The following is a 72,089-nucleotide window of genomic DNA, read 5'->3' as shown; positions in this document are numbered from 1 at the left end:
GCAGCAGAGGCAGGGAGCCTGAGGCCTGTGAGAAGCCATGGTGCTCAGCCAGGCAGCCCCCTGAACCTGACCTGACTCCAAAGTTTCAGAGTCAGCATCTCTGCCAGGTCAAGCTCTGCAGAAGGGCGTGACTGGGAGCTGGGTCCCAGCGATACTCCATAAATACTTGTGGGCCGAACAGGTGAGCAGAGTGTCCCAGGTGTGGTGGGGTGAGAGGGGCCTTCCCGAGGGCCATCCTGGTGGCACCACACTAGCTCGGCCCAGCAAGAGGGGGAGGTAAAGGCAGAAACAGCAGAAACAAGCGTCTCTTCCTATGGCCAGGAAGCCATAGGAAATCAGCTTGCGCCGGGCTGTTTCAAAATCAGTCTGGAAAGGGAGCGGCAGGTCTGCTGGGGCGCGGGGCTACCGATCCTAGCAGCCGGCAGCTGCCGCCCCTGTCCCAGGTGGTGGGCAGCCCGACACTTGGGCTCCCCAGCCCCGCCCGGGAAGCCCGAACCCACAGCGGCAGCAGGGACCTTACCGTGGCCGCTCTTCGGGGCCGCTGGGCCTCAAGCTCCTCACTGCAGGCTGGTGCTTGTCTGGAGCCCGGGAAGCGGCACTCCCTTCAGGCAAAAAAAGAGAAAAAGGAAAAGAAGAAGAAAACCTCAGCGCTTTTCTTGCCTAGCCGCTTCTCCTGAAGGCTCCTGGATGGTGTTGTCCTGCCTCTGTGGGCACACAGCCTCCTCCCTCTGGCAGCTTACTCACCGGTGTGCCCGTGAGGCTGCCAGCTGTATGGGGGAGGCGGGGGGAGGTGGCCCACACCCCTCTGCCTGACACACCGGAGCATGCTCTGTGGGGGTCTGGCCTGGGCCGCGGGTGGCCCCCAGCTGGGTCCTGAGTGCAGGGAAGCCATGTCCTGGCCGGTCCCTATGGGCTCAGCAGAGCACACCCATCGGTGCTAACTGGCGCCGTGTGGTCGAGTGACAGAATTCCTTGATAGGAGGCTGTCTCCTTAGGACCCGGGGCTGTCCCAAGAGGGGGCAGCCAGTGTGCTGTCTGACCCCCTGGCAGGTTGGCTTCCATCCTTGGGCTACCCCTCTGGACCATTCCCTACCTTGAAGTCCTCCTGTGTCTCTGTCCTGCGGACTCAGATAGGGCCTGGGTGTGTCTGAGCTGGAGGTGCTCCTCATCCTGGGTACAGCCAGGCGCTTGGTGTCCCTTTTCCGCAGCACCTGTCTCGGGGCCTGGGTGGGCCCAGCATCAGGATGAACTGCTGCCAAGTCCTGCTCTCTGTCCCCAGCAGGGGGACGACACACATGCTCTCACACACACGTGGGGCCACACCCAGCACAGAGCCACCTACCTGCCCCGGCCAGCCTAAGCCAATCCAGCCTTGCTCTCCAAATGCCACTCTGACCCTAGAAGCCACTCATGAACAGCAATATCCTGTGAGAGGTGAGTTCAAAGCCGGCCCCGGAGGACTCCAGTTAGCACGGACCAGTCTCCCCTTCTCTCCCGACACCTCCAGAGGACACAGCAGCCTGATCACCATATCTGTTATTGCACTTTGCCGGCCAGCATCTCTCTCTCGGAACCTCGGGCCCCCACAGCATCTTCCATATCCTTGGGGGGTGGCAGCAGATTCCTGATAGGTCCCATCTTCCTCACAGCCCAAGGTAGAGAGGGGAGAACTAGAAGGGGCGGGACTCAGGTGCAGCTCCAAGTTTCCAGCTCCCAAAATAATCAGATGCAAAAGGGAAGGAAGAAATCTCCGGGCCAGCAGGTGACTCAGTGCCAGTGGGCCGGTTTAGTCACCTGGATGGCTGCTCCCAGCTCCTGGCACATCAGCCAGGGAGCAGTGCCCTCCCCCATCTGCTGTCGACAACAGGGCTGTCAAAGGGAGCGTGGCCTTGGCCGAGGAGCGCCAGCTGGCCTGAGGCTGCCTGGCAGGCTGCACGGGCGGCGAGCTCCAGCCTCCTTCCCAGCCGCAGCACGCCCCTCCTCCACCACGCACCCAGGCTCACTTTGGGATTTCTCCATTAAATCCTCAGGCAGCGACCTGCTCGTTTGGGGCGCTGAGCTGCTCCAACGTTGCTTGGCAATTTTGATATCGTCGGGGGTTGCTATGGGGAGGAGGGTGATGTCATTGACACAAAAAACCCACTGAATTTACAAATCAGCTGGGGCTGGAGCTATTTATAAAAACACGTTTTTTCCTGCCTTCCTTTACTGAGGGGGAGGGAAGGGAAGGGCTGCCTGCCAGCCTCAGTGGAAGCCTCCCCCAGCCCCGCAGAAGCCAGACCCTCCCACCCAGGCTCCCCACGCCACAGAACTGGCCGACCTGGCCACAACTGGGCCGAACTCCCCTTTCGGGGTCTCAGCTGGTTTTGCTGTGAAGGGCGGGGAGAGCAGCATACAATGGGTGGGTGATGGGCAGGGTGGGCGCCAGCTCCTGGGTTGGCAGGGCCGAAGCTAGCCACTCAGCTGGACCCTTGAGGAACAGGGTCGTGTGCATGTAGGCAGCCTGAGCTCCTCTGGGTGCCTGCAGGCCAGCACCTCTGAGTACACCAGGTGGAGCCCAGCCCTCCTGGCTTGGCCGCCTGCTCCTCTCTTACCACACTCTCTGAAACACCATCCTCTCCGTGGCTTTGACAGTCAACCTGGACACGCTTCCCCAGACCCCACGTCTGGCTGCCCTGCTGCAGGTGCCACCCCCCCCCCCATAGCCACCTCCTGCTCTGAGCACCCAGTTGCTGACAGTCAGAAGGAGATGCTCTCCTTGGCTCTTCTCACTGCTGGCCCCTTACAGCCAAGGTGACACTAAGCTGCCTACATTATTTTTGAGAACTCTTTCATAAATCTTCCATAGTGAAGCAATGTGGGGTCTGGTTAAAAGCCCAGGTTCTGGGTTTTCACAGTCCTGAGGTCACCTCCCAGCTCTGCTGTTTATCAGCCGAGTGACCTTTGGCGTGTTATTTAATCAGCTGAACTCAATTTTCTCATCCATAGAATGGGGATGATTTTACCTGCTTCACAGGGTGTGGGAATTAAATGAACAGAGCTCCTGGCATAGGGACTGCTCATAAACATTAAATCTTTTCCTCCACCTTCGTGACTGTGTTTTTGCTGTTCACCCTTATCCACCCACCAAATGGTGGCGGGTTAAGCTTCCAAAACCATGACCCCCAGTCACCTCCTGGGCTAAGGTCTGAAGCTGAACACATAGACATGTTGATTGAACTACACTGTATTGGACCTCATGGCATGAAGCATAAAAATTTCGATTAGTCAGGTCCTCGAACTACCAGCTACGGAACCCACCCCAGCTCCATCCTGAGCGGGAAAGGAACTCTTTGATGGCTGTCAGGTAATTAACACCCAGCACTGATGAGAAGCCTGGAGAATCAAGTCCAGGGCAGAAGCCAGCGCTTGAGGCATCAGGATTGACTCTGTAGTCTCCATACTCCCCTGAACCTGGGTACAGGGTGCCCCGACTGCACGCTCCACCTAGCGCACCTCTGTACCTAGTTGGCAGGCTAGGTCACGGGCAGAGGGGAGGGAGGCTGGGCTTGGACGGTGCTTCTGTTACCACACGTGATGTGGGGAAGAAAACTAGGATGCTATTACTGAAGGAAAGGGGAATGGGTGCCAGAGGCCAAAAACCAGCTGATGTTCGAGGCAGCATCTTTGCTGTTTTTTTCTATTCATCTCCAATTCCTGAGCGTGATAATCAGGGAGCGTTGACTCTTTTACTCTTCCTGTCCATAGGCTTCTGAAAACTGATGGTCTGCGCCAACTGAGACCTGTTCCTCTACTCTGTCATGTTGCATGACTCCTTGATTTGGCGAGACTATCTGCAAACTTAGATCTGTTCCTTTCGTAGGTTGTAGAAGGGGAAGGAGGGACGTGCCAGCCATTGGAAGAAACCCCGCAAAGCTGGACTGCCTGTTGCAGGGCACAGGTGGGCGGATGCCCAGTTGTTCCTGGGCCAGTGGGTCCGCCCTGTGCCCTTCTTTATCCCGGCAGGGCCACCTCTCTGTTAGTCCCAGTGGGCCGTGAGCTGCTCCGGGGCAGGAAACCCAGCGTGGTGCTTGGCACATGGTAAATGCTTCTGTTAACTTTGTTGAATGAATGAACATCTGAAGAGGCTCTGTGCTCCAGCCATCCTTACTTAGAACGCGGTGAATGGTGGAGCTGAAAGGGACTCTAGAATCACCAGCCCTGCCCCCACTTCTACAGGTGCGAAGACTAGCAGCCCAGAGAGGCTGAGTGACTCAGCACAGCCGCAGGGGAGACGAGAGGCAGTCAGGACTGGAACTCCGCTTTCCCTCCTCACAGGCCTGGATTGTTCCCTTTGCCGCCCACACAGGCCTGTTCTAGCTCAAGCCCTGAGTGTGTGACGTATCTGTGGTTCAAAGGCAGTGGCGGTGCTGTCACCATGGGCGTTCCTGCCGTTGAATCTCCGCTCCCCGAGAGCTGTGGCCGATATGGATCTGCCAAGACGATAGCCTTATAATTTCTCAAGAAAAGTTTTTCACTTTATTCTTTTGTTCTCGAAGGTGGAGATATGCTCACAGCCTCAAAAGTAACTTGCCTCAACTGCGCTATTCTGGTTCCGTCAGCTTCAGCTGGATGACTGCTTACATCGACAGTGTCCCACTGACCGCATGGTTTCAGCAAATCACCGCGGCTCGGAAAGGCCACGTGACAGTGAAGTCCTAACGTTTTTATGAACCAATGCGTCCTGGGTTTTCCCGAAGGATAAAACATTTCAGAAACCAAGCCTAGGGCTCTAGTGTGTGGTAAATATTCCTTTTGACAGGCAAATTTTTCTAGAAACTTAGGTTCTCCCTCACACTTCCTGCCTCCCCTTCGTGCTGCGTGTACACAGGGTGCTTTACCAAGACCTTCCTAATGGCTGTGCAGGCCTGTCTCCACCTGCCTATACTTGTCAACACCTCTACTGTAGGGCCAGGAAGGGAGGGACAAATTCTTCCCACTTCCAGCCCCTACCCGGAAAGGAAGGGCTTGCGTTAATGAGCAAGTGTTGTCACTGGAGGCCTGTGTATGTATCCTGCACTCCAGGACTGGCACTACCTTAGAGGGGCCCCTAAGCCTTGGGCCTCCAAGAGAACCAGACCAGAGGCAGAGGCCCACCTGCAAGAGATTTTCCCAAATGGTCCTGCATGGCAGGTGGGGTGCCTGGGAAGCAGAGGTTTCCAAGATACCTGCCCGTCCTCCAGGGTGTTGGTAGCAAAGGGGAGGATGACCAGGTCAAATCCTGGGGGTCCTCGGTGGGAAGGAAGCCTCAGGGCTTTGTCAGATAGGAATGCTCTGGGTCCCTTTTGTGCCCACTTCTCTGGCCCTGCTCCTCTGTCATCCTGTGTGGGTGGGAGCCGGGGCGTAGGGGAAACCCAGGATAAGGAGGTGCCCTGGGGGCTGAGCAAGGTATGTAACGGATCGCTGGCAGGGGAATTTTCCCCATGCTCCTGGGAGTGGGAATGCCTGCTGGCCTGCAGATTAGGGAATTTCTCTAGGAACTCTTCCTCAACAAAAGCAAAGGGGAGAAGCCCAGGTGGAGTTACTGTTGCTGCTGGCTAACAGCCTTGCCTGACCCTGACCCTTGGCCCAATGCTGCCTAAAAGAGAAGAGGGAATGATGAGGCCTTCCAATAGCCCGGTCTGGACTGCAGAACCTACCCGGATACCAATGGGCAGGGGAGTAGGGAGGAGGCCAAGGGACCATAATGCAGTCTGAAGGAAGACTAGGAGGATTCCCTGAGAAACTGGGTTAGCATTCCCCACACCTCCGTCCCTACAGGGCCCTGTCTCTGGGTCAACCGGGGGAGTCAAGAAGAGAGGGAGACAGACCCAGAGAAGAGGCCTGGGTCAGCAGATGGCCTGAGAGGGCAGAAGGCAGATACCGTTTTGTATGGTCTTCCCTTCTTGCCATTATGCCCTGTCACAATGCACTAGGAGACACGAGAGAGGGAAGGACAGATCAGGATCTCAAAAGGATTAGGAGTGACCCTGGCTAGGGACTCTGCTGTTATCCTGCAGGAGTTTCCCTCAGGAGAAACAGGATGAGCCTTTCCTGGGAGCAGCCTCTATGAGAGGGGCTGGCCCACCTCTGTCAGAAACCAGCTGGGACCTCTCTTGAGACACAGGCCAAAAGAAAAGCTTTGTCGGAGTGAAATAGGCCCCCCTCCCCTCTGGCCACAGGGCCTTAGAAGTGAGTTGAGCTGGTTCCAGCGGCCAGGGCGGGGTCAGGGGATTGACCCGGAGGAGTTAACCACAATGTGAAGGCCAGCTCAGAAACCGGTCAGAGCTACGAACTGCAGAGCCCCAAGTATGGGACTCGTGTTATCCTGTCTCCAGCAGAAGATGTGACTGGCCTTTGTCATCCTAGCCCCTTCCGCTAGGAGCAGAGCCTTTGTGATGCACCACAGCTTCTGCATGAGCAAGGGCTTAGTGATAAATCTGGCACCCAGGTGACACAAAGCAGCAAAAGGACATGTGTGGAGGAGGGTTCCCATTGTCTCTATAACGTGGCCAAAAGCTCATTTTCTTGGGCACAATCTGTTGTCTGTGCCCCGTGCTAAACCCTTCCTAGCCATGTATCAGCTCATTCCACCCTCACAACATTCTAATTCATGAACCCTTCCAACCAAGATCTATTGAGTACCTGCTAGGTGCAAAGCTCTGTGCTAGGTACTTGAGGGTAACGCAGGGAACAAGACAAGTAGCCGTCCTCACAACGTTTACACTCTAGGTAGGAACTATCATCCCATTTCAGAGATGAGAAAACTCAGGCCTCCTGAATTTAACTTACTTGCTCAGGTCACTAAGTGACAGGGCAGGGCTTTGAACTCAGGCAATCTGATCCAGAGTCTAGGATGCTATTTTGCTACCAAATGCTTCCTTTTTTCTTCCCAACACCACCCACGTGGCAGACACTATCGTTTGCCTCTCTGAATCCATCCCCCTTTTTACTTGCTGGAAGAAACTGAATTTATACGGATGCACACTTTTACACTTGTGGGCTCAGGGAAGGGCCCCTTCCCAGGCCCAGCCCCAGGAGTGAATCTTGATTAGTTTGAACCAATCTTTCTAATTCCCTCCTTTTGCTAGGGATTAGTTTAGGCCCCAGGTACGCCCCGTATAGATGACAATCTTATTAAGAAACAAGAAGGGAGGTTTGCTGGGAGGGTTCTTGGGCAAAGTTTCCCTGTGCTGCTCCAAGTTGTTGATCCTGGAACTGTGGTAGCTAACTGGTTCCATAAGGTGACCAGCCTGAGGACAAAAACCGACATGTTGAAGATGGCGGAAAAGCAACTTGGGTCCTCTATGAATTGCTGAGCTCCAGCGCTTGTTGTTATGGGAGATAACAGATACTCTCACCCCTTACGAAATTTTGGATTGTTTCTTTCTGACTTGTAGCCGAAAACTACCAGATATAAACTGGCTCCAATCCCTGCCATGCCAGGACCCCCCGGCCTAGGCTGGCCCTCACTTCCTCTGAATGTCTTAAAACACATATTCTCCACTCCTTTGACTCTTGGTTGTTTACTTGGAGATGTCCTTTGACTTATCCGTGTATCTCTTGGCTTTTAACCTGTAATAGCCCGTTTCTGTAACTAACTTATAAACTCCCTGAAGGGAGTAGTAAGCGTCCTTCCGTCCCTTTATGCCCTTCGTGTACCTGTCATTAATACAGAACACTGGCAGAGCTTAATAAATATTTCTTGGCTAATCTTCTTTGACACATTCCAAGAGATTATTTGCTGCCCTAGAGGAGTAAATGAACACGTTTCAACAAAGAGTAAAACAGGCGTCAGCAGGTTGCAGCTGGAGGCCTGAGTGAATAAGAATGTCAGGAGTCTCCAGTCTCCAACGTGGCTTAGACTCCACAATGGATCACAGCAGCTCCAGCTGCTTCCTGTGCACGCAGCTCTGGGCTCCTGCTGGGGAGATGCAGAGGAATCTGCTGCTTGCTATGAGCCAAGCAACTTTCATCTTTAGCAACCACATCTTGGGTTTTAATTCTCACAATGGCCCTTTGGGTAGGAGCCGTCAGCACCTGTTTCTGGATGGCACGTTGACCTGGCCGGATCAAGTAGCTGGCAAGCAGACCTAGGGTTTGAGCCCAGGTTTTCTAGTTTCTGCACTGAGTTTATAGGGCTCCCTATGTTCCCCCTTTTCTTTTTCGTATTAAGCAAGTGGTCATCTGGTGCTCATCGGCACAGAAGCTGGTAGCAGAGTGTAAAATAGAAATCGTTCTAAAAGCCTAAACTGTAGCAGGAGGAGCATCAGAAAGAGACTGAATGTCTTGGCCTTAAGTGGGATGAGTAGGCCCTGCTCCCTAAGCCGGGTGTTCTTTCCCCTGGTCAGAGAGAAGAGTGAGTGGCATCTGTCAGCAGCTTAAGGGAAAGAAATCTGCATCCTGCTTCCCACCACCGAGGGCACCAACACTGCCTGATGCCTCAGAGCAAACTGACCGGAGGTAGCCTTTTAAGGATTCTGTGCTTTGAACACAGCACGGAAGCAGCAGAGAGCTATAAGCTGGGGGAGACCCTGCAGACTGAAGTGACCTTGTGGACTGAAGACCGGGAACCAGGCGGACCTTCCTGATAGCTTGGTACTTGGCTGATCTTGAGACTGTCTTAAGGACAAAGATTTGGTTCCCGGAAGGTCACCTCCAACAGGAACAACTCCTTTCCCCTTATCTTTAGATTACAGACACCATGCTTCTTTCACCTACCTTTATCTTACTACAGATTTGGCTATATGCTATACTATAAATTGACTTTTAAGACAGTAAAGCTCCAACCAACGGGCTGGGATCCCAATCTACTTGAGAGGATGCCAGAGAACTTTAGATTGCTCAAGCAACATAAGAACTAAATCAATACAAGTATCTACAAGTTACGGGTACTAGAAACTTTAATTTGCAATACTCGGTAGACACTCAGGCTGTCCTCATTTTACAGAGAATACTAACTCAGAAACGGTAAGTAACTTGTTCAATGCCACACAGCCAGGATTCAAGCACAGGCATTCCGGCCCTAGAGGCAGCATTTCTAACCACCATGCTAGTGTTTTTTGTTTTGTTTTTTTAATCTTTATTCACTTTTGAGAGAGAGACACAGAGCACGAGCGGGGGAGGGGCAGAGAGAGAGGGGAACACAAAATCCTAAGTAGGCTCTAGGCTTTGAGCTGTCAGCACAGAGCCCAATGCGGGGCTTGAACCCATGAACCATGAGACCATGACCTGAGCCGAAGTTGGACGCTCAACCAACTGAGCCACCCAAGCATCCCCGTGCTAATGTTTGATTTGGCACCATAGGCAGGGAGCCACCTCGATCCTGAGAAAGTACTAGCAGACCCTGGGCCTGTGCGATTGACCCCTTATAACGTGAGCACTGCATGGGGGTTCTAAGTGTAAAAAAAAAAAAAAAAGACACATACCTTGTCCCAAAGACCTTATCTGAGTGAGGAAGGCAAGGCATGCACATGTGCCTGTTCAAGGCGGCTAATAATATAATGCGGTAGGGGAACGTTCGGGTAGGAGCTACCGGGCGGCCCCTAGTGGCCTATACCTAGTGGTGGAACCTCAACCATTGGTCCACATGCTAAGATACTGGATGTGACTTTCTGGGGGAGTCCTGAGCACGTGGAGTGGCTTCCTTAACTGTCCAGTGATGGGGTACAGTTGATGTGTGGAAGGTCTCTCCCAGCACCGCTAGTCAACTTTCATCTACTCTGCCCAGCTCTTATTTCTGCCCGCCTGACCCCCTTGATTTGCTGGGACTCTTTGGCTCACTGAGCACACGCGCTCATCCTTAGCTCATTTCCTTGAATGAGCCAATCTCATTGAAACTTCATGTGTCACCTTTTCAATGTTTTATTATTTTATTCTAGCATTACCAGCTTTTTCAATTTTATTTGAAAAATGCAAAAGCAAACAAATAAATGTATGTTCCTCTTTTTGTTCACAGATTTTAATGGGTATTTGGTTTTTATGAAATGTCATCCTCGCTTTGCTAATTGCAGGACTGAAGCAATTAAATAAAAATGCATCACATGACCAGGCCAGTAAGATTAAACTACTTTGAAACTGCAGCATACGCTAATTCACATAACTGTTTCAAATGAACGTGAGGCTGCATTAAACACACGTGGGAAATAAAGTACACATTCCAATGGAATGAATACACCTGTGAAAATAACATTTAATTGTGAAAGGAGTAAACAGGACAATGAAGCGTATCACAATGTAAGGTCAGCTGTCAATTACAACAGAAGGTTATAGAAACATACATAAGGTGCCACACTAGAAAGTGAGATTATGATTTCATGCATATCTAGAGCCTATGATAGATTTTATTCCCTTTCACCAACGCTCCGGTTTAACTAGTTTTTGAATTCATAGCCGCTCTTTTCCAACATTTTAATTCACGGCTTACTGTTGGCAACCATGTGCTAATATCTGGGAGTATATAAAATTAATAGACACATAATTGTTTGTTCACAAGGAGTTTGAAAACTAGCAATCTGGGCAACCACTCCTTTCCCGTGAAGAGGCCAATTTGAACTTCTGTGACAATATCTTGGGCAGCTGAAAGTCTGCCACAGGAGCATCTAAAGAACAAGATTATTGGTAGTGGTATTCTTTGATTAAAAAAAAGAGGTATATGTTTATAGAAGTTTAGCCTAAGTTCATCATGGTCTGTCTGTTCCTTTCTTAATCATATAATGTCAAGTTTGTGGAAACTCAAGTGTTTATATGAAAATCATAAAATAAATTTTGTTTTGAAAAAAGTCAAGTTTTATGTAATTCAATTCCTTGTTCACAGACATAGGAAATTATAAGGAAGATGGTAATCATGGAAATCATATATCTAATGAAAAATTACAAAACATTTGAATATATATTAATTTTTAGCACACTAAAAATAGAAGTTGAGATAGATTCTCTTCAATGATTTAAAATTATTTTCACTCTAGGGGTGCCTGGGTGGCTCTTTTGGTTGAGCACCTGACTCTAGATTTCAGCTCAGGTCGTGATCCCAGGGTCATGAGATCAAGCTCTGCGTCAGGCTCTGTGCTGAGCGTGGAGTGTGCTTAAGATTCTCTCTTCCTCTGCCTCTCTCCTCTGCTTGTGTGTGTATGCTCTCTCAAATAATAATAATAAAATATACATATATATATATATATATATATATATAATTATTTTTACTCTTGCATTTTAATTTCAAATTAATCCCACTTTGATATTTGGATGATAAACTTCCCAAATTTCCCATTAAAAAAAAAAAAACTAACACTTATTAGGTTTTTTATTTTTATTTTTTATTAAAAAAAATTTTTTTTAACGTTTATTTATTTTTGAGACAGAGAGAGACAGAGCATGAACAGGAGAGGAGCAGAGAGAGAGGGAGACACAGAATCTGAAACAGGCTCCAGGCTCTGAGCTGTCAGCACAGAGCCCGACGCGGGGCTCGAACTCACGGTCTGTGAGATCATGACCTGAGCCGAAGTCAGATGCTTAACCGACCAAGCCACCCAGGCGCCCCAGGTTTTTTATTTTTTAATAGAAGAAGGAAAAGACAAAACCATGGCCCATAATTTCTTAGACAACAGACAAAAATAAAAGAGTAATACATGTACATGGTCAGAAAATTCAAAATGTTTAGAAACACACAAATTGAAAAGTAAAAGCCTTCATTCTGTCTTCTCTCCACTCCTGTACACTCTCCCCAAAGGTAATCACTTTTTCCCTTCATTTTTTTTTTTTTTTTTTTTTTTTTTAACCTAAGCTGAAAATGTCTGGAATTAATCTCTCAAAGCCTAATGCAGGTTTCTGCCATCTCTGTGGACTCATGCCAAATTGGAAGACTGGCTTTCAGCACCAAAGCCAAGGCACCCCTACAGTCTACAAAAATGGTCTGACGTCACCTCTGCATTGGTTCCAGAATTCACATTTTCCTGGGGTCTGTCATATTGATCATCCTTTCGGGACTAATGAGCCTTGGAAGCAAGGAAGACAACAATATAAACAGTGCTTTATCTTTGAGCACCTGTGCCAATGCTTCTTTAAGATAAATTCTTAGAAAATTTTCTCAGCTGGAGGGAGTATTTAAATTTAATAAATATTGCCAAATCACCTTCTAATAACATACAATTTGTACCAACTAACAATATAAATGAGTATCTGCTTCCCCTCACACTAACAAACACAATTTTCAACTATTTTCTATGTGAATGATAAAAATTTCAGGTTTATTTTGCATTTTACTTAATTCAGAATGAAGGGTGAACATGTCAGGTAAGTTGGCCATTAAAATGTTTCTTAGTGGACTGTTCATGTCCTTTGTCTATTTCTACTGGTTTTCAAAAATTTTTAAAGAGTTTCTTTGTACATTAGGGTTAAGTAGTGCTTTGTCATATTTTATTCATTCAGGCATTGGGGTTAAAACAGGAAACAAGTAAATCCTTGCCCTTAAGAAAGTTAAATTCTAGTAGCGGGATATAGAAAAAAAATTTACACACACACACACACACACACACACACACACACGCGTGCAGAGTTGTGATACATGCTTTGGAGAAAACAAAGCAGGGCAAAGAGGGACAGAAAGTAGCAGCAGTGTGTGTGGAAGGATGTGTGTGTATAGAATGGCCAGGGAAGACCTTTGTGGTAAGGTGGAGATTTGAGAGGACACCTAAAGGGAAGTAAGGGAATAATCCATGTGAAGATACAGGCAGAAGAAATGGTAAGCAAAAAGGCCATAAAGAGATAAACTAGCTGGAGTGTTTAGGGAGAAGCAAGGAGGTGGACAGGCTAGAGAGGAGTGAGTGAGGAAAAGCAGAGTCAGGGAAGAGGTCAGGGAATAGTGGGCTCAAACTGGTAGGGTCTCATAGGCTGTGATACGTGTTCTGTTATAAATGGAGGTGGGTGGGGAAGCATAGAGATCAGTTATGAGACCTTGAGGTAATGCAAGTGAAAGATGATGCAAATACATGTTGCAAGTAATTTTTCCTAGTTTCAGTTTATGGGTTTTTTTTTTTTTTTTGAGGCGAGAGATAGGTAGTCATATTAGATTTAGGTTTTTATCTACTATAGTAATAAATAGGAATCTTCTTGCTTTTATCTTAGCTTTATGCCACAAAGACAAAGGTTACAAAGCCATCTAGTATTTCATATTTTCATTTTCTTACATTAACATTTTGATCTATCTAAAATTGTTTTGCAGCTAAGCAGTGAAACAGGCAGGACCACTGCACGTGGCTGTGCAACTTTTTCACTGCACAAGGGCACACGGCTGACAGGGTAAGTGCAGACTGAAATCTGGGAAAGCTACAGTGCACTGGGAGGTACAGAATCCACTAGAGGATTAGAGTTCAAACTCTAATCCATTGTTTCAACACTAGTTATTGAATACCCCACCTTTTCCCATACTGATTTGAAATGTCACCTTTATCCTATTAAATTTGGTGGAATGAAGGACCTCATTAAGGTCAAAGTTGACCATACATATTAAGAGAAAAAATTTTAGGGGCACCTGGGTGGCTCAGTCAGTTAAGTGTCTGACTCTTGATTTCGGCTCAGGTTATGATCTCATGAGTTTGTGGGATCGAGCCCCACCTTGGTCTCTGTGCTGATGGCACAGAACCTGCTTGGGATTCTCTCTCTTCCTCTCTCTCTGCCCTTTCCCTGCTCTCTCTCAAAATAAATAAACTTAAAAACAATTTTTTAAAATACATCCTCCTCACTAGGGAAGTCTATTTTAGGAGCCAGACTGGAAGCAAATTTTGGCATGTTAGAAAGGGCTGGTACAGGGGTGCCTGGGAGGCTCAGTCAGTTGAGCCTCTGACTCTTGATTTTGGTTCAGGTCATGATTTCACGGTTCCTTAGATCAAGCCCTGTGTCCAGCTCAGTGCTGGCAGCAGGGAGCTTGCTGGAGATTTTCCCCGCCTCTCTCTGCCCCTTTCCCACACGTGCATGTTTGCGCTCTCTCTCTCTCTCTCTCTCTCTCTCTCTCAAAATGAGTATATAAACTAAAAAAAAAATTGTAATCTCCTTAATGGGATCATCGCTACTTAAGTTAATAAAGTCATCTAAAAAAAAAAAAGAGCTGGTGCAGTTGGGAGGAAGAACTCCACCTTTCCAATGCAATGGAAAAGAAGCCTTTCTTTGGTGTCTGCTTAAAAACTTTAAACACATCAACAATAGTCATTTCAAAGAGGCTTGCGCGAACCATCTGGAAGGCTTTCTTATCTACCTTGAGGTAACAGCTCAACCAACAGTCTAAAGTCCTACTGCTATAGGAAAACTTTTTATTTCCAGATTCAGGTTTGGCATCAGTTAGAGCACTTTGACTTGGGTGGAAAGTTTCTTACTCAACTGGCACTGGAAGATGAGGGCTCTAACAGTGGTAGAAGATGAGTGGATGCACCCTTTGTGAATGGTGAGGCACTATACATTCCATGGTCTCTTTCAAAAGTAAAAACCCTATCTTTTCAGCTATTTCCCCTACCAGGTCCATTGTTAGGCTACTTCTGCCTTAGTAAGACAAGAAATAAGAACCATTTGAAGCTTCTGCCAAAACACAGGCTTCCTTCTCCAAAGACGAAAACAAGCATAAAACACAAGGAAAATGGAAATATGCCCACTTGGTGGTTGTATGCTCAGGCAAAGAAAAAACTAAGACATCACAGGTCCTAGGGCGCCTGGGTGGCTCTGTCAGTTAACCGTCCGACTTCAGCTCAGGTCATGATCTCACAGTCCGTGAGTTCAAGCCCCAAGTCAGGCTCTGCGCTGATAGCTCAGAGCCTGGAGCCTGCTTCAGATTCTTTGTCTCCCTCTCTCCCTGCCCCTGCTCCACTCATACTCTGTCTCTCTCTTTCTCAAAAATAAATAAACATTTAAAAAAAAAAAAAAAAGGGACATCACAGGTCCTAACTGTCTTCTTCCTTCTACAATGAAGGGTTGGGGTTGGAGGGGCTGGGGAAAGGAGGGAGAGCTGGCAAAACAGTTGCAGGTTCTCTAACAATGGAACTTCCTCAGATTCTCCTCTTTCTTCTCAGAGTGGAATTTGAAAGACAAAGCTTTATCTATAGACCAGTGGTTTTTCAGGCTTTCTGTTAAAGTTCTTAAAGAATTCACTAGATGGTAGCTATGCCTATGTTAAGAAAGAATCTAAATTTACTGTCCAGCCTCAGACTAATGATTTTAATGTGTCAAAGGGGTGGATTGAGAAATGAGGAGAGCAGAGGTGTAGAAGGGTCCAATTACACAAAAGATAAAGATACATAATTTTACATCATCAGTTGTACAAAAAGCGACCATAAAAATGAAAAGTTGTATTTTGGTTAAAAGCAAAAATTTCTAAGTTGACTATCTTTCAGATTCAAGTCATATTTCAGCGCTTTAACTATATACGCTTAAATATTTTTAGTTGAGATATACTTAGAATTTTCTGCTTTCCAGCAATCTTAGAGCAGTAACAGTGACAACTAGAGTCAAAACACACACACACACACACACACACACACACACACACACACACACACACACAGAAATAATCAGGCACCATCATGGAGGGAGGCACATATGAGAATTTTGATATTCAGAAATGAAGCAGATCATTTTCATTGCCCCATTCTTCCAATTTTCCTCCCTATGCCTAAGGCCAGGTATAATTCGTGCTTCTGTTTGGGGGTCCAATACTTCATCTAGAGCTACTCTCTCCCCAATTAGTGCATGCTTCAAAGTTATCTTTTCATTCTGCCCTTCTATCTCTTCAAATCTTCCAAAAGACAAAACTTGCTTCCATTCTTTCATTGAGCCCCAAGTCATTCTGCATGTCACAGAATGATTATTCCATTTCTAAAAGGCTGCTACACCCTGTTCAAAACCTTCTCTCTTCCTTTCTAACAGCCGTAATCCTAATCAAGAGACCCAAGAGCTGCAGCACCACTGGATTATATAAAACACACAAAAGGGTCTTGTGGATAAAAAATGAAAACATTAAAATAGGATCAAAACGAACAATTTTGCTGCTTGAAATTTAAGAAATTTGGCCTTACAGAAATAATTTTATCTACTTTTAAATCTAGGCCACTTAGTGGAAGGTGAGGAGCACCCGAAGGAATGGTTGGCTATTCTGTTTTATTATGATTCTATCAGCAGTTCCATGTCTAGGATATATATAAATTCCCATGGTAAAACAGCTCCTGTCTGCAAAATCAAGACATTTGTTATCTTAGTTGGCAAAAAGTAGATGAGATGTTAGAAGCACAAATTCAACAAATACTATTTTATTACTTAAAAATACATAGCGACCATTAGGGTACATGTCACAAATTACACAAGAAAAATGTACAGGGAAAAGTAGACACAGATGTGTTAAATGACAATAAGGTACCCATTCCTATGGAGCCCATTAAGAATAAAACAGTTCTTTGTTAGTTAGACAAGGCCAAGAATAGCGGCCTTGTAAAAAATGTGAGTTACCTAGAAATATACCTCTACTAAAAAGTAGAAATGTGTTGGTAGTGTACCTAAATGTGTTCTAAATTAAATTATAGCATACCCAGGCCCAGTGTTCCATAATACAACCATTGGTTTTAGGCAGGAATCTGTGAGAGACTTGACTGCCTATCTTGCTGAAAGAGCAAAGCCCCAGGACTGATTAACTTCCCTACCTTCCATAAAGCTTTGTTCAGGTGATTTTGGAATGCGGTGTCAAACACCCCATTCATTGCTGTTGCAAGTTCCCTCAGAACAGACACTGTGGACTCATCACTGGCATTCAGAATCCGCACAAAGAATTTATTCCACAATTCACCATCTTTTAGCCTAAAAATATATAAAACCATTTCCATCAAGATTAGGCACATAAAAGAACTCTGGATTTAAATCAGTGGTACATTTATGCACTAAATAATTTAAGGTAATAGCTACAACTCTAGGATTAGAGCGCATTCAAGTAGTCCTGTCAAAGCACAAGGTGGAAAAAAAAAAAGACTACTCTGGTGGGGAAAGCCAATAATACAATGCATGTAAAGAGAAAGTCTCTGATCTGAATCTATAAATTTCCTCTGTGCACTAAGATGCAGCACTGTTCTACAATAGAAGAAATATGAGTTTTGCTTCTCTTCTCTAACTTTCCTAAAGTCTAGGTAGGTCTTACAGAGACAGCAGTTCTCCCTCTCCTCCAGCCCAGTGTTTTATTATCTTCACAATCTTCTGAGAATACTAAGCTTGACTGAAGTAACTATTGCTTAAGTCTGTGATGTTTGTAACTTTTTTAAATCAGAGAAGCTTCTATTATTGTGTAAGGCAGGGTTATTAGGAAACCCCAGCTGATGCCACCTGTTTGTATTAGACCCACCTAGGACCATAACCAACTAGAGATACCTGAATTTATCCTACAGGTCTTACATTATATTTAAAGCCTATTTTTAAAGCATGTTTAAGAGACAAGTAAGACTGGCCAAATTCTGAATTAAATAAGAAAAAAATACATAATTCAATTTGTTGGGAGCAGGGAGAATGGAGAAGGGGTGTTAAATTCTCAACATTATCTTTTTTTTTTTTTTTTTTAAGCCAAAGAACATACCAATAAGTGATAGATTGGGAAGCTTATTCTGGGAAGTTATTAGCTATGATAAGCTAAAGTGGAACATGGGATATTTAATAAGTTTTATGAGTAGGCTTAAGGGAATACTAAGGTTCTAAGACCAAGCAGCTCTTATTAAGGGAGCATTTACTTCTCTAAGGAGATTCAGTTCTCTGCTTTGGTTCTGACCATTCATTAAATAAATAGCCTAAAATTAGTATATAATTTAGAAATTTAATTCTCTTCAAGAAATGCTTATTAACTTTGATAACAATAGCTACTGAAAAGGAGTATAAGACTAACATCAATTGGTTAGAAAATTATTCTCATGAAATGTTTCTATTAACACTTTTAGATTGAGAGGCTTCCTTATCATAGTCACAGTCTCTATGATACATCTAGGTACAGAATGATGTCCTGAAGTCTGAATAGTTTGATTCTTATTTTTAATTAGCAATTCCTTTGTCCTGCACTAGATCCTCCACTGATATTCTAATGGAAACCGGTTGAAATTAATGGAATTATGGCATTTGGAATAAGAAAACTAAGGCTGCCCAAGCAGAGGGCATCCAAGAGCAAGAGAAAATTATGTGGACAGGCAAAGACCCTGAAATCACCAATACTTACTCAGAAATATTTTGGCTAAGTTTCCAGAGGGACCCATCCCAGAAGACCTGTAGGTGTTCCTTGAACAACAGTAAATGTGCTAAATCTGCTATACCAAACAGATCTACCTGAAATCACAAAAAGCACCATCAGCTAAAATAATTCTCTGCTACGATCATGGCAACTTATTTATGTAGAAAGTTGAAAGTTATTATAATGCTTATCTTATGACATACATTTTAGTAGACTGTTCCCTACCCTTACCATAAAGGGAGAAGCTCCCCCAAAGAAGTGATCAACAGAGCTAACTCTAGGATTTAGCCTTAAGAATAAAAGATGAGAACAAAATTGTCCTGAAGAACAAAAATATCTGACTGTCCAATTCAAATTTGTAGACCTACTGAATTTGCATGGCCTCTGTGATCTAAACGTGGTTCGCATGATAGTTCAAGTTCATGCTACATATTCAATCAGCGAATGCCAAATGTTCAGAGACAAGTCAGAGGAATTTTTGTATACAATGCTAACATATAAAACACTTTACACTTTAATACTCTTTTTATACACACTATTCCATTTAATCCTCACAACAATTTTGACATACACAGAGCAGACTGTTCTCCTTATTTCACAAAGATTACAGAAAATGTCTAATAAAAGACCACACAACAGATAAGCTATAGAAATGGCCCTGCCATTTAGGTTACTGAGTTAGTCATGTGTCTGCACGTGTATGTGTACAGTCTTCAATGTTGTGATAGAAAAATGGTACATTTTGCTTGACTTGGTGCTATTTGAAAACTAGGTCATCTATTCCAGGCGAGACAATATCAGTAAACACTAGCTTTCATGGCTTATGTAGATAAGAAAGAGATTAAGAAACCCTTTCCATATTTGCTCAGGCTTCTTTTACACTTACCTGGTAGGGAGAAGAGCAGTTAGCCAGGATCTTTTGTCCTTCCAGGATGTGTACAGTCCGAAAGCCGCTGAGGACAAAAACATCTAGCTGCGCCCTAAGGTCGACACTGTAGGAAAAGTCCACTATCTTCAAAGCTTGATTGTTCTTATTACAATCATAAGGATCGTGGATTCTAAGCCCAGATTTAAGAGAAAGAGATAATAAAAATAGGCCATGAAAGAAGCTGCAGAGCCGGTCTTAAAAAAAAAAAAAAAAAAAAAAAAAAAGGAAAAGAAAAAAAATAGGTACTGCAGGTGACTCTTAGCTATGCCAACAGCTCCCTCCAGTGGTTAGCTATGAAAATGCACCTGTAAGAGCAGCAGATGTGTCCACCTTAAGTGGGGAATGTTGAGATTAGTCCAGTGACAAAAGTACATCTAAACCATAATGCATACCCACCACAGAACATTTATCATACTATGTTTATTACATAACATAAATACTGAAAGTAGAGTGCAATCCTCTGTCTTACTAGACACAGTAATACATACAAGAGCAATGTTTTACACACTGATAAGAATTATGATGGAAGAAATAAGCTTTTATAGATGTCATAGGCCTTCTTGTTCATTATATAGATTAGGTTTTCCAAGTGTTATTCAGATTCCTCTTTCTCAGAATTTAACTGAAACAACAATATAAGGCAGGTTTTTTTTGTAAAATGCCACCTCTACTGTAAACTATCCTGTTTTTATTAAACGAACACCATATTCTCTCTTACTCTTATCTGTAATTCCAACTGTTATTTACTTTTTAAAAAAAACAAAAGAAATAAAAAAAGACAATTTTAAACACTAAGTTCACTATTAATTATGTTTTCTTTGTTAGCCATTCCATGCAATAAAGCTACTCTCCGAATAAACAGAAGAACTATACATGTGACAGAGAAGAATGAATTATTTTCATGTGTTCCTTTTGTCTCTGCTTTTCTCAGTTCCTTCAAATCCCTGATTACTATCAGTGATAGGTGCTATATTCTTAAATATAGGCTTTGACTAATCCCATCACAGAATGATAGATTTTACTTTAAAATTTACATTCGCTCCCAATTTTCCTTGGTTCAAGATACAACATTTTTTGGCCATCATAAAACTATATATTTCTTGCTCTGTGCTCACTCCTTGAACGTGATGTCTAAACTTGGTTTTAATTTGAACACCAAGCCCTTTTTCTTGGCATAGTTTGCATTTGCACTCTGGTTTTACCCACTTCTCTTGACAATTACCTCAGTCTGGTTTGACTTAATTAAGCTTTGGTTTTGAAACCAAGAAGTGCCTCAGTTTTGCTAAAATCTTCACTAGATCTGCACTGGCCCCACTCAAAGAAAGACTATACAATCTACTTCACGTTCCTCCAAATACTCATACTTTATATCTCTTCTAGACAGTAATCATCACAATACTGAGAGGTTAATTCTTTTTTATGAATTAATATGTTTCCTCAATGTATTTTTTCTTTGAATTCTTTTAAAGTATTCCAAATGATTATTGACTTTTAGATAGCAAATAACTCTCTTAACATACTGTGTTCCTCCGTATGGCATTTATCAAAAGGCAAAAGGAATTGGAAACTAGTCATATATTTTTTTTTAAACATTTATTTATGAGAGAGAGACAGAGAAAATGCGCGGATGTACGTGGGGATGGGGCTAGGGAGGGGCAGAGGGGGGGGGGACGGAGGATTTGAAGTGGGCTCTGCACTGACAGCAGAGAGCCTGATGCTGGGCTGGAACTCACAAATCATGAGATCATGACTCTAGCCAAAGCTGGCCGCTTAATCAACTGAGCCACCCAGGCGCCCCAGAAACTATCATATTTAAGAGAAAGTTGACAGAATTATAAGGGAATGAAAAGGACCAACCTGTTTCTAAGAATCAGACTCCTTGGACTCAAGTCACCATGGACTATTTCTGCTCTGTGTAGTTTCTCCACTATTGTCAAAAGGTTATAAATAACCAACACTATTATTTCATGGGTAATAAGTTCACTGTGTTGAAGAAGATCCTGGAAACAAAAGGACAGAAAATTCACATACTTCTTAAGTTGGGATGACTGTACTTAAACTTAATACCTTGCTACCTGCTGCTTTGTACTCTTCCTTGTCGTTCTCTACTAGAATTTGGACTCCTTTGTAGTTGGGTCTTTGTCCCAGTGTTAACAACATTGCTCTCCTGTGAGGCTGTAAGGGTTTGATGAAATAATGGATGAAGAACATCAAGGATTAGCCGGGCCCATAATAGGTGCTCTATAAATGGTAGTTTCATTCCAACCATTTTAGAAAATTCATATTACCATCAAAATATGCAACAAAACCTTCTTAAGAACATTCCAAAGAATAGAATGATATATTGTATTTGGGTTCTAAATATGATCTAGTGGGGGGTAGCATAGACAAAACAAGAGTAGCAAAAATAGACCATTCCTTATGTAAGGAGTTTGGAAGTTGCCACTCTGTCCTAACAAGTAAAAAGCTTAACAGACTGAAAAACCAACTCTTCTAGGATCTATAAGCATGGGAGGGGGTGGGGAAGGTCCCTCACACTTCTGTGAGTTTTATGTCTAGGAACTAGATCCGGTTCTCACACTAAACATTGGAGAAAAATTCTCTGTGCTTCTAGAGGGGGAGTGGAAAAGGAACCATTTTGAAACAGGCCAGAGCACTCTGTTCTTAAAAAGCTCTGTCTCAGGAGAAACTAGTTGACCAGAGCCTAACCTGCTAGAGTATTCTCAGAGCCTACTTGACCTGTGGAAGGGAAATACCCAACTGCAGCCCACTCTAGCCATCCTGTCCCACCTAAGGGAGGAGAAATACTTGTGAAGTACACAGTCCAGAGGCAAAGGCTCACTATAAAAGAACATAAACCATAGAACTATACAATGCTTTCCTTCCCCTCACACCTTATCACCACATTATTAAAGGCCTATTTATAGCAGTTCTTTTTACCCAGTACATCATGTCTGGCTATCAAGAAAAATTATAAGACATACTAAAAGGCAAAAAACACAATTTAAAGAGACAAAGCAAGCATCAAAACCAGACATGGAAAGAATATTGGAATTATCACACCAGGAATTTAAAATAAGAGTGGTCATGAGCTGATGATGATCATAGTTAGATGACTAGGTCGTTGCACAATGCTATTTTTGTCTATGTTTGAAAATTGACATAATAAAAAGTTAAAAAAATACCAAAGAAGTTCTTGGTCAAGAGAACTTGGGAAAGGAAAATGATCAATGCTTTTAATTTATAATTTTGTTGTTGTTGTTGTTGTTCTGAGAGAGAGACAGAGCACACACAAGCAGGGGTGGGGCAGAGAGAGAGGGGGGCAGAGAGAATCCTAAGCAGGCTTCACAGCCAGCATGAGCCTGACACAGGGCTCAATCTCAGGACTGTGGGCCCTTGACCTGAGCTGAAATTAAAGAGTCCAAAGCTTAACCAACCGAGGCACCCAGGCACTCTTTAATTTATAATTTAACTGATCTATTTCTAGAAGATTAACAGGAATCTTGCACTAAATTCATCTGCTAAGTGGAACACAAATATGTTTATATATTACTCAAACCTGAAGAGTGAAGCAGTTTATATATTGGTGCCAAACAATACAACCATCTTGGTATTGGTAACAGCTGCACAAATGATCATACTCCTCATTCAAACGTTCCTTTAACTTGAGGTTGATATAAAAGTCCCATGGGACAGGTTGAGAGGACACCTGTAAGAAATTTTAAAAATAAGAGCTATCAGAATCTATGGTTATGGTTGGCAGATTGAAAACATTCCCTCCAGCCCTTATGATACTACAACAGAAATAACAATAAAAGAATGTTTTAAAAGTCATAAATCTATAATAAAAAAACACAGCAGCAACAAATTCTGGAAGCTGGAAGGAGAACAGTATGAGGCAATCCACTTAGCAGACCCAAGGAGAGGGATTCTAGCAGTGGAGAAAGTTGAGAGCAACCAAATTTATGCTACAAGACCATCTCCCCACAGTGTAAAACTGATGGCACCAATCACCTACAGAAGTAAGGGTGGAGGTGGAGCCAATACAGGAGTGGATGAACTCCATTAACGTGGAAGTTAGGAGTAACTTCACGTGGAGGTTAGAAGTACAGGAGTAACTCCTGTAGCCCAGACTAACTGCCTCTCCTCCATTCTAGAAGACCAAAAGTTAACCCCTAAAGAGTATAAAACAGAAGGGCTCTGGACTAGAGGACACCAGGCATTGTTAAGAGTTGGGGGGAAGAGGAAAAAGTTTATATATCAAATGTTAAGATGCACCTTTCCACCCCTCCACTCTCCAGGCTAATTTTCCCACTTAGTTTTCAGGAAGCCAGCAGCCAGGATTATATGATCAAGGCAGGATATTAGAAGTTTTCTCTGAAGGGTCTGATCAGCTTAAAAGAAAAGACCTCAAGGACTGAGGCATTTATTGAATGGCCATGTGAACTCTTCTTACAGTGAGGCCCAACAGTGTCAAGGTTCTATATCAAAGAGCTTTAAATGAGCTTTTAGAGTCCCATGCTTATATATGAATAGAAAGTCAAAGACTTGAAGAAAGCCTCTAATATGAAAGACTGAATTCAAAACAGACAAAAGGAAAAAGATGATGCAGGGAGAAAAAAAATTTAAAGCATCATAAATATACTCAGAGAGAAAAGGAATGTTCCACCTTTGAAATGAAGAATGTTACAAAGAAGAAAAACTCGAGAATAAAAAAGAGCTCTTACAAATCAAATGCATGACAAAAGAAAAATCCAATAAAAGTTCTGAAAATAAAGTTGACAAAACATTCCAGAAAGAAAAAAAAAAAGAGAAAAAGAGAAAAAAGATAAGATTTTTAAAGGATCTCTAAGAGACTCCATGTCCTAATAAAAAGAATTCTAGAATGAGAGAACAGAGAAGACTTAAAAGAAGAAATAATTTATTCTTTGAAGAAAAATTTCTCAAAACTGAAGGAGTTTCGGGATTAAAATGGCCATCCAGTGTCTAGTGTACGGGAGATAATAGGTTTTTAACAAAACATAATATACTTGTGGAATTTCAGGACACTGGGGACAAACATAAGATCCTACAAGGATTCCCAGAGAGGGAAAAACAGTCTCACACAAAGAATGGCAAAAGACTTTAGAAAGCAAGGCCCCAAGCCAAAAGATAATAAAGCTTATCTTCAAAATTCTAAGGAAAAAAAGTTTTGAACCTAGAATTGTAATATCCAGTCAAACTACCAATCAAGTAAAGATGTGGATTAAAGAATTTTCTGACATGAAAGATTTCAAAAAAATGTATATCACATGCATCCTTTCTCAGGAAGCTACTAAAATATGAGGGCTTAAACCAAGAAAGAAAGAAAAATGGGAGCCAGTATTACTGGGCATCCAATGTAAGAAAGAGGTAACATGAATCCCTAGGATAATGGTGAATGGAAATGTCAAGGTAATACTGTGTGAGTGTGAGCGAGTGAGTGAGTGAGTAAGTGTGTGTGTGTGTGTGTGTGTGTGTCAAACACAGAATGTAACTTATCCAGATTGGAGCAGGCCAGAAAATTTCAGGATATTTCCTAAAAAAGATAACATTGATAGAATACTTAGTATGTTTAGACATATTAAGAGATTTACACAATAGCCTCTCATTTTTGATATCTCATCCTGACATATAATGGTGAGTGATTTCTTGGTGTCTCACTGACTTTTCTATCAGGAAGCTGATAGACTATTCAAAGGATTTGATGGTACCATGGGGCCACAATCACTGCCTCAACCCACAGTTGTTTTGTTTTTTTTTTACAAGATAATTGAAATGACAAAGAACCAGTCCCACCTTTATTATGGTTAACTCTGCAGAGTTTCTTGGTGTCACCCAGAATAATTTATAATCTTCACATATTAGGTATTCTTGTTTAATGCAATAATCCTCATGACCTGTTGAGAAGGTATGATTCCATTTAAAAATCATTGTGAATGTATATAGCTCCTTAACTTTTACTTCCTGGTTTAAGGGCTAAAGGCACTTTGTATTTGCCAGTTAGCAGCATCGAGAATACTTTTCAAAATCATTTGTTAAAAGTTGAAAGAGGGGAAGACAGAATCTCTATTGTTACTGGGACATGAACTTATCAGTGTGTCAACTCTATAATGCTGTTTCATTTTGCTACAATGCTGTTTGTTTTTTTAAAGGATGAGTAATTTTTTTTTAATTAAGTAAACTCTACCCCCAGTGTGGGGCTTGAACTCATTACCTGAGATCAAGAGTCACACGCTCTACTGACTGAGCAGGCCAGGAGCCCCTATAATGCTGTTTCTTATAATCCAAAAATATTTATTGTGCTCAAACATCAAGCTCAAGTACAAATAATCACTTACTTGTATACTGTCATACAAAAAAACCCACTTACCAATGATACTTACCTAATTCAATTTCCTTTCCTATTTCCAACCTGGGCATTGGTCTATCTTCTACAAAAAATTCTGCTGAGGCCCTCAGCTCTGATAGAGATTTTAGTAGTTGTCTGCGATACCGTGGACACCAGGGTGACTGAGTAGGGTTGTCTGGGAGAAAAAAAAGTTGACAAAGGGATCACCCCAAAACCTCAATGTGTATTATAAACAGAGGCGGAAGGCGGGGGGTGGGGAGGACCCAAAACCAAGATTGCACAGTCAACACTGCTAACCTAACAGCACTCATATTTCAGGTCTTTATGCTGTTCAGGTGGTACTGATTCATTCTAGAAGTTTCATAATTTATGGTAACTTTTCTAGAGAACAAAACATAAAGATCAGTTTGCTGAGATAAATAAGTATTCACTAGACATGAATGCAGATGTATGTTTGTTTACAAGTGGTACATATGAAGCTACCTGCAGTCTCATTAGTAAGCTCCAGTTTCTCAGGAATTTGAAGACATTTGATGGAGGAGGAACTTGTAACTGAGGCAGAAGACCCAGAGTACCCAGAGGAGTGTGTTGCTTCTCGGCTGTCTTCGATAATTGGGCTGAAAGAACCACAAATGAGTCAGTCCTCACAGGGATAATATATATTAACTCATCTTTGTTATTTTATTTAATATTCATTTTAATTCAATTTAATTTTCAAAGTCCATTATTTTCCTGAAACAGATATAGATTCATAATCAGAATCTAGGTGACTTTATCTACCTTGGCTGACAAGCAACACTCAGCATTAAATTTTCTAAATTTATGCTTTATTCACCTAATCCATACTAAATGCCTACTCTACATCTATTCTAAACTACTGGGAAACATTGACTAAGATACCAACTTTCTTCTTGGTTATCCTATCTGTGGACTTTTTACTCTTCAATAAGAAAAGGTCAAGAAAGAGAAAGTGAAACCCAAATCACTCAAGATAATGCTAGCAAATGTGATAAAAAGTTTGTTAGGAAAAAAAATCTGAAAATGCAGTTTTAAAAGCATAAATTGGCAAATTAAAGAATATTCCTAAAACTAAAATTTGTTTACATTTGCCAACTTTTAAATATAGTTAGCCCACGGCTCTTTATGCCATTCCCTCAATACCATTCTTTATTCATTGCCACCTCTCCATTAAAAGATACTTTAAAAAAGTACATTTCTACTTGCTTATCTGAAGTCAGTGTATCCAGCTATTCCACTACTATTTTTTTTTAATTTTTAAATGTTTATTAATTTTTTTTGAGAGAGAGAGACAGAGCATGAGTGGGGGAGGGGCAGAGAGAGAGGGAGACACAGAATCTGAAGCAGGCTCCAGGCTCTGAGCTGTCAGCACAGAGCCTGGCATGGGGCTTGAACTCGTGAAACAGGAGAGATCATGACCTGAACCAAAGACGGCTGCTTAACCGACTGAGCCACCCAGGTGTACCATATTCTACCATTATTTAAAACTCGATTTTAAAGGCAAAACAAAATCTCTCCCCAACAGGTACACTTTGCCAAGTTCCCCCAAAGACACCATAATCCTCCTGGGCCTCTCAGTCGCATAACCATCACAATTTACTTCTTCTGACCCTCATATTCAAATCAGTTATTAAATCCCATGGACACTTTCTCATGGGGAGTCCTACTGTTGTGTAAAGCAAGCACTCAGCACAGTACCTGGCAGGTAGTAAGAGCTTGATAAATGATCACTATCACTGACAAACACACACAGAATAAAAGATCACTCAAACAATCTGGTTTGTGCAACCTACAATCACCTGAGCTTCTTGATGCTGAGACTTGGATTATAGGTGATGCCGCAAGCGGTCTGCTGGTCCTCAGAGATCTTCACATCTAGATCCTCCTCCTGCAGCAGTCTCTCAGGATCAGAAGGGAGATCTTTCAAGGACATTATCTCATGAAAAGGAGTAGACACAAATCGAGCTGCTCTGGCAAAGTCGCAAGTGTCTTCTGGGTTAGGGCATATAGTTACATTCCTGAAACCCGTGATAATAGCATCCTCACTCAAGGGCTCAATTCCTGTAAATTCATCCTGAAATAAAAACCACATAAAGTTTAGCTGAAATATTTCAATCAGCATATGGAGCACTCATCGTTTTTACTTAGCGAGACACACGTTAGATAAGTGATTTTCAACATAGGGTACAGAAGTAGCATATCACAATCTCTAGGAAAGACGATTTTAAAAACCACATCATAACATCCGAGGAAAAAGGTTTTGTATCATGAAAACAGCAAACTATGTATTACCAAAAAAATACACTGAGGATTCTCCACACAAAGCAAAAATACTGGACAATGTTTTTTCCCCAACCAATTTCACCTAAGAACTAGAGGAATAATACTTTTCTCCTGACTTTGGCCTAGAAAATGTTCTGATAATCCACTATCCTCCTACCTTTTAAGTCTTCTATGCCAAATGTTGAATTTTAATTTATTTCCTCAGGATAGTTCACGGTCATAGTAGAAAATATGGAAAACAAAGCATAAAGTATAAAAAATGGAAAATATTTAAAATATTCCTTTGCCTTTAAAAGTAATACATGTAGGGGCGCCTGGGTGGCTCAGTCGGTTAAGCGGCCGACTTCGGCTCAGGTCATGATCTCGCGGTCCGTGAGTTTGAGCCCCGCGTCGGGCTCTGTGCTGACAGCTCAGAGCCTGGAGCCTGTTTCGGATTCTGTGTCTCCCTCTCTCTGACCCTCCCCCGTTCATGCTTTGTCTCTCTGTGTCTCAAAAATAAAAACGTTAAAAAAAAAAAAAAAGTAATACATGTAGTGGCACCTGGATGACTCAGTCAGTTAAGCCTCCGACTCTTGGTTTGGGTTCAGGTCATGATCTCACAGTTCGTGGGGTCAAGCCCCGAGTCAGGCTTTGCGCTGTTAGTGCAGAGCCCACTTGGGATTCTCTCTCTCTCTCCCTCTGCCCCTCCCGCACTTGCTAGCTCTCAAAATAAATAAACTTTATGAATAAAAGTAATACATGTATATGGTTTAAAAAATCAACTAGTTTAAAAGGATGTATAGTGAAAAGGTCACCCTCCCTCACTTGACCCCCACACCTCCACTCCAACTACTACTCCCCAGATGCAACTGTTGTTACCATATACATCTGGTAGGTTACGTGCATAAGCATATTCTATACATTTAAAAAAGGAGTTTTACATAAGAGACTCTCAAATACAGAGAACAAACTGAGGGCTGATCGGGACAGGGGTGTGGGGGGGGCAGGGAAAATGGGTGATGGGGATCGAGGAGGGCACTTGTTGGGATGAGCACCGGGTGTTGTATGTAAGTGATGTTTAACGGGACTCTATTCCCAAAGCCAAAAGCACACTGTATACACTGTATGTTAGCTAACTTGACAATAAATTATATAAAACAAACAAACAAACAAACATAAATAAATAAATAAGGGGTTTTAGGGGCACCTGGCTGGCTCAGTTCATGGAGCATGAAACTCCTGGTCTCAGGGTCATGAGTTTGAACCCCACATTGGGCATGGAGCCTACTTAAATAAATTAAAAAGGGGTTCCATAGCAAGTGAAATTACAGCATCTATGCTAGTATATACTATTATTTCTCATTATACTTTTAGCCTATTTTCTTGCTATTAAAAAATCTTTAAGGGGTGCCTGGGTGGCTCAGTCGGTTGAGCGTCCGACTTCGGCTCAGGTCATGATCTCGCGGTCCGTGAGTTCGAGCCCCGCGTAGGGCTCTGTGCTGACAGCTCAGAGCCTGGAGCCTGCTTCGGATTCTGTGTCTCCCTCTCTCTCTGACCCTCCCCCGTTCATGCTCTGTCTCTGTCTCAAAAATAAATAAACATTAAAAAAAAAAGTCTTTAAAAACATGAGAGTCACACTGTGGGTCTATCAGAAGTTAACTAACTTTTTTATTTTTTTTATTTTTTATTTATTTTTTTTTAACTTTTTTTTTTTAATGTTTATTTATTTTTGAGACAGAGAGAGACAGAGCATGAGTGGGGGAGGGGCAGAGAGAGAGGGAGACACAGAATCGGAAGCAGGCTCCAGGCTCCGAGCCATCAGCCCAGAGCCTGACGCGGGGCTCGAACTCACGAACCGTGAGATCGTGACCTGAGCTGAAGTCGGACGCTCAACCGACTGAGCCACCCAGGCGCCCCCTAACTTTTTTAGATTATTCCCATTTTTTACTATTATAAAAAAACTACTTTAAATATCCCTATACATTTAAATCTTTAGGAACATCTTAGTTTTCTGAGGAGTAATTCCTAAAAGTAGAATTATCAGGTCAAAAAGGCTGTAAGTAGTAAGATTCTTCACACATATTGCCAAGCTGCCTTCAGGGACACTGTATCACTTTATATAACATTTACCTGCAGTATATAAGAGTGCCTATTTCATTTAACTATGAATACTAGATATTAATTTTCTAGATCGTTATGAATTTGACATATACTTTGAATTTCTGACTCAATGTTAGTAAACAGAGGTGAGAGGTACATCTAGACAAAATAAATGTAGCTAAAAAATCTTAATTAAGATCAAAGCAAGATAGAGGTCTATGGTCTAGGAATATATTTTATGCAAATACTACTTATATGCCCTATTAGTTTAGATATTTTAAATAGAAGTGTTTTCTTAGGGGAGAAATTCTGGTAGGCATCTATTTTTTTTTTCTTTAATTTAAATTTAAGTTAGTGAACATACAGTGTAGTCTAGTCTTGTTTTCAGCAGTAGAACCCAATGATTCATCTCTTACATACGACACCCAGTGCTCATCCCCAAAAGCGCCCTCCTTAACTTAACGCCCATTTCCCCTTTAGCCCATCCCCCCCCCACCTCCCGTTGGTAGGCACCTATTAACAAAATTCAAGGAAAAGGCTTAAGACAAAAAAATATTAAAATTGACTCCTTTAATAATTCAGTCCATCCCTGAGCACCTGAACCTAGAACCACCGTCTCCAAATCCAGCCGACCTATTCACTGTGTTGTCTGGTGTGTTTCCAGGACACAGTACGTGATGCATCGATCTCCTACATCATTTTCTTTTCATAGCAGTCAGCGGACTAACAGAACTGTTCGGGAAAGTATTTAAAATAAACAAAAATCCCTGCTTGGGCTTTATCCCCGGAAACTCCAATTCAGTACAGATGGAAAGGGGTCTCACCACCTTTAGCCATAAGCAACTGCCTAGGCTTTTCTGGGTTGCTGGACATGTTCTGTATCTTAATCCGGGTAGAGACTGCATGGATATTCACACATGTAAAAATTCATCTAGCTGTATAATTAATATTTGTGCAGTTTATTGGATATAAAATGTACCTCAATAAGTAAGTAAATAAAAAGAAAAACATGTTTAAAAAAGAAAAACATGTTTACCCTGAGGGATTCATTCTTTAGGATATAGAGAACAATTGCTTTAAATCAGAGCTACTGAACACATCTCCCCTTAAAAGTCTTCAGAGAAAACAATCCGTTCTCTTCAACCTCAAGACAAGTTTCCAGATGCTGATTTGAAGAGAGGGATGATTTGCTTCCCTAGAACTTTAATGAAAATGTCAATGACAAAGGTTCTTTGACTTGAATTCTAAGCAGGGTCTTTGTACCCTAAGGATTATCATGTCACTAGTCCATAGTACTTAAAATAAAACATTACTAAAGAAAAATGGTCCACATAACTTCAAATGTCACAAAAAGCATCTTATATAAAAAGAACAAAGATCCTTTGCTATGTTGGTTTAAAAAAATGCTAAAGGCTTTTCAAAGACAGTGATTTTTCTCCCCACTTGAAAAAACTGAGATATAATTTACATACCCAAAAATTCATACCCTTTCAAGTATGTATTCCATGGTATTTAATGTGTTCGCAAGGTTGTGCAACCATCACCACTATCTAACTCCAGAACATTTTCAGCACCCCAAAGAGAAGCCCCGTACCCACTGGCAGTCACTCTCCAGCCCCCTCTTTCTAACTCTCTGGAAATTCCTAACCTATTTTCTGTCTTTATGGATTTGCCCATTCTGGACATTTCATACAAATGGAATCATACAATATGTGGTCTTTGTGTTTGACTTCATTCACTGAGCAAAGTGCTTTCTTTCCTTTTTTTTTTTTTTTTTTTAAGTTTATTTATTTTGAGAGAGAGTGTGTGTGTGCAGGCACAGATGTGAGCAGGGAAGGGGCAGAGAGGGAAGGAGAGACAGAGAATCCCAAGCAGATTGCACACTGTCAGCCCAACTTGGGGCTTATTCCTATGAACTGTGAGATCATGACCCACAAACCATGAAGTCAAGAGTCAGACGCTTAACCAACTGAGCCATCCAGGTGACCCAGCAAAGTGTTTTCAAGGTTCATCTATATCATAAGATTTATCCGTATGGCATTTCTTTTTATGGTTGAATAGTACTCCATTGTATGGATGTACATTTTGTTTATGCATTAGTTGATGGACACTGCACTGTTTGTACTTTTTGGCTACTATAAATAATGTTGCTATGAACATTCATGTACAAGTTTTTTTAATGTAAATATGTTTTTAATTCTCTTAGATATATACCTAGGAGAGAATTGCTGGGTCATACATACGTTAACTGTTTAACATTTTGAGGAACTGCCAAGCTGTTTTGCAAAGTGGCTGTACCATTTTATATTCCTACCAGCATTGTAAGAGGGTTCTCATTCCTCCGCATCCTCACCAACACTTATTATTTTCTGTCTTTGATTATAGCCTGCATTGCTACAGATCACAGCATGTGATACAGTATCTCACTGTGGTTTTGATTTGCATTCTCCAATGAATAATGATGTTAAGTGTCTGTTCATATGCTTACATTTTAAGCCAGTGATTTTAATTTTAACCCTAGCTTTGTGAGAATTGAATGAAACAATTCACTAGTTGGTTTATATTAACTTAGGAATATTGCTCCTTACACAAACATCTGGAGGCACATCTTCATTCGAGTTGATGCTTTCTGAAGTTTTGAGAATTGCAAGGGGCCTTCGTTGGGCTAAAACCCGTGGGGGATCTGCAGGAGGACTAGAAAAAGACATTTAACAATTTAATTTACCCCATTTAACAATTAATTTTTCTGTTAAAATAGGTAAGAATAACCCTCATTTGTAATAACAGAAGACTTTTAAGTGTCAAACAAAAAGCTTCAAACCTGTTATTTTTTTTTTCTGAAAGAAGAAACTCATCAAAAATGGAGAAAGGTAGACTGGGACCTAAAGAGAAAGAGAATAGATTTATACTCTTAAGAGTAAACACCTGTTCTTCAAGACAACTAGGTCAATTAATATTTCGTGCTATTTGGAAGCAGAAAGGTAATCTTTTATAATGAACAATTTCAAACATATAAAAGTTGAGATCATTTAAAAACAATTATCTAAACATGGCTGATTGTGTTTCATCTTTATTCACTACCACTACCTCCTACTACTACCTCCTAAACCCAACCTCACTCTGGATTATTTTATTTTATTTTAAAAAAAAATTTTTTTTTAAATTTTTGTTCATTTTTGAGAGAGAGAGAGAGAGAGAACAAGCATAAGCAGGGGAGGGGCAGAGAGAGAGAGGGAGACAAAGAGAATCTGAAGCAGCTCCAGGCTCCAAGATGTCAGCACAGAGCCCAACGTGGAGCTTGAACCCATGGACCGTGAGATCATGACCTGAGTCGAAGCCGGCCGCTCAACCGACTGAGTCACCCAGGTGCCCCTGCTCTGGATTATTTTATTTTATTATTTATTATTATTTTTTTAAACACTAGGGCTAATTAATTTATTTTTAAAAATTTTCTTAATGTTTATTTTTGAGAGAGAGTATGAGTGTCGGGGTGGGGGGGCAGAGAGCAAGGGAGACAGAGGATCCGAAGTGGGATTTGCGCTGAGAGCAGAAAGCCCGATGTGGGGCTTGAACCCACGAACTGTGAGATCATGACCTGAGCTGAAGTTGGACACTTAACCGACTGAGCCACCAAGGCGCCCCTGCTCTGTATTATTTTAAAGCAAATCCAAGATATCACATCATTTCATCTGTAAATATTTCAATATACATTTCTAAAAGAGAGAGGATCTTTCAAAAGGGAATAATCTCAAAACATACCTATAGGATTAAATATTTCTGAGTGTCATATATCCAGTCAGAAGATTCACATTTTACCAAAATTGTTTAGAAAGTTGGGACTGGGAATGCAAAGTGAGATTTATATACTATGGATGAAATGCCTGTTTTAAAATTTTTTATTTTATTTTAGAGAGAGAGGGAGAGTACTCATGAGTGGGGAGAGGGGCAAAGGGGGAGAGAGAGAATCCCAAGCAAGCAGGCTCTGCACTGTCAGTGTGGAACCCAAGGCGGGGCTCGAACTCATCAACTTTGAGATCATGACCTGAGCTGAAATCGAGTTGGATGCTCAATGAACCGAGCCACCCAGGTGCCCCTTAAATGCCTCTTAAAACACTTTGATTCTATAGGGTTTGTTGGTTGTTTTAGTAATTTTTTGTTCAACTACAATGTTTGCTCTATAATGCTCTATATATTTCGTCAATTACATCCCCTTAAGTTGTTTAACATGTTCCTCCAGGTTTTGTATTTCCTACAAACTGGTGGTTAAAATTAGGGGTTCAATCTGATTCTTTTTTTTTTTAAACTACTTATAGGTGGATATTTATCTTTTACAACTTTTAAACTATTTTTAAGTGAAAAGAGAACAAATGTGAATATAAAATAGCTTTAGTTTTAAACTTTTTTTTCCTTTCTTCCAAAAAACTACTTTCTTGGCTGCTGGATCCTACTGATAGCTCAGTATACACTAGCTAAGGTGGAATATTATTTGGTAGTTAATACAAATTTAAATTTACATTTAAGCATTTCAAAGCATTGAGGAATCTTACCAAAACAAAAAACACTCTCTTAAATGTCTATCCTATCCTAAATCATATGCTTATAACTGAATTCCATGGTTCCCTCTGTTTTATTACAATTCCCTTTACCATAATTAAGAAAAATATATACTACATATTACATAATGTGTTTGTTATCACCAAGTTTTTCATGAGATTATCAAATACAACTCACCTTTAGAATGAGGTTGCTCTTGCCAAATGTTTTCTGCAAGTGAAGTCTCCCTGGAAAGAAACTTGTTTTAAAACATGTGCTAAGTACCCACAGAAAGAATTATCTTAAAAGTCCAAGAGGGGTTTTCATCAAATATAATCCTCACTCTACGATAGAGAAAATATTCTGATACTGTCTATCCAAATTCTTTAAGAAGATAAAACCTTCAGTCATTAAAAATGTTATACAAGTATATTTGATAATGGATATCATAACATTAACAGTGTAAATCGATTACAAAATAGTAAACTCTCATTTTCATCAAACAAAACAAAAACAGAACACAGAAGGATATACTTATGTTAATAGTAATCTCTTGGTGGTAGAAATGGGTGGTTTTATCTTTTAAAAATTATATTTGATTGTTTAAGAAACATACTATTTTTTTAATGGAAAAAAGTCTGTACCCTGTCTTCCTTCATCAGCATCAGAGCTTATGTTGTGACAAAGACTTGCAAAAGTTGAGTCTTGATAGTATGAAAGACTTCAAGTCACTAGAGTCAAAGATTGGTTCTAAATGGCCTCCTATAAGCATTATCCCATCCGCCAATGCGGTCCTACCTGGCACAAGAGTTTACTGGACAAACAGAATTGGATAGAGTCATTCCTGGTATTTCCTGAGACTCTGATGCAATTTGCAGTTCAGCTGTTTCCTTCGTAGGCATCTTCTCTTCTTGCTATTTGCATTAAACACACAAAATCAATGTGTCTCTCCTACCTACAAAATTCTACCTATTTTCAAGCGTTAGCTCCGAAATTAGGTTTACCATACTCTTCCCCTAGATATCCACTAACCATATACAATATCTATACTATAAAACTTCTTTCCAATAATTTACGTTCCTAGTATAAACTGGTTCTGTTTTACTCAACTGGGCAGTGCCAAGATTTACTAAATTTCTTTGGGTAACCCCATTCAGGGGAACATGACTAGAACAAAAAGCTAAAGGTCAGAAACTACAAAATAATGGTTTAGAGTGTAACTAAGAAGTCAATAAATTGTCACTTCTAGTGACACAATTTCCATTTGCAGTCTTCATCTGTTATATTACTTTCCTGATGGACTTAATTGCTACTAATAGCTATGAAACTACCAGAAACTGAATGGATTTGGGAGGACTTTTACCTTCTGTGCTTTTATATTGTTTAAATTTGTTTCAATAAGCATAGTTTTCTATATTAAAAAAAAAAAGAGAGAAATGACCTGATCACCCGTTCTTTCTTGCTGAGTAGTTTGAATTTCTTTTAGCTTCTTTTCCATCTCTTCAATCTGTTTCTGCATTTCTGCTCTCTTCTCTGCACTGGTCAGTAGCTCAGCTAGAAAGGGTAAGGTTGGCTGATGCATTATTCCTCATAGCAATTTATTGTCAAAAACTGTCTTCGGAGCTCATGGCCTCAACAAACATACTAATATTACAGATAATAATATAGATGGAACAAAGTCCTCTAATTGAGGTCTAGGTCTCTGTTCATTCATTTACTTAGTCAATAAAAACCAGAATATTTGTGATGTGCCAAGCACAACTCTGAGCATTTATATTTCAGTGGTGCATAATACAAAGTCCTTGGTCATGTGACACTAACATCCAACCTAAGGGGACACACACACACACACACACAAATTAACAAGAAAATCAGTGTTAAAAATAAAATGAAATAGGTGATGTGAGAATGTGTGACTGAGTAGGGGGATGGAGGTCAGGAGCTACTTAAGACCGGTAAGCAGGGAAGGGACACCTGGGTGGCTCAGTCGGTTAAGCATCAGACTTTGGCTCAGGTCCTGATCTCGCAGTTCACGAGTTCAAGCTCCATGTAGGGCTCTGTGCGGACAGCTCAGAGCCTAGAGCCTGCTTCGGATTTTGTGTCTCCCCCTCTCTCTGCTCCTCCCCGGCTTGTGCTCTCTCTTTCTCTCTCTCAAAAATAAATAAACATTAGGAAAAAAAAAAAAAAAACAGTAAGCAGGGAAGATCATTTTAATATTATAAAATGCTCATCTGCTGTGAGCAAAATGGACTATGGTAAGGCCAGAATGAGCACAGAAAGTCTAGTTGCAGTAGTCTACCCAAAAGATGGTGGTTTGGATTAATAATGAGAATGGTAAAAAAAAAATTAAAAAAAAAATAATGAGAATGGTGATAAAGATGTGGGAATATTTTGGTGGTAAAGTTGATAGGCTTACCCATTAGATGTCGGGGAATGGTACGGAAAGAGGGATCAGAGATGACTTCTGGTTTTTTTTGGCTTCAACCATCTGGGTGCATGGTGTTGCCTTTTACTGAAATGGGGATGCCTATGGTATGTGTACACACATACTGTGTGTACACATGCTGGGGTGTAGTTTGTGGCAGAAATCAATAATTCTGTTCTGGCTATGTTGAGATTAAAATGTCTATTAGAATAGCCAATAGATACAAGCAACTAAATAGGAGTCTGGAGTTCAGGTGAAATGTCAGGGATGGAGATATCAATTTGAGAGTCCATGGCTTGTAAATAGTATTTAATACATTACTTACTGATACCTGTAGAAAGAAAGGATAACTGGAATATTCCAAGACTCTATCCTGGGCCTCAAGAAGAGGTCTCTGATGAGAAGAATAGCAGTAAAGGAAACTGAGAGGGAATACACACCAAGGAAAAAGCCAAGAGAAGCATTTCATAAAGAAGTAGTTCACCAACTGTGTCAAATGAAGGCAAAAGGTCAATAAATAAAGATCAAGACTGAGAAATGGCCACTGGACTTAGCAAAAAAAAAAAAAGGTTTCTGGTTACCATGATCAGAGCTGCTTCACTCGAATAGAGGGAATGCTTGAGAAAATAATGGGCAGTTAAGAAGAAATTCTTCTGTGAACTAGATTAATACACATACCTTCCCTTCGCTCTTTTAATTTCTTCCGGAAAACTTCAGCCCGGATCTCTTCAAAGGAGAACTCCCCTACTCCTGCATAGATCTTCTCCTTACAATACATCATCTTCTCTTTCTTCTCCTGAGACTCTTGCTGATGGCTTTGAACTCTTTGCAGAAGATCTCCTTCTTCCTTTCCAGGTTTTCTTGTGCTTAGAATGTGGTTTATACTGGGTTCAATTTTACATGGTGTCCTAAGGAAGCAAAATAATTATTATTCACCATACAGATCAAATGAATTATTTCTTTTATGTCTTGACAGAACATAGAAACGATGTCAGTGGCACGACTATGTATAATTGATTTCAAAAAATAAAAACAAAGAAGATTGAGGAAAAAGGCTAAAAAATAATTCACACAGGTCATCAACAATTATGTTCTGAGTACTACAATGTTATGATGAGGCAGGAAATTAACCATAAGGGTAATCAAATAGGTTATATACCTTATAGGTGAAAATAAATGTGAATATCATATCTATAATCAAACCCAATGAATGAGGGATATCTGGGTAACTCAGTCAGTTGAGCGTCTAACTCTTGATTTCAGTTCAGGTCATGATCTCATGGTTCATGGGGCTGAGCCCCGCATCTGGCTCTGTGCACTGTGAGTGCAGAGTCTGCTTGGGATTCTCTCTCCCCCTCTCTCTCTGCCCCTTTGCTGCTAGCAGGCATGCACTCTCTCTCTCACAAAATAACTTAAAAAAAAAAAAAAAAAAAAAAACTTAAAATAAAATAAACTTAAAAAAAAAACCCAAATGAAAGAAAGTTAACCTCTACATTACAGCCCATTTTCTACTGTTTCACACCAAAAACAGTTAGTTAGGAATACAGCATTTAGGGAATTAATAATGTGAAGTTCAAGGTTCTCAGCTGAGGGGGAGAAAATGAGAGTACTAATATAGGTTTGAAAAGAATGAAGCATAAAGTACTTCACACAAAATAGGGCAGACGTTCTCAATTCTGGCTATGGATCAGAATCACTTATATACCTTTTATTTCCTTATATGCCTTTTTACAACTAAAGATATCTGATCCCTACACCAGATCCACTAAATCAGAACCTTTAATGCTAGGGTCCAAGCATCTACATACTTAAAAGGCTTCCTCAACTTGTTCAATCTGATAAAGGACATCTACAAAAACCCCACACAAACATCATACTTAATAATGAAAGACTGAATGCTTCTCCCCTAAGATCAGGAACAAGATAAGAAGGTCCATTCTTGCCACTTCTATTCAAAACTGTACTGGAAGTTCTAGCCAGGGCAATTAGGTTAAAAAAAAAAAAAAAAAAAAAAAAGAAAGAAAGAAAGCAGAGAGAAAGAAAGAGAGAAAGAGAGAAAGAAAGAAAAAAGAAAGAAAGAAGGCATCCAAATGGGATAAGAAGTAAAATGGTCTCTACTTGCAGATAACATGATCTTACATATAGAAAATCCTAAGAATCTATCATAAAAATTATTAGAGCTAATAATGAGTTCACCAAAGAAGCAGAATATAAAATTAATATATAAAAATCAATTGTATTTTATACAATGAACAATCTGAAAATGAAATTAAGAGAACATTTGTATTTACAATAGCACCAAAAGAATGAAGTATTTCAGAATAATTTTTAAAAAAGAAATGTGACTAGACACCAAAAAAATATACAGATGGCAAGCAAGCACATAAAAGATGCTCAATCATATATTATCAGGGAATTACAAATTAAAACAATAACGAGATACCACAACATATCTATTAGAATGGTTAAAATCTAAAATACTGACAACACCAAATGCTGATAAGGATGTGGAGGATTAGGAACTATCATACCACTGCTGGTATGAATGAATGCAAAATGGTACAGCCACTTTGGAAGATAGTTTGGCACTTTCTTACAAAGATAAACTTAGTCTTAAAATCGAATCTAGCTATATGAGTTGAAAATTTATGTCTATATAAAACTCTGCACTCAAGTATTTATAGTAACTTTATTCATAATTGCCAAAATTGGAAGCAAGCAAGATGTCTTCCCACAAATGGATAAATATCCATACAATGGAATATCATTCAGCACTAAAAATAAATGAGCTATTATGCCACAAAAAGACATGAAGAAACCTTAAATTCTTATTACTGAGAAAAGCCAGTCTGGAAAGCTTACATACTGTTTTTTTTTTCCAACTATAGGACTTCTGGGAAAAGGCGGAACTATAAAGACAATTTATTTTTTTAATTTTTTTTTTTAATTTTATTTTTTTAACGTTTATTTATTTTTGAGACAGAGAGAGACAGAGCATGAACGGGGGAGGGGCAGAGAGAGAGGGAGACACAGAATCTGAAGCAGGCTCCAGGCTCTGAGCCATCAGCCCAGAGCCTGACTCGGAGCTCGAACTCAACGGACCGTGAGATCGTGACCTGAGTTGAAGTCGGACGCTTAACCTACTGAGCCACCCAGGCGCCCCTATAAAGACAATTTAAAGATCAGTGGTTGCCAGGGAGTTGAGGGAGGGATAAATGAACTACTGGAATGCAGGGAAGTTTTAGGGCAGTGAAACTACTCATGTGACACTGTAATGATGGACACATGAAAAACCCATAGAACTGTAGAACACACTGGAGTGAGTACTAATAAACTATAAACTTTAGTTAATAATGTATCAATATTGGTGCGTCAATTACAACAAATGAATCACACTGATGCAAGATGTTAATAGGTAGAATTGTGTGCAGGGTTGAGGAGGAAGTACATGGGAATGCTGTACAATTTTTCTATAAATCTAAGACAGCTCAAAAAATAACACCTACTTATTTTTTTAAAAAGTGTAAAACTTTGGGGCACGTGGGTGGCTCAGTCAGTTTAGAGTCCAATTTCAGCTCAGGTCATGATCTCGCAGTTTGTGAGTTCAAGCCCCACAATTGGGCTTGCTGCTGTCAGCACAGAGCCTACTTTGGATCCTCTGTCCCCTCTCTCTGCCCCTCTCCCACGTGTGCTGTCTCAAAAATAAATAAACATTTAAAAAATAAAAAAAAATAATAAATAAAAAGTGTAAAATTTTATTCTGAAAACTATGAAACACTGTTGAAAGAAATGAAAGAAGATATAAATAAGAGATATACCATGTCCATGGGTCTGAAGATTTAATATTATTAAGATGGCAATATTCATTAAATTGATCTACAGATTCAGAGCACAATCTGTATCACAATCCCAGCTGGCTATTTTGCAGAAATTACCAAGATGATCCTAAAATTCAAATGGAATTGCAAGGGGACCAGAATGGTCAAAACAATCTTTAAAAAAAAAAAAAGAATAAGGGGGAGCCTGGGTGGCTCACTCAGTCGGTTAAGTGCTGGACTTCGGCTCAGGTCATGATCTCACAGTTCGTGGGTTTTGAGCCCCACGTCGGGCTCTGGGATGCCAGCTCAGAGCCTGGAGCCTGTTTTGGATTCTGTATCTCCCTCTCTCTCTGTCCCTCCCCCACTTGCTCTCTTATCTCTCTCTCTCTCTCTCTCTCTCTCTCTCTCTCTCTCTCTCAAAAATAAATAAATAAACATTAAAAAAAAAAAAAAGAAGAAAGAAAACAAAATGTGTCTGGTTACTTTCATCTCCACAAAGAAGGAAATGCTCTTGGGAACCAAGATAGGTGTCCCTGCTCACTGTTAATAATTTCCACCTCAAAATGTCTGGAAATCAAACTCACATAACTGGCTGTTGTGCAGTTTCTTCAACATATGGAGTAAAACTGGGAAGCAGAGAAGGTACTGCTGTCACAGAAGCCGTACTGCCACGAGTCTGGCGATGCAGAAGAAAATGAAAATTACCATAGTGTTCCATTCTAACACAATATATACAGACCATGCCTAATTATTCAAGAGGAATTAAAAGAGATGCTGAAACTACTTCTCTACTCAAAATGTGAAGTCTGTGTTATGTGTGCAAATACACTGGATCCAAAAGTCCTTACCCTGTATTCCAAAGGCCTGCCTGTGTTCCATGGGCCTGCTTGCAGCTCGTTCTCCTTGGCCCTGGACACAGGGCGTGCTATCCACGGCTGAGCTGTAGGCTTAGACAACTCTGCTCTAGAGGCTTCATCAGCATTTTCATCAAAAATAGTAACTCTGGAATTACTTTGCATCTGTTGAGGAACTGGATTTTGGAGTCCTCTGTTCTGGTTTGCAGCTAGGAGAAAAACATTAAAACTTTAAGTAAAATCTTTAATTATCAATCTAGATGCCAGATAAAGTATACCCAATCATTCCTCAAATCAAGGCGATTACTTCTACTACCATAGAAACAAAGAGATTTTTTAAAATAATATTTTAAAACCTTAAATGAATCGAATTACTGACTTTTGAATCCATTCTGTTTGTTACTTATACTGTCCCTCCTTTCCCTCACTTCCAATCTTTTATTTATAGATATTTTAAAAAGTTCTACCTCTTCCTTCAGTCACCATTCTAACATTGTCTAGTTTTCTCAGAGATTAACCTAACCTAAATTGTCATTTTTCAATTTAAAATTTTTCTCTCAATGCAAATAAGCTGCAATGTGCTGAATCTAGAGAAGATAAATTAGCCCATTTATTAGTGGTGCTGTCTGTTATGGGGTTCTTTATTACAACCAAGCTTCAGTATGATCTGGATGAAATATTCTTTAGGTCTATATACTCCCTATACACTAATTCTAGGATACATTTTGAATAATGGTAAGTTAATACCAGGAAAGGAGTTAGAGATTTTTCAAAATTCTGGTCTATAGGTCTAACTGCTATAAATGTAGTAAAAGCTTATTGCTCTCTATACTTTCTGCCCAATTTTGCTGTAAATCTAAAACTTCCCTAAACGTAGTGAATTTAAAAAAAAAAAAAAAAAAAAAAGCCCATGGTTAATCATCTTTACGTGCACAAAGGAGAGTCTAATTTCTGGCCCCCAAAAAGATTGAAGACCATATTAACACATTCTCTGAGGCTTTGGTTTTATGTAAGTTTAATTTGACAATACTAGCTATATTATTGAATATCTTCTTTCAACTAACAACTCAAGTTCAGAAACTCTTGATGCTTCCTATATATTAGGTTTTTCTTAATTAAGACACAAAATTGCTGACATGTTTTGGTTTTACTGCATACTGTAATCTCAGCTCTCTGAAGACTTCCTTCTTTTTGCTACCTAGTATTCAGAAAACTAGGACAGTATCCACATATATATTTATACGTTATCTCTTTACATAATTTGCCCACCACCCGAGACTAAGAGCTTCCCATAATAACACTTAACAAACTTACCCTTGAGAGCACCTCCTACACGGCTGATTGGAGCTCTAGCTGTCTTTTTCCCTTTGCTTTTTAGTTCAGCCAGTGTGCTTCGTTGTGGTACAGAAGATCCAAATACTTCCTCTTCCTCTTCTTTCTCAAGTGCCAACACAGTTTGCCGAGACACTCGAGCTTGAAATTGTCTAAAGTAAGAGAATGGACAATTAACCCTTGGGGAGATGAACACTACTCACAGAATCAAATATCTAACTTGTTAAAACAAGGGAGAAGAAATATAGAGGAATAGCCCACAGAAAATGTTTATTATGTCAGAAATAAAGAAAGCTACCTTGAAATCAGAGAGAAGGTTTGGAATAGAATGGTTTAGCCTCCCCTTTAAATGTCCAAGTTTGACCAATTAGCATACTCTGAAGCGCACCATTAGGTTGATCTGAGGATCAGAGCAGGGTGACTAAGATTAAAGAATTTATTAAAATCAGAGTTCCCCATCAACATTTTATTACAAAGCTTACACTTACAAATTATTGCAAGTGTAAATGAACACCCATATACTCCTCACCTAGATTCACCAACTGTTAACATCTTGCCACATCTATTTTGTCACTGTCTATGTCTCTTTCTCTCTCTATGCACACTCTCCCCTCTATACCATTTTTTCCTAAACCATATCAAATGAAGATGTATCCCACATGACATTTTACTTTAGCAAAGCTGGCAGAAGTTTGAAGATTAAACTTCCTGTCCTGCTGCCAAAGCCTTAAGTATTATCAAAAGAGTTTAAAAAGAAAAAATAAAAAAACAAAAAATATAGAATAAACTGAGAGTACTGGCCAAAATGGAGTAAGGCCATGGTAGCCTCTCTCTCACTGGGTAGAATTTAAAACTCTAAACAAACTACAAAAAAAGCAACTGAGGCTTCTGCAAAGTAAACAAAAGCAAGTGGACTGTAGAGAGGAGTCAAACTTGAAGAAACAACCCACACAGGGTTGTTTCCTGTTTTTTTTTTTTTTCTTCTTCTTTTTTCTCTTGTGGTTTAAAATTGTTGCCATGATGGTGTGGGAAGCTAAAACCTCATCTTTCTGGCCAGAATACTTGGAAAAGGGGACTCTGCGGGCCAATGAATGTGGGAGAGATATTAGAGAGGATGAACTTAAGAAGGGGATCTCCTAATTCTCTACATGAATTGGCACAAGCCCTGGACTCAGTTCTGAGCTATGTATGCACAGGGCAGGCCCCAAGCAGCACAGAAAAGGCTTTGAGGACTGAACTCTGATATAAACCATGACCCAAGACCTAGACTAACTCCTGAGCAGCCTACATATGGGATAGACCCAAAGGTCTTGAAAACTGAACTAACAATGGAACCACTATCTACATAAGAAAGAACTTAGGATATCTGAAGGTTGGTTGCCTTCTAAGACAAAAGTATCAAGGTTCTCCAGAGAATATCAATCAACAGAACTCAGAGTCTAATAACATAGTATCGGGATCAATGTCCAGGATATAATCCAAAATTACCTGACAGACCAAGAACCAGTAAAATGTGATCAATTCTCAAAGGAAAAGGCAAGCAACACATATCAATATCAAGATAACCTAGGTGCTGGGAATTTTCACATAGAGATTTAAAAGCAGTTATTATAACAATGCTCCATGAGATAAAGGTAAAAATATTTGAAAGGAATAAAAAAACAGAAGTTCTCAGCAGAGACACAGAAACTATAAAAAAGAATCAAAAGGAGAATTTAGACCTGAAAAACACATTATGTGAAATAAAAAAATTACTGGATGGACTCAATATCAGACTGGAGATGGCTAAGGAAAGAGTAAATGAACCTAAAGACAAATCAATAAAAACTAGCCACTCTGAAGAACAGAAAGAAAAAAGGTTAAAAAATTAAAAACTAAAACAACAAAAAAGACAGCTTCAGGGACCTATGGAACAATATCAAAAGGTCTAATATATGTGTAATTGAAGTCCCAGAAATAGAGATATAGTAAGTACAGAAAAAACATTTTTAAAGAAGGGCTAAAAATTTTTTAAATTTTGTAAAAGGCATACATTTATAAATTCAAAAAGCTCAGTAAACCCCAAATGGATTAAATGCAAGGGTAATCACACCTAGACACACCATAATCAAATTTCTGAATAATAATGTTAAAACCAAAAATCTTAAGTGCACCCAGAGAAAATCAACACAATACATATAGAGAAGGAACCAATCAAATGACCACAGATTTCTCATCAGAAATCATGCAGTCCAGAAGACAGTGCAACAACATCTTTAAAATACCAAAAGAAAAGAACTGTTGACCCAGAATTCTACATCCATTGAAAATATCCTTTAAGGGGCGCCTGGGTGGCTTGGTCGGTTAAGCGTCCGACTTCGGTTCAGGTCATGATCTCACAGCCTGTGAGTTTGAGCCCCGCGTCGGGCTCTGTGCTGACCGCTCAGAGCCTGCAGCCTGTTTCAGATTCCGTGTCTCCCTCTCTCTCCGCCCCTCTCCTGTTCATGCTCTGTCTCCTCTGTCTCAAAAATAAATAAACGTTGAAAAAAAATTAAAAAAAAAAAAAAAAAGGAAAATATCCTTTAGGAATTAAAACGAAATGAAGACATTCTTAGATGAAGAAAAACTAAGGGAATTTATTGGCCATAGGCTCACTCTAAATGAATGGCCAAACATCTTTAGGCTAAAGAGAAATTATACTAGAGGAGAACTTGGGACTTCAGGAATGAAGAAAGAGAAATGATACATACAAAAGACCATTTTCCTCCAAAGTTCTTTAAAATATGTAAGGCTGTTGAAAGCAAAAATTATAACATTGTCTAGTGGGGTTTTCAGTGTATTTAGATGTAATAATACACATGACGAGTGTATCAAAAAAGTAGGGAAGATAAAGGGACCTATATGGTTATAAAGCTTCTATATTTTACTTGAAGTGGTAATATATTACCTCTGAGTAGACTATTAGAGGTTACGCATGTTTATACTATACCCTGGAGCAACCACTAAAAAAATAGTAACAGACAAAAAAGCCAATAAAATAAATTAAAATGAAATATTAAAAAATATTCAGACAGGGGCGCCTGGGTGGCTCAGTCGGTTGAGCATCCAACTTCGGCTCAGGTCACGATCTAGCGGTCCATGAGTTCGAGCCCCGCGTCAGGCTCTGGGCTGATGGCTCGGAGCCTGGAGCCTGCTTCCGATTCTGTGTCTCCCTCTCTCTCTGCCCCTCCCCCGTTCATGCTCTGTCTCTCTCTGTCCCAAAAATAAATAAACGTTAAAAAAAAAAAATTAAAAAAAAAATATTCAGACAATCCAAAAGAAGGCAGGAAATGGGCAATAGAGGAAGGAATAAAAGAGAACAAATTGGAAACAAATAATAAAATAATAGATCTAAATCCAAAAAAATTAATAATTAAAGTAAATGTTCTAAACACACCATTTAAAAACAGACACTGTGAGAGCTGAGAAGCAAGACTCAACTATTTGCTGTGTGTAAGAAACCCACTTTAAATAAAAAGACATAGATAAGATAAAAATTAAAGAAAATCCATACAAAAGCCTGTATCATGAATGTTTGCAGCAGTATTTCACAAAAGCCAAAAAATGGAAACTATCTAAATGCTCATTAATGAATGAATGGATAAACAAAATCTGGTCTATCCACAGAATGACATATTACTGAGCAATAAAAAGGAATAAAATATTAATATATAATACAACTATGTTCATCAATGATGAATATACTGGGATGAACCTTCAAAAGATTAGGCTAAGTGAAAGAAGCCAGTCACAAAAGACTACATAATGCAGGATTCCATTTATGTGCAATGCCTACAATAGGCAAACCTAGAGACAGAAAGCAGGTAAGTGGTCGCCTGGAAGTGGGTGAGAGGGAATAGGGAGTGACTACAAATGAGTATGGGGTTCATGCTGGGGTGTTAAAAATGTTCTAAAATTAGATTGTGGTGATGGTCACACAACTCTAAAACTGTTAAAAAAAAAAAAAAAAGAAAAGAAAGAGAAATGATATATCATATAAACAAAAGAAAGCCAGAGTAGCTATATTAATATCAGACCAAGAAGACTTCAAAGTGTATATAACCAAGGATAAAGATACTGTAGTTATTATATCATGATAAAGGGATCAATTCTAAATATGTATCCTTCAGAACTTCGAAATATATAAAGCAAAAAAATGGGACTTAAAGAAGAGACAAATTCACAATAAAAGGGAATTCAAAATTCTTCTCTGAGTAACTGATAGAATAAGTAGAAAATCAGCAAGGAAACAGAAGACCACAACAGACCTAAATAACATTTAAAAAACATTACATTGCCAAACAGCACAAAACACATATTTTTCAAGTGTCCATGGAATATTCACCAATGACAGACCATATTCTGGGCCATACGACAAAACTTAATAAATTTTAAAAAACTGAAAACATACAAATTATGTTCTCTAACCATAATGGAATTAAACTAGAAATCAATAACAGAGAGACATCTGAAAAATCTCTGAATATTTCTTAATTAAATTTATATACTTTTAAATAACCCACAGGTCAAAGGGACAACATAAGGGAAATCAGAAATTTTTGAGCTGAGTGAAAATAAAAATATAGTATTGTATCAAAATTTGTGGGGGATAGCTAAAGCAGTGCTTGAAAAGAAATTTTTTATATTAGAAAAGAAAGATCTATATATCAGTTGATCTAACTTGTCACCTTATACTAGAAAAAGAGCAAGTTAAAGAAAGCACAAAGAAGGAAATAATAAAGAGGAGAAATTAATAAAAATAAGAAGAGAAAGCTAATTGAGAAAAAGCAATAAAACCAAAGCTGGTTCTCTAAAAAGATCAATAAAATCGATAAACTTCTAGCCAGACTAGGAGAAAAAGGAGAAGACACAATTACCAATATCAGGAATGAAAGAGGGGAGGTCACTACATAACCTACAGGCATTAAAAGGAAAATAAAGGAATACTATAAACAACTCTATGCTCATAAACTCATAGATGAAACGAATCAATTCCTCAAACACAAATACTACCATGGGGTGCCTGGGTGGCTCAGTCGGTTAAGCATGCCACTTCGGCTCAGGTCACAATCTCACCATTTGAGAGTTTGAGCCCCCCACATCAGGCTCTGCACTGCTCTCTGCCCCTCCCCCCCCAAAACACTTTCAAAGCTTACTCAAAGAAATCAAAGATCTAAATAAAAGGAGAACTATACCAAATTCATGCTCAATACTAATCAAAATCCCAGAAAGCGGATTCTAAAATTTGTACAGAAAGTCAAAGGAACTCTAGTTATTTATTTATTTAAAAAAAATTTTTTTTAATGTTTATTTTTGAGAGAGAGAGACAGAGCATAAGCAGGGGAGGGGCAGAGAGAGAGGGAGACACAGAATCCAAAGCAGGCTCCAGGCCCTGAGCTGTCAGCACAGAGCCCGACACAGGGCTCGAATTCACAAACCATGAGATCATGACCTGAGCCAAAGTCCTATGCTCAACCGACTGAGCCACCCAGGCGCCCCTAGGAACTCTAGCTAAAAAGAAGCTAAAAGAAGAACAAAGTTGGAGGTCTCCTGTTATTTGATTTCTAGACTTACAAATAAAGCTACAGTAATCTAGATACTGTGATATACACTAATGAATACATAGATCAAAAGAACAAAATAGAGAAACGGAAATAACTGCACAAACATAATTTTTTAATGTCAAATATAAGTTTTTTAAATGTTTACTTATTTGAGAGAGAGCGTGCACATGCATGCACACTGGAGCACAAGCAGGGAAGGGGCAGAGGGAAAGAGAGAATCGCAAGCAGGCTCTGCACTGCCAGCGCAGAGTGCTATGTAGGGCTCCATCCCACAAACAGTGAAATCATGACCCTAGCCAAAGTGGAACATTTAACCGGCTGAGCCACCCTGGCACCCCTCAAATATGATTACGACACAGGTGCAAAGTCAATTCAATGGAGAAAGTCTTTTCAACAAGGGGCACAAGAACAAATGGAGGTTCATATGCAAAAAAAGAATCTTGATCAATACCTTATACAAAAATTAACTCAAAATGGATCAGAGATCTGTATGTAAAAAGTAAAACTATAAGAATTTCAAGATGAAAATAAACTATGGGACTACATCAAAATAAAAAGCTTTTGCACAGCAAAGGAAACCATCAAAAAACAAAAAGGCAACCTATTGAATGGGAGAAGATATTTGCAAATGACATCTCCAATAAAGGGTTAATATCCAAAATATATACAAAAATTTATAGAACTCAATACCAAAAAAACAAACATTCTGATTTTAAAATGGGCATAGGACCTGAATAGACATTTTTCCAAAGGTATATAGATGGCCAACAGACACATGGAAAGACGGTCAACATCACTCAGCATCAGAAAAAATGCAAATCAGGGGCGCCTGGGTGGTTCAGTTGGTTAAGCGTCTGACTTCGGCTGAGGGCATGATCTCACGGTTCGTGAGTTCGAGCCACGAGCCTGCTCTGTGCTGACAGCTCAGAGCCTGAAGCCTGCTTCAGACTCTGTCTATGTCTCTGTCTCTCTCTCTGCCCTTCCTCCGCTCATGCTGTCTCTCAAAAATAAATAGACAAAAAAAAAAAAAAAAAAAAGAAAAATGCAAATCAAAACCACAATGAGATATCACCTGACACTTGTCAGAATGGCTAAATTCAAAAAGACAAGAAATAAAAGTGTTGATGACAATGTGGAGAAAAAGGAACCCTCCCACACTGTTGGTGGGAATGTAAATAAGTATAGCCACTGTGGAAAACAGTATGGAAGTTCCTCAAAAAATTAACCACAAAAATGCCATACAGTCCAATAATTTCACTTCTGGGTGTTTATTTACCCAAAGGAAATGAAAATATTAATTCGAAAGGATATATGCACACCTATGTTTATTGCAGCATTATTTACAATAGCCAAGATATAGAAGGCAACCTAAATGTCTATTGATAGACAAATAGATAAGGAAGATAAGATATATATATATATATATATATATATATATATATATGCATAATGGATTGCACAGCCATAAAAAAGCATGATGGTGCCACTGATACAACATGGATGGACCTACAGCCTATTATGCTAAGTGATCTAAGTCAGACTGAGAAAGAGAAATACTGTATGATTCCACTCATGTGGAATCTAAAAGAAAAAAAAAAGAACAATTAAACAAATAGAATCAGGCCTCTAAATACAGAGAACAAACTGATGACTGCCAGAGGAGGGAGTTGGGGGAAAGGGGGAAATGGGCAAATGGGTGAGAGGGAGACACAGGCTTCCAGTTATGTAATGAATAAGTCATGGGAATAAAAGGTACAGCATAAGAAATACAGTCAATACTATTATAATGGCTTTGTATGGAGAGCTACGGTAACTACTTGCAGTGAGCACAGCATAAGGTATAAATCTGTCCTATGTTATACACCTGAAACTAATGTAACATTGTGTATCAACTATATTCAAATAAAAAAAAATTTTTTTTAAACTTCAAGATGAAAACTTAGGAGAAAATCTTTGCAACTTTTTGCTAAACAGAGCTCTCAGACATACCAAGAGCATGATCCATACAAAAAAAAATTTTATTTTATTTTATTTTATTTTATTTTATTTTAAATAATTGATTTTAGAATTCTCCGAAATTAAAAACTTTTGATCTATAAAACACCGTTAAGAAAAAACATAGTCAACAGTTAATCTGGGAGAAAAGATTTACAAGTCACATATCTAACAAAAGACTGGTATTCAGACTATACATATAAAATCCATCTTTAAAGTAGAACCAATTTAATAACTGAAATGCATTATATGCTAAATGAAAGCAGACACACTCAAAAGGCCACACATACTATATGATGCAATGTATATGATATCATGGAAAAGGCAAAACTACTGGGCTGGAAAACACATCAGTGGTTACCAGGGATTGGGAGTGAGCCTAAGTGTTGAACTACAAAGGGAGAGCATAAAGAAATTCTATGGAGCAATGGAACTATCGGATATTTTGGTCATAGTAATGGTTACATGTCCCTATTTGATTGTGAAAACTATACACCAAACAAATTTTACTATATGCTAAATAAAAAATATTTAAATAGATCTTTTAAAAAATTAAATAGTAACTAAGTAAACTTGCCATGGGGAGCATTTTATTCAGATGCAAAAACAACTATTTATATTTATTAGTTTTAAAGAGTAAAGACAAGCTCCAGAGAAGTTTACCGGTGCTGTGACTGCAGTCGTTCCAGTGGCTCAGCCTTCTGTTGAATCCCTTCCTGAAATATCTTATCTGCTTTCTTAAAGTTTTCTCTAGCTTCATATTCTTCAGCCCATGAGATATAGAACTGAGCAAGTGAAACACCAATCCCTTGGTTGTGTAAGTAACTGTACATATCCAGAGGCTCATTGCATAAATGCCCCTGTAACAAATTAAAAGCATTAAGAGTTAACCAATTTCTATTCATTTACTGTCTATTATGTGCTAAAAAAATCACTGGCATTACTATATGTAGTTTCTGCATTGAAAAAATATGTATTTATTATAATATAACGTTATAAGGGCCATACTGGTAAGACCTAAAAAGTAGACAGAAGAGATTAAGTTGTAAGAAAAAGGGATGAGAAGACTTCAAGAAGGTATGACATTTGAGTGTGGCCCTCAAGGAGGAATAGACTTATATCTGGTAGAAAATGGCAATGGAAAGGCATTCCAGACAGAGAAAATAGTATAAGCAAAGACAGAGAAGACTAAAAGTTTGTGGGGATCAGACAAGACAGGAGTTTGGGAAAAAAAGGTGTGACAGGTCTTAAATGTCAAGCTAATCGATTTTAAATTTACCTGATACCCAATGCATGTGTGTTCCCGTGGGAGAACTCTAAGCAAAGGAATGATATGGTCAAATCTGCATTTTACAAGCGATCTTTTAAGACCAGCTATAATGCAGACAATTCTAGTAGTAAGAAGGTGGGGGAACATGTCAATAAAAATCCTGTACCATTAACAGTTTGACATATTTTCTTCAGTCTTTTTTTCCCTTAAGGAAAAAAAAGGAACATATATCATTTTAAATAGCATAAAAGGATTTTTATCATTTATAAAATTTTAATCATAAGGAAATTTTAATTCCACTTAGCAGTTCAGGGTTCATTTTTCCATGCTTCTGCTTACTCTTTATCACTTTCAGATGGATGAATAATGTTCTATCTAGTAATCTTCCATCATTTAACCATTCCCCTATTTTTTGGATATACAGCTTCTACTTTACCCAGATAGAAAATAATTCTATGACAAATATCTTTTTTTAAAATATTTTCTTTTAAGTCTATTTGAGAGACAGAGAGTGAGAGAGAGAGAGAGAGAGAGCGAGCATATGCAATTGGGAGAGGGGCAGAGAGAGAGAGGGAGAGAGAGAATCCCAAGCAGGCTCTGCACTGCCAGCACAGAGCCTGATGTGGGGCCTGAACCAACAAACCATGAGACCATGACCTGAGCTGAAATTAAGAGTCAGAGGCTTAACTGACTGAGCCCCCATACCCACCGGGTACCCCTGTAACAAATATCTTCATGCACACCACCTTTCATGTTTTATATTATTCCCTTAAGATAAATATCTAGAAGTAGAACTATGTTAAAAAGTAACAAATTGCTTTCTAAAAGGGTTATACAAATTCAAAATGCTAGTAATTATTCCCAAATACTAATTTCACAGAAAATACCTATTTTAAGTTTCTAATTTCATATAAAAATGGCATTTCAGTGTTCTAATTAGGAGTTCTTACACTACTAAGGAGGCTAACATTTTCTCCTGTTTATTTACTAAATATAGTTTCTCTCATCTCTCCTGATTGTCTGGCCTAGGTTAAGTCCTCATTCTATGTATTCCCTTCTACACAACTCGATACTTCTCTCTTTCTCTTTTGTGACAATTAAATGCTTAACATCTGTCTTTCCCAATAAAGTAGGCTCCACAAAGGCACAAAACATTGCTATCCACTATATCTCCAGTTCCTAACCAGGGTCTGGTAGAAAAAGGTTGAATAAATGAAATGCTCCACTTATATCTTTGACAAAAACAATTAATATTTCATAGTTTAATTTTGTAGTAAGTCAGTAAATGGAGTTCTCTGCTTATCCCAATTAGTGATGTTTTCCCATATGTGATGGTGATTCAAAGTTATAATTCTGAATATGTTATCAGTATCAGATCTGGTCTTTGATATCTGTTACTACATAAATAAAGGTTAACATTGACTGCACTTGTTAATGGCTTTCTGAATAGCTCTGGTTCAGCATAAAACAGCCAATAAAGATCAGGTTATTCCAGAGTGCTGAATGAGATCACTTAAGAAATAACATAAATAAAAGGACCACATGGTTAGATTAATATATCCAAAAGTTAAATAAATCTTTTTGGTAACCCCTAACAAGCCAACTAAAACAATTTTATACTTTTAACTCAAAATCCTGGATATTTTCTAAGAACAAATTTTTCCTTAATTAGATTGTAGTCATTCCTTATAAAAATAACTCTTGGAGTGGAGAAAGTTTTCTGCAAAGCAAAAGAAAGGAGTAGAGTGAAGAACCCAACTGTTACTCCTCTTGACCATAAGGGAAAAAATAAAAACAGCAAAATAGATTAATATGCTTGCTAACTATCTACTATGTTCCAATTATTGCTGATCATTTGAATATGAGGGGTGTCTAGACCAGTACTTCTCAAACTAGACTGCCTGTGGTAAAGGGGCCAGTTTCGGTGTGTGTGTGTTTAAAGTTTCCATTCCATTGTTGACTGGTATTTTTAAAAATTACAATAGAAATAGAAGTCACTAGAAAAATGATGATGTGTTTGGATGTTGTGGTAATGTCAAATTTGTTAACCAAACCTCTAAATGCTTATTCGGAACTTTTATCTTGAACACTCCACGGACCATTCTTTCAGTAGCACTAGTCTAGACTATGCTGTTTATGTTATGACAATGTCATTACTCTTTAGTGCCAGCACCAGGTTAGCATTTATGAACATAAAAATTATTCCAATTGTTACTTTTAATAGTTCCAAGTAAATATAATCACAGAATCCTAGGATTAAGAGTTACTTTAGAGGTTTATCTAGTCCAAACCTTTAATAAATCACACATAAGAACATTATATAAGTTAAGAGTATTATATAGGATAGAATGAAAAACAAAATCCATCAGCATGCTACCAGGGACCATAGTCCCCATGCTAACAAATCTGTTTAGCATTCTTTGGATATCATCCTTTGTCATAAATTCCTATCATTGATATTTCTAAGATAATTTCTCCAACTTGTCAATAATGATGCCAAAATATGTCAAATGTCCTACGGAAACCAAGATAGGTATGCCTTCAGGATTTACCTAATTTCCTTTATTAGTAATATTTGAAGGTTTTTTTAAAATTTCTTTTTAGTGTTTATTTTTGAGAGGAAGAGAGAGCGCGCAAGTGGGGAGTGGCAGAGAGGGAGAGAGGAAGACACAGAATCTGAAACAGGCTTCAGGCTCTGAGCTGTCAGCACAGAGCCCAATGCAGGGCTTGAACTTGGGAAGAGCAGGTCATGACCTGAGCTGAAGTCGGATGCTTAACCAACTGAGACACCCAGGTGCCCCTGAACGTTTTTTTTTTTTTTTTTAATGTTTATTTATTTTTGAGAGAGAGAGAGAGAGATAGAGCACAAGTGGAGGATGCTTAACCTACTGAGCCACCTAGGAGTCCCTATTTGAAGTTTAAGATAAGCTCTCAAGAGATATGTTTTAGCCAGAAATTTTATCAATTTTAAATGTCAGTATTTTATATTATAACGCTTGTTGTAAATATTCTATTATTTTGAATTATTTAGTGTTATAGAATTATCTATTTTTATAGATTTTTATTATTATTATTTTTTGTAGAGAGAATACACAAGTGGGAGAGGGGAACAGTGAGAGAGAAAGAGAGAGAGAGGGGGAGGGGGAGAGGGAGAGAGAGAGAGAGAGAGAGAGAGAGAGAGAGAGAGAATCTTAAGAAGACTTCATGCTCAGCATGAAGCCTGACGTGAGGCTCGTTCCCATGACCCTAGGATCATGACCTGAGCTGAAATCAAGAGTCAGATGCTCAACTGACTGAGCCACGCCTATTTTTTATTTTTATTTATTTAAGTTTATTTATTTATTTTGAGAGAGTCCATGCACAAGAAGAGGAGGGGCAGAGAGACAGGGAGAGAGAGAATCCCAAGCAGGCCCCATGCTATCAATGCAGAGCCCCATGTGGGGCTCGAACCCACAAACCACAAGAGCATGACTGAGCCAAAATCAAGAGCCAGATGCTCAACTGACTGAGCCACCCAGGTGGCCCCCTATTTTTTTATTTTTATTTTTATTTATTTATTTATTTATTTTAATTTTTCCCTATTTTTAATTTTTAATAATTTATTTTTATAAGTATCTAATTATCCATTATCTAGTTATCTATTATCTAACATTCTAGACTAAATATTTATCACTTATTCTAATCTCTTTTAGGATAAAATCAATGAAGTAAATACCTAGGAAACCCACATCATTATTTTATTTGAAGATGTTTTCATAAAAAAATTTTCTAGATAAAAGAACTACATGTCAAATGAGACAGTACAAAGTGGTCAGGCAGATATTTTTGGATGTAGCAATATACTACATAAAAAACATTTACCTTTTTATGGTAATGATTCTCAAAAAGGAGACAAAGGAATACCAGAATCACCTACCAAAACTTGTTCCCAAACAATCATGCTACTGCCATGTGTTGGCTCCTACACACCCTCCCCGCCAGCACAGTTGCATGGCCCTATGATCACTTTTAAAGGGGTAAAAAACCCTTACATTAAAATCTATCTTTAAATAGAGTCAATTTAACAAACATTGAGTATTTTACTAAATGTTTAGTATCTATTAAATGGCTTGAGTGTTGCCATTTTCTGGTGTGTACCAGACAGCTCTAGAAAAAAATCTCTTGGTTTAATATTTTATTTTTTAAAATTTCTTTTAATATTTATTCATTTTTGAGAGACAGAGTGTGAATGGGGGAGGGGCAGAGAGAGAGAGGGAGGCACAGAATCTGAAGCAGGCTCCAGGCTCCAAGCTGTCAGCACAGAGCCTGACGCGGGGCTCGAACCCACAAACTGCGGGATCATGACCTGAGCTGAAGTAGGCTGCTTAACCGACTAAGCCACCCAGGAGCCCCTCTTGGTTTAATATTTTAAACTCAGATGGCACTTGAGGAACGACTTACCAATTTGAGCCAGAGACTAAGAAATCGAGGATCATTATAGTATCGTTTTTCTCCTTGCAGCGCTTCAACAGCTCTTTCTAATAATGTTGACATATTACTCTCTTTCCCCCCCTGAGGATAGTTCTGCTCTGTCCAATTAATATACCTGAACGGAAAGGAAAAAAATAATTTTAAAGTTTAATGTGTACTTTTGTTCTTGCACCAAGACCCATTCTTGACTTTCTTAGGCAGAAATATCTAATATATTGGAAGTATGTTTATTTAGAGGTCCTCAATGTCATGTCCTAAGTCTATATCCCTCGAGCTTTACCAAATATTGCTAACATATACCTCTGGGAAATAAAGAGGATGGGGATAAAAAGGGTGTAGCTCTCAGCTGCCTGCCACAAAGTTGAAATTTCTTCAGTCCTGAACACCTCAAGAAGAAACACTATGGTTATTCTGTCTCTCCATGTCCCCAAGACACCACTTTGTACTCTGACATACTTCTGGATACCCTAATTTGAGAAGTATGGTCATAAGGACTCATTTGTTAAGTTTCTATTGCCCTTGTTAAATAAAAAAGACCCACCTATCCCAAACATCCAGAGGATCATTTCCAGTGTAAAATCGAATTTCAGATTCAAATGCCCTGAAATTTAAACAGAAAATGTTAGCATAAGCAATAGCGATGACAGCCAAATAAATATGTCACACCTCCATTTTTATTAATTTTTTTAAGTATTTAACATCAATTCAAATAACTGCACTGGAGTTTGAGGCTTTGTTAAATAGAAAGAAAAATAGAAATCATCAAGATTCTTCCAGATAACAAAACAGGAGGGACAAAACATGTAGAAATTAAATAAACAAATTCTAAGACAACATATCAAAAAACAGAATTACACAGCAGTTTAAAGCTCGGGAACAAGACTCCCCAGGTTCAAATGCAGCTCCACTCATCACTAGCAGAGTGACATTAAACAAGCTGTTTAAATTCTATTTTCAGTCTCTTCATCTGTAAAATGGGGATAATAATACAGAAACCCCCCCTTTCTGTGTAGGGGGATACTTTCCAAGACACCCAATGGATGCCTGAAATCCAGGATACTTTCAAAACCTATATATATTTTGTTTCATTCCTGTACATACATACCTATGAACAAGTTCAATTTATAAATTAGGCATCGTAAGGGATTAACAACAACAATAACAAAATAGAACAATTACAACAATATACTATAATAAGAGTTATGTGAATGTGGTTTCTCTCTCAAAATACCTTATTGTTACTATGCTCATCTTTCATCTTCTTCTTGTGAGGATGTGAGATGATAAAATGCCAACATCATGAGATGAAGTGAGGGTAATGATGTAGGCACCGTAATGTAGCATTAGACTACTACTGACTTCTGACAATATGTCAGAAGGAGGGTCATCGGATTCTGGACTGCAGTTGATAGTGAGTAAGTGAAACTGAGGAAAGTGCAACCACAGAAAAGGCAGGACTACTGTAGCAACTATCTATCTTATTAAGTTGATTACTCTTAGTATAAAGTGCTTAAACAGAATGTACTCAATAAATGAGAGCTATTATTTTATATGTATATAGTAGTATTGAACTAAACATACACAAACACACAAACACAGAAGTAAGAATTTTAAAGTAAAATTCCATGGGTAACATCAGTCAGAGAAGAATAATACCAATATGTACTTTGGGGAGTGCTTCAAAGAAAGCGTAAAATTTTACTTTGTAAAGAGCTGGGAAAGGCAGGGCTACGATTAAGTTAAGACTGACCAGTTAGAACAGAGGGAAGTACTAGGTAATAAACCACACTTTAGATAAATGTTTCATCAATAATAGCTGTATAAAGGGTTATGTCAGAATTACAAAATAGTTCCTGACACAAAGGAATTTATACTCCAATAAGAAAGACAAAGTATAGGGGCGACTGGGTGGCTCGGTTGGTTGAGCATCCGACTCTGGCTCAGGTCATGATCTCAAGGTTTGTGGGTCCACGTTGGGCTTTGCACTAGCGGCGTGGAGCCTGCTTCGGATTCTCTGTCTCCCTCTCTCTCTCTGCCCTTCCCCTACTCGCTCTCTCTCTCTCTCAAAAATAAACAAACATTGGGGCGCCTGGGTGGCTCAGCTGGTTAAGCCTCTGACTTCAGCTCAGGTCATGATCTCACGGTTTGTGAGTTCGAGCCCTGTGTCGGGCTCTGTGCTGACAGCGTGGAGCCTGGAGCCTGCTTCGGATTCTGTGCCTACCTCTATCCCTGACCCTCCCCAGCTTGCGCTCTGTCTCTCAAAAATAAATAAACATTAAAAAAATAAATAAATAAAAATAAACAAACATCAAAAATAAAAGACAAAGTATACAAATGAAAAATTAACCCACAATACAAAGTGGTATAGTATATTACAGTTGCCAAGAATGGAAAGTAAAGCCTTTGAGAAGCAAAAGGAGGTATCACAGAAGCAGCATCAGAAGGTGGGACTCTGAAGGAACCAGAAAATTTCAAAGAAAAGTGGAGTTTTCCAAGAAATCAGCATTGAATAAAGTTGTAAAAGTGGGAGAGTTTATCAAGAGGAAATTGAGCTATAAGACAGTTAGTATTGGGAATAGGTGGAGATATCTGGAGAAGTAAGAAGGGCATGCTTTAAATGTAAATTTAAAGACTTTGGGTGCCTGGCTGGCTCAGTTGAAAGAGCATGCAACACTTTATCTCAAGGTTGTGAGTTCAAGCCCCTTGTTAGGCATACAGATTACCTTAAAAAAAAAAAAAAAATTAAAAATAAAGACTTTGGGTTCCATCTGCTCAAGCTACTACTGACTCTTTAATTGGAGAATATCTTGGGGTGCCTGGGTGGCTCAGTCAGTTAAGTATCTAACCTCAGTTCAGGTCATGATCTTGTGGTTTGTGGGTTCAAGCTCCATGTCCAGCTCTGTGCTGACAGCTCGAAGCCTGGAACCTCCTTCGGATTCTGTGTCTCCCTCTCTCCCTGCCTCTCCCACACTCGCACTCTCTCTTTCTTAAAAATAAAAATAAACATTAAAAAAAAAATTGGAGAATATCTTAAATATGATAAGTAAAGACTTCAAAAAGATCAATTAAGTAACATTTTAGGAATAAAAGAATTTATATAAGGAACTACAATTATGAAACTAATATGGTGATTTAAGTATGACATGATGATGGGATTACCTGCCAAAATGGTGAAAAAATAAAATCTAAGACACTACTGATAAATATCACCAACCCTCCAAATTTCTCTGTAGATGCAATGCAATCCAACCAAAACCTCACAAGGCTCTGTTCTTAAAACTGACAAGATTTTAAAATTTGTTTGGAAAAGCAAAGGACCTAAAATAGCCAAAACAAATTTAAAAAAGAACAACAAAAGGTGGAGAACTCACTCTACCCTAAGTCAAGATTTACTATATAAAGCTAATCAAGACAATATGTAATATGTAATTGGTGAAAGGATAAGCAATTGGATCAATGGAAGAGAATACAGTCCAGAAATATCCACACACATAGTCAAATGATTTCTTTTTCACAAGGGCCCCAAACCAGTTCAGTGGGGAAAAAGAAAAAAAATCTCTTCAACAAATGGAGGCAGAACAACTAGAAATCCATATTGGGGGGTGGGGGGTGGGCAGAAAGAACTTTTCCAGTCTTACAGTGTACACAAGGATAAATTTAAGATGAATCATAGACTGAAACATAAAAAGTGAAACAATAAAGCTACTAGAAGAAAACACAGGAGAGTATCTTTGCAACTTTGGATCTTTGCAAAGATCTAAAGACACAAAAAAAGCACTAACCATAAAAGAAAAACAGTAATTCATTAAGCTTAATCAAAATGAAAAATGTCTGCTCATCAAAAAACACCACTGAGAAAACAGGCAACCATGAACTGGAAGAAAATGTTTGCAACACATTATTTGATAGAAGTCTTGTACACAGACTAGGTAAAGGTCTCCTGCAATCCAATTTTAAAACTGGGCAGAATGTCTAAACAAATACACCACAAAAGAGATTTAAAAGGCCAATAACTGGGTGCCTGGGTGGCTCAGTTGGTTGAGCGTCAGACTCTTAATTTCAATTCAGGTCAGGATCCCAGTGTTGTGGGATAGAGCCCCTGTGTCAGGCTCCATGCTCAGTGTAGAGCTTAAGCATCTCTCTCTCTTTCCCTCTGCCCCTCTCCCCCAGTCATGCATGCATTCTCTAGAAAGAAAGAAAAAAAAGAGTAAAATCTATGATCTATTAATAAAAAAAAAAAAAAGGCCAGTAACCATGAGAAAAAGTGCTCACCATCATTAATCACCAGGGAAATCACAAGTAAAACCATAATATTATTACATACCCACCAAAATGGCTAAAATGAAAGACTGGCACCACCAAAATACTGAAGTAGATTTGGAGAAGGCAAACTCTCATACATAGCTGACAGAAGTGTAAGATGTTATAATCTCTTTGGAAAACTGCCAGTTTCTTAAAAAGTTATACATTCATTTTATTTTTTTAAGCTTATTTTTGAGAGTGAGAGTGCAGGCATATGGGGGAGGGACAGAGAGAGAGAGACTCCCAAGCAGGCTCCATGCTGTCAGCGCAGAGCCTGATGTGGGGCTCAAACCTATGAACCTCCAGATCATGACCTGAGCCGAAGTCCAATGCTTAACCAGCTGAGGAACCCAGGTGCCCCAAAAAGTTAAACATATTTATATGACCCATCAGTTTCAGTTCTATTCTTTTTTTTTTAATGTCTATTTATTTATTATTTTTTTTAATTTTTTTTTACATTTTATTTATTTTTGAGAGAGAGAGAGAGAGAGAGAGAGAGACAGAGCACAAGTGGGGGAGGGGCAGAGAGAAAGGGAGACAGAATCTGAAGCAGGCTCCAGGCTCTGAGCTGTCAGCACAGAGCCCGATGTGGGGCTCAAACCCACGAACCGTGAGATCATGACCTGAGCTGAAGTCAGTTGCTTAACTGACTGAGCCACCCAGGCGCCCCTTTAATGTTTATTTTTGAGAGAGAGCTGCATGCAGAGAAGGGGCACGGGGGAGAGGGACAGAGGATCCGAAGCAGGCTCTGTGCTGACAGTAGCAAGCCTGATGAGGGGCTCGAACTCACAAACTGCGAGATCATGACCTGAGCCAAAGTCAGACTCTTAAACAACTGAGCCACCCAAGCATCCCCCAACAGTTCTAAGAGAAATGAAAATCTATGTCCACAAAAATCCTTGTACAAGAATGTCCCCAATAGCTTTATTCATGAAGCACAAAACAGTAAAGAATCGAATGTCCATCAATTAATAAATGGATAAACAAATGAAATACTGCTCAGTAATAAAAAGGAACAATCTGATACATGCAACATGGAAAAGCCTAATAAAACATGCTGAGTGAAAGAAATGCATGACCTCATTTACATAAGCTTCTAGAATAAGCATCAAATGATGCTTATTCTATCATCTATGATGACAGAAATCTGATCATTGGTTTCTTCATGGGGGAGAGGAAGAACACTGATTGGGAATGGGCATGAGAGAACTTTCAGAGGTAATAATGTTCTGTGGGTTGAAGTGCATGTCAAAACTGATTAAATGGTACACTTAAAAATCTGAGCATTCACAGCATGTAAGTTATACTTTAAGAAAAAAAAAATCCCAGACCTGAGAAACTGACTAAATATAATTTGGATGAGAGGGCAATGAGTAAGATCATTCAAGTGAGTTTTGGTACCATTAACCAAAATGGAGTAGAAGAAGGAAGATCATTTATAAGAGAAGTGATTCAGTATTTAATACATTAGTGATTATATGTTACGAGTAGATAAAAAGACATTTAGAAGGCAAATAAGAGATGTAAATAGCTGTTAAACAATCCCGGAAAATGTGAATATGTAAGGACACACAGGGCAATGAACAAAAGACTTAGATAAAATGCAATAAGAAGCCAATAAGAAAAAAGGAAGGTTCGAGAAGTGGAAACACTAGTACAGTATCACAGAAACCAGGAAGAAGAGTTAACAATACAACACCACAATCTTTTGATACTTTTAAAGATCCAAAGAGATGAACGAGGACGTTCATTACATTATAACCCCAAATTTATGATAACTTGACTATGATGGCGAAATTTTTTTGTCAGAGATTCAAGGTAGGAAAGGATATTTTAGTTCACTTTTTTGAAAAAAGCTTATTTAGGAAAGTAAGTTCTATAGGTCCATTTGAATAATGCAGTACAGTTGACCCTTGAACCACATGGGTTTGAACTATGTGGGTTTATTTATATGGAGATGTTTTCCAAGTAAATAGTATATAGTTCTATAAATATATTTTCTCTTCTTTCTGATTTTCTTAACAACATATTCTTTTCTGTAGTTTACTTTATTGTAGTATAGTATATAATACATATACAAAATAAGTGTTAACTGTTTATGTTATGTATCAGTAAAGCTTCCAGTCAACAGGAGGCTTTTATTTATTTTTTTTTAAGTTTACTTATTTATTTTGGGGGTGGGGAGGGGGAAGGGCAGAGAGTGAGAGAGAGAGAGAATCCCAAGCAGGCTCTGCACTGATAGTGAAGAGCCTGATGTGGGGCTCAATTCCACCAACAGTGAGATCATGACCTGAGCCAAAATCAAGAGTCAGAGGCTTAACCGACTGAACCACCCAGATGCCCCAACAGTAGGCTTTTAATAAGTTTTGGGGGAGTTGAAAGTTACAAATGGATTTTCTACCGCTTGGGGAGTCGGTGCCCCTAGCCCCTGTGCTTTCCAACTGTAGTATTTTTTGGCTTTTCTTTTTTCAGAGTTTATTAAATCATCAATGAGACACTTTCTAGTATAAATTTAATTTCTCTCAGGTTTATATTTTTCTTTGGAGGTCACTATTTCTTTTTTGGCACATTCTCAAAAATACTTTCCTAGAAAGTTAAAAATTGAGTATACATACAAGATAGCAGATCCCCTCTCTCTGAGTACTCAAAATCCAAGGAAGCGATTTCTCTAACTGGTTATTATTAAAGAGTTAATTCTATTTAGGGATCCAGAATGACATGATACTTTTGGTAAATACTGTAATATGATACTTGCTTTACTTTGCTTCTCATTGTCCCCTGTATAAGATGTATCATTTTATTTTATTTAAAAAAAAATCTTTTTTAATTTATTTTTTGAGAGAGACAGAGACAGCAAGCAGGGGAGAGGCAGAGAGAGAGAGAGGGAGATAGAGAATCCCAAGCAGGCTCCACACTATCAGCATGAAGCCCGATGCGGGACTCAAACTCACGAACTGTGAGATCATGACCTGAGCCGCAACCAAGAGTTGACACTTAACCGACTGAGCCACCCAGGTGCCTCAAGATGTATTTTTTTTTTTAAGTTAATTTGTTTATTTTGAGAGAGAGAGAGAACAGGGGAGAGACAGAGACAGGGAGGGAGAGAGAGAATCCCAAGGAGGCTCCACACTGTCAGCACAGAGCCCAAAGTGAGTGGGGCACAATCTCATGAACCTCGAGATCATGACCTTAGCTAAAACCAAGAGTCAGAAGCTTAACCAACTGAGCCACCCAGACGCCCCAAGATGTACTTCTATTGATACAAAAGTTTGGCTGCTCCATAACATAATGAAATGAAATCCTATACTCTTGTTCGTAATCGCACTCAGGGAGATCTTTAGATAGCTGTTGTGTGATGAAAAAGCAGGTGGAGAACAGATTCTCACACTATCAACTTTGAAAAGTACTCCTTATGCCAACCTGCATGGATCCACACCTACATTACTAACCACAGTTAGGGATGAATGATGACAGGTTCACCCCAAACCGTTCTACACACCGTTTCTGTTGGTGAAGAGTAGTGTTACAGGCAGATTCTTGCTGTGCCAATGCTCCCTGAAGCGTAGACATGATCCGCCCCTGCCTTAAGGGTTGGACATTTTCTTTACTCAGCTCCCACTCATCTCCCTCCAAAGACATGGCTTCACTGTGAAGACAGAAACAAAAGCAATACTAATAACGCATTATTTTATCACTAGATTATTATAAATGCTTTCAGATAAGTGATTATTCATGATCTTTGAGCTGAATATGGTGGGCTGGCACATTAGTAGTGTTCTTATACTCCTAAGCTTCTGAGCCTTTCTATGACCTGGTTTCCAAGTTTATGGCTGTAATATTGCCTAACGGAAAAGAGAATGTGACTAGGATACTGTGGACAGTTCTAAGAGTAAAGTTTAAGCCAGGAAGAAAAGAAGGGGAAAAAATTATAAATTTGGCAAGGTAGATAAAAAGCAGTTCTATGCTTACCACTAATGCATCATCCCATTTAAAGTTAGCAAATAGTTTGTTGGACTAACACCCCATGTTTCAACTGATGGCTTAAAACTGAAACTGGAATGAATACGTATTTCCCAGAGAGGGGACAAAGATACAATTTAGTGATCACAACTGGTCCCCACCACTCCAATTCTGTTAAGCCTGTTGATGGGGAAATTCCCACAAGTTTTTTGAAGGCAATCACCATAGGGGGTATGTGCTCTGAACTTCAGAGTTATGCAATTGTCAGATAGAAGCCCACTTCTGGCTCTGGGACATCATCTCTGAGTTTAAAACTGAGAAACAGGAACTAATCCTCAAAATAAAGTGAAACTTATGTGTGACCTCAATCTAGATGAGAACTAAAGAAAGTAAACTCTGAGTGATTAATAATTTAGGTTGTAACTACTCACAACTTTTTAACTATATTGTGTGACTCCTATAAATGTAAGGGCTGTGCCATTTTGTTGATTTGTTGTTGTTTGTTTGTTTATTTATTTTGAGACAGAGAGAAAGAGTGCAAGCAGGGGAGGGAGAGGGGGACAGAGGATCTGAAGCAGGCTCTGTGCTGAGAGCAGAAAGCTGGATGTGGGGCTCAAACTCACGAACCTGAGATTGTGACCTGAACTGAGGTTGGACCCTTAATTGACTGAGCCATCCAAGCACCCCAGCACGTCATTTAGTTTTCTATCCTCATGGTCTAATATAGGATCTGACACTAGTAAGCACTGAATAAATGTTGGCTGAGTTCATCTGAAATTCTTCTCTTGATCGTGAAATAGCAATTAAACTATCTCAACTAATGTCCCAAACTGAGCTGGGACTGCTCCCATCCCTTCCTGCTCTTGTCTCTTCCCAGACCTGCTCCTCCCAGTCTTCCTTCATCTCAAATAAATGGCACTTTCATTTTTCCAGTTACACAAGCCAAAAATCTCAGTGCCACCCTTAACACCCCTCTCACTACCACCCTACCTCCAGTCAGGGAGCAAATCCTGTTGGCTCTACCTTCAAAACAGATCCAGGAACCAACCTCTCGTCTCCACTGTCTCTAGTCTGGCTCAAGTTACCATCTTCTCTTGCCTGGATTATTTCAATAACCTCTTAACTGGTCTCCCTGCTTTCATCCTTTTCTGCCTTAAGTCTTTTCAACACTGTAGCCCACAATCCTATTTAAATCCATAACAGATCATGACTTTCCTCTGCTCAAAACCTTCCAGTGACTTTCAAACCTGAGTAAAAGCCAAGTCCTTAGAATGCCTGCATCGTCACCTTCACCTTTTACTCTCCTGGCTCACTTGGCTCCAGCTACACTTGCCAGGTGCTGCTCCCTCCCCCAACCCTCACCCTCCAAATCTCTGTACTTCCCCCCAGATACACGCATGACTAGCTCTTGAGTTCCCTTCAAGTCTTGACCCAAATGAGACTTTCTTAGTGAGACTCCTGTTCAAAACTATCTAAAATTGCACCAACCCCCCTACTCCCCACCATTTTAGTTCTTCTAGGACTGACCACCTATCTTTTTAGTTTATTGATCTTGGTTATTGTCTGTTGCTCCCACCTCAGAACTTAAATTTCACAAGGGCAGGGGTTTTTGTGTTTTTTGCTTATTTGCCATACTAGCGCTTAGTAGGTGGGCAATAAGTATTTGTTGCATGAGTTAAAGAACCCTCCATATGGCATTTATCTAAGTATTGTGGACCCCATAACGAAAACGCATACAGAATTCCAACCTGGAAGAACTGATATATATTTAAATAAGGAAAAGCAGCAAGCATGCAAAGAAGGGCTTTTTAGATTTCTGACCATGCCATTGAGATGGAAGCACCTACCACTTGTTGGGCACTTATTTGGAGGCAGTTAATTTCACAGATACTTTGAATTCACCAGCATTTTCCATATTAAGACAAGTCCAAGGTCAAAGAGCTAGCAAACGTCTGAGCTGAGAGACACAGACCACACTACAAATTCCAAGTTCCTTGTACCACTGGGGTCGCACAGCCACCTTAGCTTTGAAGCTGGGTGCAGCGGGGTTCTCACGTGCCCTCACCCCACTGAGGTTTTACCGGGGCTTCACATCCACCCCTTGCGACTCCAGCAGGAGGGAGGCTCCAGTCGGGCCCGCTCTTCTCCCGACCGTGTTCCCCTTGACTGCTCTTGATCCGAGCCTCTGACACCGACTAGGCACCCTCGGGTCTCGCAGGCCCAGCTCCCGGCAGCCCTTCTCGCGTACCTACCTCAGAGCACCCCCTTCCTTCTTCATCGCCGCCATCCTGCATTCCGGGCTCAGGCCCTTGTCCTGCCGCAAGCCTTTCCTCAGGGCCGCAGAACGCCTGGGCTTCCTTCTGCAACCTGCGCTTAGAGATAATGAAGAGACAAGAAGGACAAAAGCGTGCCCTTGACTCCTTCGCAAAGCAGCCACCTCAAACCCTCCAAGTTTCAAATTTAACGGTCCCGCGCGGACGACGTGAATACGCCCCTCCGTCCCTTCGTACTCGCGTCTTTCTCCCAAGGAATTCTGGGGCTTGTAGTTTAGCCCGGGTTTAGTCCACGCAGTCGCCATGCACAATGGGAGTTGTAGTTTCCGGGGAGTCTGTGGCTGCTCAGTCCGCGCAGGTAGTGGCGGTATAAATTGTCTGCGAGCGCTCTAAAGCCAGTTTCTGAACCGAGCGAGGGACACTTTAAGCACCAGAATTTCTTTTATGTTTTGAGCAGAGAGATATCTTTGAGTGCTTGCACTTGGCTGGACTCTTCTTAGGTGGCTGGCCAGGCTGTGATCACCCTTGCTGTCCGACTCAAGTTGCTCATATGTCCACAGCTTAGGGAGCTCTGACCCAGCTGTTTCGTGCCTAACCTTTGAATTCAGAAAAGCTGAACTCTAGTTGTGTAAAAATTGTACCAAGTGTGCAGCCTTAGGCAAAGTCACATACTCTCTCTGACCTTCAAATTTCCTCATCTGTAATGTGATGCATTGCCTTTATTGCATAGTCCGCACACAGAAAATACAGCTATGCCTTGGCTGCCAAGGTTTGGCCTCTTTTCCTCTTCAAGACACCAGCCTCCACTGGCATTGGACTCTTAGGGCCAGTTCCAGTTTCCTGAGGAAGAAAATATGGTGGGCTCAGTTGTGGCCAGGGGAGCGACCTTTTGAACAAACCCAGTACAGAGGAGTCCTCTTCCTGTGAACTTAGGGGTGGTGAGAAGTGGCCCTTCCTAGAGTGGGGAACTGGGAGTAGGTGTTCACTACTCCTTGCTTCTTGGTTCTCAGGTTTCTCCAACATTTTTTTTAAGATTTTATTTTTAAGTAATCTCTACACCTAACATGGGGCTTGAACTTAGAACCCTGACATCAAGAGTCACAGCCTTTACCCACTGAGCCAGCCTGTCGCCTCTCCACCTTTTTTTCACACTATGTAAGTTCTTCTTTCTTCTGCATCATCAGGACTCTTGATTGCATTGGAATGGAAATCTGACTCAAACTGACTTACTCAGAAAAAGAAGTTTATTGGCTCATATATAAAAGACTTCAGATGACACTTAATCCAGGACTCATGTCCTGTGGCGTCATCAGGCCTGGGACCTTCTCCATTTCTCACCTCTATTTATATTAGTTTATTGTCATTCTCCATTGAGTAACAGCTACAGGACTTTGTCCTTCCAGGTTCAAGTTCAGACTTAGAAGTCGCTCTCTTTAGCCACTTCCCCGCAGTCACTGGAACTAGTAGATTCAGGATTCTGATTGTTCAGGCCCAAATCATGTGTTTCATCTTGGGAGATGAGAGGCGAAGGGGTGATTCCCCACAGGAAATTTTGGTTTCTCTTTATTTCTAAGTCCTCTAAATCCAAGAAGACTTTCTGGATTATGGGAGAGGTGATATATGGGATTCCCTCTCTGTGTCATTTTATCTCTCATCTCACACCAGTACTAACCTAGTCTCTCATTTCCTTTCCCCAGGGTGTCCTGTTCGCATCTACAACTCCTTATTTTCTGTTGCTTCCTATAAACCATGTTGGAAGTGTAGCATTTGTTCTTTTGATCTCAGTCTTGCTTGTAGCCCCACAAACTGTGGTACAACATGGAACACATTCAAGCTAAACTCTGTTTGTTTCACCAGAGAAGAAGGGAGATAGAAGTATGACAGGGGCGCCTGGGTGGCTCTGTCGGTTAAGCGTCCGATTCTTGGTTTCAACTCAGGTCATGATCTCATGGTTTGTGGGTTCTGTTATGGCCAGAATTCGTGATCCCCAAATACCGCCAGGGAGCCGAGTCCGATGTAAAAGCAAAAGAGCCTTTATTTGAGCTAGCTCGAGCTCAATCCCCTACCAGCACCGACCCAGTGGTGAGATACCTGGGAGAGAGAGCGAGTTTCAAAAGGACAAAGGTTTTATTGGGGCCTAGGGGCAGTTGGTGAGGTAATGGCTGTGGCCTCAGCCGATTGGCTGGGGAAGGGTCCGAGTCCTGTTAGGCAGGTGAGCGGGAGGTTACTCAAGGGGAGGAGGCGTGGTCAAGGTGAAGGACACAGAACAAGATGGAGTTGGCCGGGGTAGGCCCACCCTTTCAGGTTCGAGCCCCAAATTGGGCTCTGTGCTGACAGCTTGGAGCGTGGAGCCTGCTTCAGATCCTGTGTCTCCCTCTCTCTTTGCCCTTCCCCCACTTGCACTCTGCCCCTGTCTCTCTCTCTCTCTCTCTTCTCTCTCTCAAAAATGAACATTAAAAAAAAATAATAAATAAAATGAGATCTATCAGTCTGGCTCACAATCTACCATTAAAAAAATAATAAAAAGGTATGACAGAGGTACTGTATGGATTTATTGGGAACATGAGTTTTTGTTGGACTGGACTGTGGCTGAGTGGTGATTTGGGTCTCAACAGCACCCACCAGTCAGGAAGGAAGTCAGGATTAAGCTCATATACATTTCTGGTCCAAAGAGGGTAAGACAGAGGCTCACATATTTCAGTGTGCTGAGCATGAGTGGGATACAAACAATCTGAACAATGAACCAGACACAGCTCTTGTCTTCTGGCAACTTCAGGTTAGCTGGAGAGACAAATAAACGGGCAATTTCAGTACATTGCTGCCATAACCAGAGGTAAATAAACACAGGGGGGCATGGAGACACATACGAAGACCTTCCAACCCCGGGGCTGAGGGAAAGGAGGAAGTCAAGGCAAATTTTGTAGAGAAGATGGTAAACGTGATAGGCAAGATTTGACACAAACTATTGAGAATAACAACACAAGCTGTGTAGCAGCTGAAGTTTTTCTTCAGTATGTGTCTACTTCCTCTCCATTCCCCTGCTCTTTCCACTGACTTCCTGTACCCAGGTCTCACTTCTTTAGACCTCCGTGCTGGCCCATCAAAAACTGCTTATCCTGTGTCCTGTTCTCTCTCACCTAGCTATCACATTGAAAACTTACGAACCGGGGTGCCTGGGTGACTCAGTTGGTTAAGCCTTCGACTCTTGATTTCGGCTCAGGTCATGATCTCACTGTGCTGAGATCCAGCCCTGTGCGGGGCTCTAGACAGCCTGGAGCCTGCTTAAGATTCTCTCCCTCCCTCTCCCGCAGCCCCTCCTGAGCATGTGCCCTGTGCATGTGCACACACTCTCTCTCAAAAAAAAAAAAAAAAAAAAAAAAAGAAAGAAAGAAAAAGAAAACACGAACTAAGTCACACTAAGATGTTAATAATAGTTCAGGCTTGAATGCGGTATTTTGCACCTAATATTCTTTTTTTAATTTTTTTTAATGTTTTATTTATTTTTGAGAGAGAGAGACAGAGTACTAGTGGGGGAGGGAGAGGCAGAGAGAGGAGACACAGAATCCAAAGCAGGCTCCAGGTTCTGAGCTGTCAGCACAGGGCCTGACGCAGGGCTCAAACTCATGAACCATGAGATCATGACCTGAGCTGAAGTCGGACACTTAACTGGCTGAGCCACCAGGCACCTCTTTCACATCCTGTTCTAAGATGCTAGTAGATTTTATAGGGGAATAAAGGTTGGATTTTCAAATAAACTTCTGAAATGCTTACTTAAATGGGTATCTTTACTGAACGGCTCCCTAGAGCCCTTAATAGGCCAAAGTGCACTATGAATCTCTAAGGGAAAGGGTGTTTTTGTTTTCAATTGCTGCTGTAACAAAATACCATAAACTTGGTAGCTTAAAACAATACAGATTTATCATCTTACAGTTTGGTTGGTCAGAAGTTTGACTCAAGCCTCACTGGGTTAAACAAGGTGTTGGCAGGACTGTGTTTCTGGAAGCCCTTTGGGAGAATTTGTTTCCTCTTTTCCAGTTTTTAGAGGCATTCACTTGTATTCCTTCACTTCCTTCACTTGTGGGCCCCTTCCTACAGCTTCAAAGCCAGCAACACAACATCTGTCTGATCTGGCTTCTGTCACCACATCTCTAACCACAGTCAGGAAACTCTCATTGCTTTTAAGGGCTCATGTAATTATATTGGACCCATCCAGATGATCCAGGATAACCTGTCTATCTCAAGGTTCTGAATGTTAATCACATCTGCCAAGTCCCTTTTGCCACAGGTTCCATGGATTAGGACACAGACATCTTTGGCTGTGATGATTCTGCCTATCACAGGGGGTGTAAAATATGTTGGTGTCTCTGAACACATTTGACCATGAAGAAACCTTTCCACACATCTTTCAGAACAGATTTTGGGCTCTTTGTATTTTAACAGTCGGTCTCAGGAGAAGAAAATTCATAAAGGAATAAATCTTAATGGTGGAATTTCAGGCCCAGTGGTGACTGATAACAGTTGGGGACTAGCAACCCGCTCATTTTTATACATTTGCTTTATATGCAAAGCCATACATATCAGCATCAGTGGCTTTTAGAGGATTTAGCTGTTAGAAAATTTATGATCTCTTTCTGGGTCTTGTGGAGATGTGTGTGTTCTTGATTATCAAAGGCTGATTTCCCCCAACTTTGCCTTCATGGATTATATGAAAGCCTACTTTAGCAGGCTAAGCACTGCAAAGATGAAAACCTCTCGGTCTCCAGGGAACCCTTGGATGGACTGATTGTTTACTGTGCAACCACAAGAGGAAGGAGGGACTATCTGGGGGTGGGAGGAAGGTCAAGAGACAGTGAATGGGGGGTGTGTAGCTTCGGGGCCTGAAGGAGACCACATCTGGGAAAGCAGTATCACCATGCTGGCTTTCACCCCAGCAACAGATCAGCCAATCAGGGCAGCAGCTGCATCTTGGATTTACCAGTGATGAGGTGCCTTGAGGTAGAAGAACCAATGAGAAGGAGGCATAATAATCCAAACCGTCTTGTGTTTGCAGGAGGAAGGGAGGTGAAGGGTGAAAAGATGCCAGAGCCTAGGGCTGGGGACTACTGGCTGCTACCCAGTTGCATCTCACAGTAGCTGTTGCTAACAGGGTATTAGAGAACTCTCCAAGGAGCTGGGTTTCTCTCTCTTCAATTCCACAGAACACCTCTTCTGGACTAGGTTTCTGCTTTTCTGCAGAACTACCTTACTCTTCACGGGTCTTTTCAAGCCACTGGAAATTGACCCAGAAATTCCACACTGATATACGCAAAAAATATATGCGCTGAATGAGGCAATCAATACCAGTTATCAACTT

The 72,089-nt window shown here is 40.2% G+C and overlaps 1 protein-coding gene across 1 annotated transcript; it reads right to left on the bottom strand.

Moving 5' to 3' along the window:
• Positions 1 to 16,285: 16,285 nt before the first annotated feature.
• BUB1B (BUB1 mitotic checkpoint serine/threonine kinase B) lies at positions 16,286 to 66,959 on the bottom strand. Its single transcript, XM_049613329.1, has 23 exons — positions 66,716 to 66,959; positions 64,003 to 64,149; positions 56,743 to 56,802; positions 56,172 to 56,316; positions 51,125 to 51,321; positions 42,867 to 43,036; positions 41,547 to 41,761; positions 41,283 to 41,374; positions 37,559 to 37,788; positions 35,897 to 36,009; positions 35,254 to 35,369; positions 34,654 to 34,703; positions 32,744 to 32,804; positions 32,511 to 32,616; positions 27,360 to 27,634; positions 26,026 to 26,159; positions 25,577 to 25,717; positions 24,990 to 25,090; positions 22,732 to 22,881; positions 21,030 to 21,172; positions 19,131 to 19,302; positions 18,233 to 18,339; positions 16,286 to 16,842 (listed from the first exon to the last, which is right to left on the bottom strand). The coding sequence occupies exons 1-23, from the start codon at positions 66,748 to 66,750 to the stop codon at positions 16,611 to 16,613; spliced, it is 3,192 nt and encodes a 1,063-aa protein (XP_049469286.1). The 5' UTR covers positions 66,751 to 66,959; the 3' UTR covers positions 16,286 to 16,610.
• Positions 66,960 to 72,089: the final 5,130 nt, after the last annotated feature.

The sequence above is a fragment of the Panthera uncia genome, assembly GCF_023721935.1.
Source record: "Panthera uncia isolate 11264 chromosome B3 unlocalized genomic scaffold, Puncia_PCG_1.0 HiC_scaffold_1, whole genome shotgun sequence".
Taxonomy (NCBI): Eukaryota; Metazoa; Chordata; class Mammalia; order Carnivora; family Felidae; genus Panthera; species Panthera uncia.
The sequence above is the reverse complement of the archived record's forward strand: the minus strand, read 5'-3'. Positions and strand labels throughout refer to the sequence as shown.

Coding starts and splice junctions, on each gene's coding strand:
- BUB1B (XM_049613329.1), bottom strand. CDS start 66,750: ATGGCGGCGATGAAGAAGGAAGGGGGTGCTCTGAG. Junction 34,704..35,253: donor CCAGTAAACTCTTGTGCCAG/GTAGGACCGCAT, acceptor GTTTCTTTCCAG/GGAGACTTCACTTGCAGAAA. Junction 21,173..22,731: donor TAAACTGCTTCACTCTTCAG/GTTTGAGTAATA, acceptor TTTTGTTTCCAG/GATCTTCTTCAACACAGTGA.